General features: G+C 35.0%; 4 protein-coding genes across 6 annotated transcripts; all 4 read right to left on the bottom strand.

The window, feature by feature from the left end:
* Positions 1-1,273: 1,273 nt before the first annotated feature.
* Positions 1,274-4,071, bottom strand: LOC141459359 (uncharacterized). The gene is made up of 5 exons (XM_074138370.1): positions 3,932-4,071; positions 3,533-3,669; positions 2,927-3,046; positions 1,726-1,812; positions 1,274-1,378 (listed from the first exon to the last, which is right to left on the bottom strand). Exons 1-5 carry the CDS (start codon positions 3,933-3,935, stop codon positions 1,334-1,336), a joined length of 393 nt encoding a protein of 130 aa, XP_073994471.1. The 5' UTR covers positions 3,936-4,071; the 3' UTR covers positions 1,274-1,333.
* A 2,622-nt stretch (positions 4,072-6,693) lies between these two features.
* LOC141459350 (uncharacterized) lies at positions 6,694-15,356 on the bottom strand. Of its 2 annotated transcripts, XM_074138352.1 has the most exons (5): positions 15,301-15,356; positions 10,228-10,972; positions 9,743-9,993; positions 8,717-8,847; positions 6,694-8,598 (listed from the first exon to the last, which is right to left on the bottom strand). In XM_074138352.1, exons 1-4 carry the CDS (start codon positions 15,308-15,310, stop codon positions 8,747-8,749), a joined length of 1,107 nt encoding a protein of 368 aa, XP_073994453.1. In that variant the 5' UTR covers positions 15,311-15,356; the 3' UTR covers positions 6,694-8,598; positions 8,717-8,746. The 2 variants fall into 2 exon arrangements, with proteins under 2 accessions (XP_073994453.1, XP_073994452.1); XM_074138351.1 differs by having other exon boundaries at positions 9,743-10,972.
* Positions 15,357-17,423: 2,067 nt separating this feature from the next.
* Fpps (Farnesyl pyrophosphate synthase) lies at positions 17,424-23,454 on the bottom strand. Its single transcript, XM_074137663.1, has 9 exons — positions 23,195-23,454; positions 22,990-23,119; positions 20,941-21,081; positions 20,655-20,858; positions 20,150-20,220; positions 19,990-20,077; positions 19,133-19,210; positions 18,924-19,058; positions 17,424-18,009 (listed from the first exon to the last, which is right to left on the bottom strand). Exons 1-9 carry the CDS (start codon positions 23,320-23,322, stop codon positions 17,809-17,811), a joined length of 1,176 nt encoding a protein of 391 aa, XP_073993764.1. The 5' UTR covers positions 23,323-23,454; the 3' UTR covers positions 17,424-17,808.
* Positions 23,455-27,449: 3,995 nt separating this feature from the next.
* On the bottom strand, positions 27,450-48,026 carry LOC141459530 (CREB-regulated transcription coactivator 1-like). 2 transcript variants are annotated; one of them, XM_074138706.1, is made up of 12 exons: positions 47,730-48,021; positions 46,195-46,402; positions 44,410-44,524; positions 41,616-41,760; positions 38,136-38,252; positions 35,628-35,681; positions 33,671-33,778; positions 33,505-33,585; positions 32,428-32,583; positions 30,826-30,982; positions 29,557-29,761; positions 27,450-28,260 (listed from the first exon to the last, which is right to left on the bottom strand). In XM_074138706.1, the coding sequence occupies exons 1-12, from the start codon at positions 47,841-47,843 to the stop codon at positions 28,251-28,253; spliced, it is 1,470 nt and encodes a 489-aa protein (XP_073994807.1). In that variant the 5' UTR covers positions 47,844-48,021; the 3' UTR covers positions 27,450-28,250. The 2 variants fall into 2 exon arrangements, with proteins under 2 accessions (XP_073994807.1, XP_073994808.1); XM_074138707.1 differs by lacking the exon at positions 35,628-35,681 and having other exon boundaries at positions 47,730-48,026.
* Positions 48,027-53,666: the final 5,640 nt, after the last annotated feature.

Raw genomic sequence — 53,666 nt, 5'->3', positions numbered from 1 at the left:
TAAACGAACTGCAATATAACTACAGTAAATTTGTGGAATCTGTTCTCAAATATTAAAGAAAATTTCCGACTGATCAATTTTTACCCAAAACTGATTGTCGAATGTGCCACAATGTCCGACCTCTTTTGGTTAATGGAGGCGAAGACTTTTTCGTTTTGTTTTCAGCTGATCAGTATAACCTGTAATTATTTCTTTCCCGTATATTTGTAGTGACGTCACTTCATGATTTTGTGGTAACACATAATATGCTGTGCGTCTGACGTTGTAAAAGTCGCAGAAGGAACATGTTGCTGTGGGATACAGATTTAGCCGATTTAAATATTGGCGCTGAATTTCGATGCAGAAATGTACGTCTGAGCAGCTTGGACTGGCTACTCCAGGATTATCAAGATACTCCAATTGCTTGCAGCAGTGTCAGTATCTATCTCCTTGATATGTCTGTACACAGCTCACAGATGAGCTAGAATTAAAGCAAGGGCTATCTTTCGTCGCAAGTTTGTCATTTCAATGACATGAATTCCGCCGTGTCCAAGAATCCGTTGGTACTACTGTCCAACTTTTCTTAAGCAGACTTGACAAACACTTTCTTTAGTGTTTTGTGCTCTTAAATTAGGGTCCTGGAAAGAAGCAGTACAATAACTACAGGTAGTCGAAAGGATTAAGACTTTGTTGTACCTAACTGGCCAAATGCATTTATCGCTTCATGAAAGTACTAACTTCTCGTCCAAATTAGTTTGGATGTCTTGATCCCACAGCTATCTTTCCGTCTCTGTAGAAAAGACTGTGGCAGAGGAAACCAGCTACTGAAATTTACTGTAAGGTAATCAGCGGAGCTATTTTTGTTTATTTGAGCAAAGCCATGTATTAAAAGCTAACATAATTTTTTTTTATTTTGAGTTTCACAGATCACATAGACCAACTTGAAAAAGTCAGCTTTTTCGTGATTAGGGACCTAAAACATGTTTTTTTACTAAAAACTCCTATTTTAAAAGCTGCAATGATTGCAATAATAACTTTCATAAAGGGTCAGAGAAAGTAAAACTTGTACACAGTTACTTTCAGAAACGAAAATGGGAGAGAGAGAGAGCAGTTTTTGATTTTCCAACACTGCACACATTCCTCGTAGTCACTATATGTGAGAAGAATTTACTAATGTGATACTATGAAATTTATGTAAGATTTAAGTGACTCAAAAGTAAAACAAATGATACAGCCTTCATTTCAAAGTAAATGTAATTGTAAGTTTTATTAGGACAAAATAAAGTATATTCAGTTTTTGTAAGAAAATATATTTTATTAAACAACAAATTTACCCAATTTCGTTCATAACATATCAGGATTCTGTGACTGAACCACTTTTGGACTTTGTGCAATTAACCTGCAAACAGAAGAAATCTTGGGTAAACACTCACACAACTTTCTCATAAAAAAAAAAGGCAACTATTATACACACATTTAGTTTTCCTTAGATACTAACTAGGGGTAACAAAAATCTGCACAGTTTCACTTAAAAATTGAAAAATTGGTTTAGGCTCACCAATTAAAGCTTAGATTTTATCTTCCATTTCTTAAAAATTCAAAACCATAAAAAAACTAAATGGTTTTTAAAATTTAAACATCCTACCACATTATTCTAGTTTGTGCGTTTTATTCTAACACAGCTCTTATGTTAGAACCCCCAAAAAATGGGCATACTACACCAAAATAGTTGACAGGCTAACTCACCTCAGAGAATGCCTCCACATAAATGTGCCTGCGACGATCCACAATCTCCATCACCTTCCTCAATTCGCCCACACGTGGACTCAAATCCTGTCAAACATAATGTTTTTCACCAAAAAAAAAAGTGATAAGGGTATCTCTTAGCTTGCATATAAAGTTAACAGACAATCAAAAAACTGGAAAGTACTTGAAGACTTGCGAGTCTTCTCAGTTTTTCGTAAGCAGGGATTATACTTGTATTTGGGAAACAAGAAACAGATGTCAAATACTGTCCTAGTATAGAAAGAAAATTCTTAAGGTAAATCACAATTCAGGATTCGAGTGATGTTTGAAGGTTACCATCAGTTATCAATATAACTGATGGTACGAAATTTTATTGGGAAGACGCAAAAGAACGGATGCATAGAGAGAAAGACGAAAGGTAAAACATGTTGCGAGGAATTCTTGAGAAAGAAATACATAGGTCTGAAACGAAATTTGTGTTCATTAATGTTTAACACATTTGCGTCGACAACCATAACAGAACTTAAACTTAAAAAGAAAAAAACCAGGAAATAATCATCTTACAGGTAAAAAACAAATATTTAAAATTGATTAGTAATCATGTAGCAGTTGTTTACATAAGATCAAGCACATTTTTCAAGTTATATATATTATATATATATATTGAATTTGAATGTATTTTGTTTGTTAAAACACTCATGGAACTGTGCGAACTTAAGCTGTAAGACATAGTTAATTTGGAAGGGCAAGCGGAGGCGATGTGTTCGGTTTTAAAAAAAGGAATGCTATCATTTTGTAAAACATTTAACCGTTAATGGGATACAATTATCAATTTTATCATTTGGAGAAATTGATGTGTTCATTTTTTCCTATGTATCTTAACATAAAAATTTAGTTAAATGATTTTAAAAATGTTTATATTTGCAGGGTAGCTCAAATAAACTGCTCTGCCGGTATTATCGTTTTTTTTTTATTATTTATTCTACAGCTCTTGATTAAAAGAGCCCTTTAATCTTCAGTGGGTAAAATAGTTTTTCGTTTTAGGTTGAGGAATGGACTTATAACAAAAATAATTCTTGCTTACAGGTTAGTAGAATGTATGTAGAATCATGAAACTTAGAAAAATGTGATGCAGCTTTTGAAAATTTAAAGTTTTGAGATGTTTGCAGCACCATTGAAAAAAATATTTTTTGTTCCTTACGTTGAATTTTCGAGTGTTGGTTGTATGCAGTCGTGATAAGTTTGGCAGCATGACTTCAGGTACCTCTATCACCTCTACATTCTCTTGGCTCTGTTCTGATAGTTGAGATATCTGGTTAGTCTGAAGCAGACAATAACTTTTTTCAATAAAAATGACATTCCACTAATTGCAAATTTTGATACACTAGCTTTTTTTTGAAAAGTTTTACTATAACAAAAACAATACAATAATTGCTTCTTAATAGCTTGCAATAGAAAAACTGTCACTTTTGGGCAGGGATTAGGCGTAGCAGGTAATGACGACCCTGGCAAGGCGCAGCATTCCCTTTTCATTGTAGGCTTACAGAACTGTGTATCAGATGAGCAGGTGCGTAATCTGTTTGTGCCGATGTCACAGTCACATCAGCTAAATAATTAGCCACCAATTTATGGCATGCCCAGAAGCCTTGTGGTACCACATGTGGTTACTTGGCTAAAACCTTGCGACTTGCTGTGACTGTTCAGGAAAATAGAATTGGTAGATTTTGTAACTGAAATCCGTTGTAGAGGCACGCAATTCCAGGGAAAAAGTATTTCTCAAGGTTAAATAAGTATACACAAATCGTACCATTAGCTTGTCTTCAAGATCTGCTATTTTCTCCACTAAGTTCTTGCATGTTCTGAAATACTTTACCCTGGTGGTCGCAATGTCAACAAACGCCTCATCTAGTATGTCTTGGTTGTTCTCGCTCTCAAAAAAGTCTTCTGCAATAAATAGTAAGTAACCTGAATAAGGTTTAAAAAAAGTACTGTCGGCAAATTTTCTAATTCTTTTCTACTTGTTCTTAAATAAATATCACAATTAATATTGTTCCCCTATTTTTAAAAGGTTTTGGCAATATCGGAACAAACGGGAAAAGAAAAATATCTTGCCCACAGCTTTTAATCCCAGGATATAAAAAAAAATACTTTGATATGTAAAGTGATCACTAAATCTATGTTTTATATTATAATAAATTTATCTTACCCATTATTCTATTTTTGGAATTTCTCGCCTCTAAAAACCAAATTTTCTTATAGCTTGCACGCAGTCTTCGAATACAAGTCGTTTCCCCCTAAAAACAATAACCATGTTGTAACCTCGCTGTCAGAGCCTTATCCGGACAACTTTTAACGGATTTAGTCGGAAGCTATCAAAATATTAAGTAAATTAAACCAACTCTAAAAAGTTTATTTAAAATTAATCACAACCAATGATTGTAATTATTAGAAAACGTCCCCTCCACATGAATGAAGAATTTTGAAAGCCTTGCTGAAATTACACCGTTAACTCATAAAACGTATGCTTTGAATCAATTGACTAGTTTATAGTTATGTCATTATGATTATTATTTAAAATTCAAACTCTTTTAGTTGACATATAAATATATATATATATATATATACATATATATATATTTATTATATATACATATATATATATATATTACTTGGTATGAAATAAAAGAGAGTCTGCTGGTGATAGAAACAAAAAAAAAGATTGTGTTAACACCAATAATAAGGTAACATACTAAAATTGAATTATACAGGTTTTGAAATGGCCCCACACAGAGAGCAACGATAAAAAAATTCAAATTTTTCGCTTACCACGAAACGACTATTCATTAAAATGCTTATCGACCAAATCTTGAAGAAGTTGCTAGTCTTTCAAGAGTTTGTCTCCGTTACTCACTAAAATATATGTTATCATTCACCACAGAGTAAATAATAACGAACTATCGCAGATAGATAAAATTTAATATTTTTATCAAACCACCAGAGGATACCTCAGTTAAGTAAAGTTTTGGTCAAAATTGGTGGTCCATAGAATCACTTTACGGAATCTTTTTTCAGTTTTTTTTCTGCTTAATTGATTTTCCTTAAATCATAAATAATAATAATGAAGATGTTAATCTATAACTTGTAAGTGAAACATTTTTCCCGTAAACCCTAAATAAAGGCACTTATGGGAGTTAGGCTTCTCTCTATTTATTTTACTGGTTTGCCACCTGCATAATAATAATAATGAAATGTAGAACTAAATTTCCAAATTAGATGAAAATTTGCTGACCGGAAAGGCTACCCAATAAATGGATTATTTAGTATTTTGAGATTTTCTCGAAAACAACTCGACGAGTATTCTCTTAACATGGGTTACTAATTTTATATACACAAGCACAGCGGGATCTATAAATTTAATTGTAACTTTTTTCCGGGGTTCGATTTTCTGAACTGTACTGTTACATACTTTTGAAGAAGGTAAAATTTATTGCTAAAATCGTGTTTGAAGAAAATCATCAGCCGGAATTACCTCTTTACATAATGGATTGTTCTCCCTCGAAAATTTTTCATATATTTTTGGATAAAACTAAGTTGGTAAGACTAAATATTACTCAAATGTTTGGAGTTTAAATTACATTTTTGAGTAAGAAGCTTGATTAAAGAAGTATTCACCATATTCCTAGCATCAGGCGCCACGGTAGCCGAGCGGTTAGAGGCGAGACCTGCGAAGCTAATATGTATTGTGGTACTGGGTTCGATTCCCGGTCATAGGCCTTGGATTTTATTTAATGTTTAAAAATGAGAAATAGTAAAGTATGTTTGCTAGACGCCTCCGTCCACGACACCTAATTGGTAGTTGGACGTTAAGTCCCGCCTGAAAAAATAGGCGATTACTTTACTATTCCTAGCATCTGTCACTTTTGACACCAGCATTAATTCAAGTATCGTAATTTAAATGCCTTTCTGATGGTATCTAAGCATTGTTGTTAATCCTAGAAGCTTACCTGGCCTTTTGCCACACCTTTGACCCACACTCCATTGGGCAATAGTTCAGTATGTTCATGGGTATCCCTACAAACTCTCTGCGAGATGTGCTTCCACCAACATTGTTTTTATGAGTTCCAAAGCTGCAAAGTTTGTTCAAACTGAGAATGAGAAACAGTTTAATCTAAGAGATTATTGGTTTGATGTTACTACTGGATGTTGCTACTGGTCGAACCAACAATTTCTTAAAGAAAATTGTTTTTCTTGACCCCGACCAAATATCGCAACGTGTACTGTCACAACGGCTGAAAAAGGAATGAAACCCCATTAGCAGCATGACTCGTACCTCGAATAGACATGCTCTTTGTGCATTGTGCTCTTTTGTGATTAAAGAAATCTAAAAAATTTCCAAAACCCTAGGTTATTATAAGGATCATCTTTCTAAAAGTACTGCTTTTTTTTATATCAAGTAATTTATGACTAATCAACCAACTCAGGCTCAGGCAAATCATCTCCAAACTCCAACCATAGTCTCACGAAAATATTCATATTCATCAGAAGACTATACGTTAGGAATCAAAAGTACCTGTATGTCAGAAAAACTATTTGTCATTGGGTCTTTTAAACTATAACTTATCTATAATTTCAAAGAAATTTGTAGCAGGTTCACTAACATCACTTCATTTTGTCCTTTTGCTCAAACATAATTGTGTTAGTATAATTGAAAAGCAGGACAATGCGATAAGGATATAGATTGAAATAGATATTTGCGGTATACTTATTTGGTTATACCCTCTCATTCTTAACTTAACAAATTAAATCTGATCTTACTTAGAAATTCAGAAAAAAAAAGATTCGTCAATAATTATCCAAAGATTAAAGATGGCCCTTAATAAAAGTTGTAAGTTCAAATCAATTTTCTCAAATGTAGTTTCGTAGTTCAAGGATATCATAAACAATGAACATAATTCACTGGTGGTTTTATTTTGCTAGCTTGATTATTTCTTAACCTACAGTATAATGATTTAAAAATATTTATAATACAGAAAGTGTGTATGAAGACATCGTGATAGCTTAGATTACCCCTTTTGCATTAAGTAATAATGATAATAATCTTTAAAACTAAAATAAATATTATTTACACTTTTATACAAATATTAAACTCTTTTTAACCAAGAAAAAATTCAAAAGTCTTCGACCGTCAGAGGAGTTGCTTAAACCATAAAAGTAGGACTTCTTAATAAAAAAATTAGAATAGCAAATTAATAATAATTATTATTAATCATTTTATTCCAAAGACTCAAATTTCTTTGCGAAAGAAATGATAAGGTTTTTTTTCTCGTCAGCAAAGGGTGGAAACGGTAGATTTGGTGCACCACCCGAAGATGATAGACCTTTGACTTCATGCAGGATTGATTGGGTGACTGGGGTAAAGGTTTGGGTGGATCACTAGCTAACAAAGTTCGATCGATGGCTTGTCTACCACTGTCCCTGACTACTCCTTCCTCATCATCCGAGTCAGAATTAGAATCCGTATCAATAACACCACCTGTTTTTTTGTTTTTGGCGCATCAACTGCCTTTGTCATTAACACCAACACTACCTGTTGGCGGCTTGGTCCCGCCATTCTGTCTGCTTTCACCACCCTCTTGCCACGTATACCTAACTGGGCAGCAAGCGTGATTTTCCGGTCTCCTAGAAGGCATGTGAATTCCTTTGTTGATTTTGTTCTTACGGTTGTTGCTAATGTGACTTTGGGTGGATGGTTTTGACCTTCTTTTAGAGGTAATGGAAGTGGAGTGATGAAGGATGTGGATCTGGTACGATTAGTCGCTGTTGTAAAATCGGTCTGGATGGAGGTCCCGGCTGAGGTATATCCTTAGAATCAGATTCATTCATTTGGTTTGTGCAGAAAAATTGAACTTCTACTTTTAAAGCCTTCTGTCACATTTTCATCAAACTATTTCATGTGATTCCATCTCAGAAGATGGATGAAAATCTGAAATCGGTGAGAATGATGGAAAATATTAATGTTATTGATGAAATCTTTGAATTGTCTTGCGTTGAGGATCCAACCATGTTCTCAATACTTAGGACAGAAGTATATTTATAGCTAATGTGAATTAATGGCTGTCTTTAATGTTTAAATAGCAAATTGTTATTTATTGATGATTAGTGAAAATTTAAGTTAGCCTTAGAGATCCTGAGTAGTAATCCCAAATTAGTCAACCAATTCAGTTGGCAGCGAATGTCGCTGAAAATATGTAAAGAAATTATTACCGCGATACACGCTGTGTAAAAGTAAGAATCCAAGGCATGGTTGCAGCGAAGAATGTTACGCTGCACATCATGAATCCTCAGCCAGCTCGCCATGACCTTGCCATTGAGCACCGATCCTTTAACTAATTATAATATTTCAATATAGTTTCAAGTTTAATACTAAGAATACAAAAGGGACGTTTGGGCGTAAACCATTATTGCACAAACTAGTCAATTACCGGCGTTCTCCATGAATGCAAGCGTGAACTGTTAAAATTTAATGTGCTAAATTTGGACACGCTACGTTCCAAATTGAAAATTTATTCCTTATCTTCAGCGTAATGCATGGAAATGATGCCTCTTTTAATATCGCATTTAGGATAATGATCTTTGTAAGCGCTTCAATGGTTTTACTGAAGAAAACCGGTTGCTTGTGGAATCTTTCTCGCAAAATAAACAACTTACAGGCTTTGATGACATTTTGCTTTAACCAAGTAGACCTTTATTTGATGTGATTTATATAAGTTTACAACGCAGGCACTATGTAGTTTTTTAGGTCTTGAAGAGAACGAGGTTTTAAAATGTGTGCCAGTCATTAAATCATGTCCACTATAAGCCATTTGAGGACTACTGAAAATTTAAAAATCAGTAAGCAAAAAATGTATAAAGTTTACAATTTTAAATAGCTTGCCAAGGGTTAAAATTCAGCAAACGCGGCTGTCTGTTGCCCCTTTTTATTAGGTCTTACCTGATGAGGATCTGTCTTCTGAAGAGGCAATCATTGGTCCTTGAAGAATACCCCACTAGGGCTTTGTGAGAATTTCTCTGGACATAATGCAACATCGGCCAGCATTAGTAGCTTACTGTTGTCAGGGCCATCTGCAAATATCAAAATTAAGATTTATAATTGGTAGACAAGTAAAATAGGTAAGTTAAGAAGGATTTACGACCCATTTTAGAGAAGAGTAGTTTGTTAGGGCCAACATTTAGGTAAGTACTGAGGGCATTTTAAACAATATCTCATTCTAGATCTTAAAAGAGTGGGTGTTGGTGTTGTGGCCACGATCGTGGATTTGTAAGAGGGAGATCCCCAGTTCGTTCCAGTACTTTTTATTTGTTAGAAAATAAATTTAGTAGTAAAATAAGTGCTTCCGTACCAGACCTCGACATCTAATCAATAGTTGAACGTGTTTCCCGCCTGAAAAAACATGCGATTACTTTCCAATTACTTTTTTTACTGGACTTTTATTAAAAGTAACTTTAGGTGAATATATGATCTTTTTAGCCCAATGCAAAACATGGAGTCTACTGAACCATAACAGCGTATTTCTTGCAATACTTATAACTAGCTGGCCAATTCACATTTTAAAATAAACTCTTAACTATAGGTATTATAGCCAGTCTGTTTTTTAACCTACCATTAATAGAACTACAGTGATTAATACTCAATCAGAGAATCGATGCTCACTCACTTACATCTTCTCTGAAACAAATTTAGACCAGCGCAGATTTACAGTTCCCTTGCAGATGCTGACCAGAAAGCTCCAGTCAAGAATGGTTAAGACTGAATTTTTAGAGATTTTAGTTAGACGGGCAATTAGATCAGGGGGAGGATAGAGTATTAAACCAAATTCACATTCTGAATATTCCTTAATACATAGTCTAGTCGGCTAAGTTAGGTAAAGATTTAGTTAGGTGATTTCACACCATTCTGCATCACAGTATTGTCATGCACGGAACCTACCAGCAATGCGATTACTAGTTAAATACTTACCTCCGGCCATTTTTTTTGCATGGTCATCCATAAATTTTGCAGCTTCTGAGAGAATCAACAATTTGTTACCAGCTTCACCAGCTGTAAATCCAGAGCTTCCTCCAAATATAAGAGTAATAGGAACAGTAGAACTGGCTGAATCTCCATAATGAGTTGTACAACCACTCTTTTTATCAGTTGATCGGTCAAAACTTGTCCAACCAGAATGCTCAGACGTCGAAGGTTTTGATGTTGTAGAGCCACTATCAGAGCTAGAATCATAAGGAGTTGTAGGATTATTTTTACGCAAGATATAACGATTCTTAATAGGTCCATGCGATGGTTTGATAAATGCGGAAGCGTGAGATTCACTATGGTAGTCAGCGCTAATCAAGGATTCCTTCAAAACCCTAGCAGTATAAGGTTTGTTCCAATCAAATGTGTCTCTGCTACGTTTGATCCAGTCGGATTGTTTAACGCGCGGTGTTAATGTACAAGTTATGGACCTTATGGACGGCCTGTTGCGCAAGAACAATGGCTGACTGGGAGACGAGCTCGGTGGCAGCTGGAGACTGCAACTGGAACGTGGTGAAGAGATGGATGAAATTGTTGATGAAGCCGAAGAGATATTTGTGGTGGACCTGTTGCTCGAGGAGAGTAAATGACTGGAAGACGAGCTCGTTGGCGGCAGAAGACTGGGAACAGAACGTGCTGAAAAGTTGGATGAGAATGCTGATGAAGCCGAAGATATACTTGTGATGGACCTGTTGTGTGAGGACAGAGAATGACTGGAAGACGAGCTCGATGGCAGCAGAAGCCTGAGACCAGATCGTGCTGAAAAGTTGGATGAGAATGCTGATGAAGCCGAAGAGATACTTATGGTGGATCTCTTGCGCGAGGACAACAAATGACTGGATGATGGCAGCAGAAGACTGGTACCAGAACTTGCTGTAGAGTTTGATGACAATGGTGATGAAACCGAAGAGGTACATGTGGTGGAACTGATGCGCAAGGACGTTGAGTTACTGGAAGACGAGCTCGATGGCAGCAGAAGACTGGAACCTGAACGTGCTGAAGAGTTGAATGAGAATGGTGATGAAGCTGAAGAGATACTTGGGATAGACCTGTTGCCCGAGGACAGACTTAAAGATGGACTTTGCGTTGTAGACAGGTTGAAGCAGGATCTGTCATTCGACAAGTGAGGCGATGGAGTTGATGAAACACTGGATGATGAGAAACTGGATGGTGAGGCTACCAGAATACAATAAATAATAACACATTATTTAACAGAGGTACAAAAATAAGTTGTTCATGTAAAACATAGAAACGAAAATTAACATTATATCTAGGCGTGAATATTCTTGACTTTAACTTACTGCAGAGATCTCTTGGGAGATACTCTACCGTTTTACAGGCCGAGATCTATTAAAACTTGTGCTGAGGGAAATCTGCGAATGCAGAACTACCTCTTGGCTTGGACTCTCAAGATAACCACAATAAGAAGACATGAGAAGACAGGGTATCCAACTGTGAAGTTCTTGCAAGAGCAAATACCCAACGGGAACTGTTAACCACCTTCAAAAGCAGGGAGGCCGAATGTCTTGGTCATATCTTGAGGGTTGAAAAGTATGGTCATCTCCAGCTGATTATGAAGGGACGAATTGTGTGACGTTGCAGTGTGAGGAGGAAGTAGTATTCCTGGCTGAGGAACGACACGAACTGGACAGGCATACGGAGTGCGGGAGAGCTCTTTCACGGCGGAGAATAGAGAGGCGTTCGCGAAAGTGATGGGCAACGCTCGGAGAACCGGATATGCCATACGAAGAAGAAGAATTTAATAAAATTGTACTAAAAAATGGCCGAGCGCTAACAAATTTATTTCTAGAAAGTTAAGGTTTGATCGAACACTACCTGTCAGATTAATCAGAAAATTGAAGAACTTCCGTTCTAGTGAATACTAGTGTATTGCTCTAGAGAACATGGTAGTTACTCTAGAGAAGCGGTGGCCAACTCGCGGTCCGCGGGCCACATGTGTCCCACCATGAATTATTTTATGGCCCGCGAGAGTCCTCCTAATATTACAAAATTTATTTACTGTCCCTAAATGGAACTGACAGACTTACAATGTAATATTGAACTAAAACACAGAATCAAAAATAGATTTTTTTAACACTTATGTTACAAAAGAAAAATTCTAATTTGAGAAATCTGGTGCAAAAAGTTGGGTACCCTTTTGGATCTAGTTTCACCAGCGATTGGTTTTTTCATAAAAAAAAATTGCCAAACATAAATCCCGCTTGAACTTAACGGATGAAAACCTCAATTACGTTGAGCAAATACGCGCATTGAGATCGACTTGCAAGAGATAAGTGAAAGAGCTGATAAACAAATAATTCACTATTTAAATAAATTAAATATTATTCGACCATCTCATAATTGTCAATATTATATTATCTATGTTTATATGAGTGAATAATAATAAAAATAATAATTAATTCTGTTTTGAATTTTCGCTACCAAACGTTTTTGTCTAATCTAATAGATATACATATAAGTTTATAAGCGGCCGTCAAGCTTATAATGAATTTCCAAATTGGTTCACAAGATTATTAGGGTTAGCCACCACTGCTGTATAGAGAGAGGGGTGCACATCCTCCTAAGACACTCCCCATCATTTAATTTTGGGACAGTTTTGAAATATCGGTTAACGATGAACTACATCTTATATACACACATCTTATATATAACACTTACCCCCATTCGGCTACAATTTTATTCTGTTGTGGTAAACTTTTTTGCGCAAGAAAATTTTAAACTACACCAATATTTGACACCAAAGCCAACGAAAAGATAAAAGCGAGAGTTCTAACAGCTAGCAAGAAGCAAGTCTACAACACTCAATCACACTTTTATAAGAAGTAAAAATGATTTTTTTTATTGAAATCAAAATACGGGCTTTTTAATAAGTCTATAGTGAGGTTTTGGGCGGCTAGAGTTACTGTCTCATTAAAGAGCTGTAAGCAACTCCGAGGTAAAGAAGATCTAAGAGCAGCTGATGGATGCGAACCCGGGTATTACCCTAACCACTGAGCTAATTCCTTCTCTCTTTTTAAAATTATTTTAATCCTACTATTAATAAGAGAATAATAAAAATTAATAAGAATTTAATATTTTGCCTAATTGATTCAGTTTGAAGAATATATTTGACTGGCTTTGAGATTGACTTTAATGGAAAATTTATTCTCAATAGTGTGCCATTCTCAAGGCCAGAGAGACCAGGGGTTGTCGCTGTTTGGTTGCAAAGTCTATGTTCATTAGCTCATATCTTGAATAAAGGATATTTTATTAGTTTGCCAGCGAGATGTTGTTTATAGCAAGTACTTAGTATAAACATAATGTAGCTGATAACTCCAACTGTACAAACAATATCAAACGCCGCGTATTTGATAATATTGCGTGAGATCAAGTTTCAAAAATAAACTACTGATTATCCAAGAGCAATAATTTCAGTCACAGTCAACTATTTTTAATATTAATAACATTGTCAACAGCAAAGTGACGGTCTTGCTTTTTTTCAACCCCCATTAAAATAATTGTTCTATGGAAAATTAGTTACGAACTGAAGTGGTAGACTTATATTCGCATACTTCGTACACCAAGATCAAAGATACCTTTATTTATTTATTAATTATTATAGTTATAGCCACAGTTATAAAGTGCGACCTGGACCTCATTAGAGGGTGCCAGTCTTCCTTATCTTCGGCTTTTTGACGCCTGCCTTTCGCATATCACATTCTGCACTATCTAAACATCTTATTCTGGGTCGACCTTACGTCAGTACCTCTCAGGTGTCCATTTAAAACTTTGCTTGGTACCCGGGCGCCCGCTCAACATGGCCGAACCTTTAGTACAAGGAACTATGTTGGGTTCTTCGTATAGTCTGTTCAGATCTTCGGTTCACCGATAATATATACCGGGTCATAATCTTCAGCAACACTTTTCTCTCTCATATTCTGAGCAGATTTTCGCTTTCTTACGTCATTGTCTAGGCCTTGTTATTGTTATTAAATAATAATTTTCGCCGAGCGTGACAAATTTTTAATCCTCAAAGATTTTTTTAACATCAGATTCAGATGTTTAATATAAACATCTGTTTCTTACAGTTATTCTTTCTTTTAATTCAGTGTGAAGTTACTATTTGCTGTCAGTCAAGGTATTTGACTATGTAAAAATTAAAAATTAAAATTGTTCAGCAACGATAAAAAAAAGTTTTAATTGTTTTGCTTGCACTATTCACGCAAAACAGTGCGACCATAAGTTAAATAAACATCATATTATTAAACCTTTTCCCCTAACAGGATGCTACATTTTTAGTTTCTGCTTGCTTTTGATGAAGTTATTGAAAGTAAAAGAATAACTGTTCTCTGGCGAGATAGGTCTTTAATTATTTTTCAGTACTTTAATCTTGTTTTGCAAAAATCAAATCGGAATAGATTTTTCTGAACATTTACCCAAAAAAACAAATCTTTATGGGTATTCAAAGCTACTTGAAAGAACTACCATCGCAATTACTTGAAAAGATGATTTCTACCGAACTCTTTTCTATATCTATTATAGACACCAATCTTCTTTTTTCGGAAAAATAATATGAGATTTAAGTATCTTCTAAAGGAAGACGATGTTTCTGCAAGCAGTCTAAAGCCCGAATTAGATCGCTCGCTCACGATGAACTTCATATTAATTATTATATTGTTTTAAGTTCAATAAGAGAAAAGTTTAAAAAGTTGTTGAAACTTATGTATAAGTTTATACATATATTAGGCGCAGCGATTGCAATGATCATTTTTGCTAAAGCTTTGTTTATTTTATTACACCTTTATAAAAGTTTTTTTTTGTACATGAATTTTTGTTTGTATTTTGTAAATTTGTAAATAAAAACACTATCTATCTATCAAAGTTTTTTGCGTTCCCGTCAAAATAATAATTGAAGTTAAGATTTATTAACCTATTCTGTTAGTAAACTCATTTTTCATTAATCATGCATCTAAGTGATAACTGTGGATCATTTTTTTGTCTTTCTGCTGTATTTTTACTTCCTATTAATACTGGTATTTATTATTTCAGAATTTTTACATTAATCTGTAACTTTCTTGACTCCTACCTAAGAATTAATTCTCTGTGAGCTAAATTACATTATTTATTGATTATTTATAGTATTATATTAATAAGATTCACATTCGCGTTCAAAATCTGAGGCTAGCGAATTTTGAACAATTTGATTCTACTTTTCTCGTAAAAAAGTTAGATTTCTTTAAAACTGTGTAAATGTTTTTTCTAATTTTTATTCACACTAAATGTAAAGACATTTAGTGCCTATTACATTAATTTAAAAAATTTCGCCCAAAAAATTCATTCTAGTAGATTTTTGTAAGGCAATTGGCATAAAAATTAATATTTTTATATATACTCACTACTTGCAGAAAATGTGTAAGTCAAAATGTTAACCATTAGCAGTCATGTGTGTTACACAAGGTGATAGTTAGAAATGGTATGATAAACTAGAGTAGAATGCAGCTTACCTTTTTTCATGCCTGGTGAACTAGACTGGAGCTAGCTCCAAGTGTCGGTTGCACAGCGATTCTCAAGTGACTTCTTGCAAATATCCCCTCCATTCCTTTGTGCACTGAATCCTAAAGCGAGCCACCGACCGATTTATGCCTTCCTTATTGCTACGGTAGTCCCATTTGTAAATGCTGCTTCGAGAATACATTGCGGTCAATCAGATCATTCTCAGATTAACTTTCTTCCTCTTAACTCCTTTGCAAGCACTCCCAGTTAAATTTCATTCAGATCGATTTCAAATAGCAATTCTACAGCGAGATATTTCACCATTAGGAATTAATCTTGTTCTTTTTCTAATTTTACGGTCTGAATTAATAGTTGGAACATTCCAATATGCTCTCCTCAACTGAGTGCCATGTATGATGAGAAACTGGCGGGAATAAGAAGTCTGACGATGTCGGCTGCAAAACGGCTCGAGCAAACCTTTCCAATGTCCTGGGAACCCTCCGGTGGTGTGGTTATATATATAGTAACAAAATAAATTTGCAAGTCCTTACATTATTTAAAGGCGTATAACTCAAATTCCACTTGGCCAAATATAGGCGAATGAGTCCATCAGGGTCTCGAATTAAAGTTAACAACAGACTTGCTTTTAACCAGGAAACTAGGGGTTCTAATTGCTATAGTGGAATTGCTGACCAGAGTCCAGAAGATCACATGGGCCTGCTGAGCGTGGTTGATAAATATCATTGCTGGTTTAACTCTACTTAGAAATATTAGCTAAACGTTCTCTGCCACTACGAGATTCCTGCACCTGGGCATTGACTATCCCACGTCGATGAGCAGAACTGAGGCCCCTTCAGGTAGCTATAGTTTGTTTGTAAACATGAGGCTTGCCTATGTGCGCTGATTAATTTAATTTCGGATGTTGCAATAAACCCTCATGAGACGCAGTCATACGATGCCGTTTGACCCACTACTCCAGACCCGTTTTTTCTTTTCTTTCATGCACTTCTGCAAAATACAACTTCGTAAACACAATTTTACAAAAAAAAATTGAAGACTACTATTATGTATCTACTAAGCTATAAAATTTCCAGCGCTTGCCTAATTAATGTGAACAAGGCTTCAATAAAACCCAAGCGTTGCAAAAATATTTTTTTTATTTTAATAACCGCTAAGTACAAGATACATTTTTATTTTCTTTACTTATAATGTAATAACATATATTTCTCTGTAGACAAACATAAACAAAATAATCTATATTTTATAAATTCCGTAAACAATTTCTTACGCGAGGAATATTAAATTCCATTTAAACTTACAAATAGTGACATTATGAATTCAGCCTTTGGCACAGCCTCAACAAAAGCTCTCAGTCCAAATGTATTTATATTTAACCTCATTTTTACTAATTTAATGCATTCCTCTTCTTTTGATTTGATAATCTTCTAACTCATGCATTCGCCCAATTTTGATTTTTAAGAAAATCTACTTTATGCTGCGATCAAATGTTTGCGGATTAGGAGTATCAATACTGATTTGGGACACAAGGTCATTAGAATGTGCAAAACTTATGCTCTGGAAATTATAAATGCGAAACTGGTAACCTTAATGACAAGCAAACTGTATAAATATTGAAACAACACTCAAATACCCAAGGCATAGGTCTGATAAAAACAAGAACAAAATAATACGATACATACTTGAGGAAAAATTATGAATTCACAACCTTTCATTATTTCTGCAAAATATTCAGGAATGTACAAACCCGTAAAACGTTAAACGAAGCTCTCAACTGCTTACATAATAGAGGAACACATACAAATAAACAATATGAAGCTTAAAAACCCGTAAAAGCTTACGGAAAAAACTTTTAAAATTAGCAAGACTCGAAAAAAGAAATTTATACATGTACAAAAAGTCCTGACTCATTTTTCTTTGGTCTAAAGGGGTGCCACTATGTATAAATATGGAATCGCAGCAACTGAAATAAATTTTTGCTCTAATTTTTAAATCATCATCAGGACGTAAATCAAGACAAATTAATTTGAGGGCACCATTGCTATTCACGAAAGCTACAGCTGAACCTTATACAAAAATATTTTAACACGTTCTCTTCTCTATTTTAGTAATTCCGTAACTTAGAATACATTCTACTGAATAGAACGGACCATCCATCGAAATTTGAAGAAAAGGAAGTAACGTTTACACTGTTTGATTTCGTTGTATTCATTAGTTTGCGTAAAAAAGCAGCCAATTAAGATCGGGCACATTTTCAACTTTTATCATTTCAAATTTGTGATGCTTATTTTCGGGACAATAGACAAGGTCAAATTCGAAATCGCAACATGAAAAACAAAATAGCACTTAAATTCGGCATTAGAACTAAAGAAGAAACACTGTGCTAGTACCTCAACCAATATACAAAACTCGATGAATTAATAAAAAATATAGTACATGCAAGAATAATATACAATGAAAGATGAATATAATGAAAATATAAATCATAGCGGTTAAGAGTTTTATCTATCACGTTTGTGAATTTTGTCGAGCAGAGCGAAGAATAAATCATGCGGAAGACCTTGGCTGAGCTGCTGGATTTGGGTGAAAATAAGGTTGTAGGTTTCCTCTTCAAAGGCCGCGTATAGTGCAGGCAGCCCTAACTTCTCGTACAGCTTCTTGACAGCGGCTATTTTCTCCGGATCTTGTGAGCCGTAACACTCCTGCAACATGACTATCGTCAACTTTCTACTTGACAACTGGAATGAATTTATTACTACATCTCAATTACCCTGGAATCACTAATCTGAACGATTGTAGATTTGCAACTTACACCTCAGAGAACTTGAGACACATGCCGTTACTGACAGCATTCGCAGTAACTTTGTGAAGTGAAAAAGTGCATTTTTTTTTTTAAACTAATTTTTAGAAAGCTTCCATTCCAAACAGTTTAGGGGCAAGCTAAATGTTGTAGATCCCCTGAGCAATAAGTAGGTGGTACATCTACATTGCATTATTGCTGCATTTTACTATCTGTTTGACCTGCAATTCCATGTGCAACTTGCTAAAATAATTATATATTTTTTTGGTAAAATGTTTCAAAACAATAGTCGAGGCCTCCATTTGAAAAGTAAGATGATTTAGTCCTGCATATTGATTTAAATAAAATCATTGGAGCCATTTTAGAATCACATTTTCAGTTGATGGAATAGATTTTGGATGAAGCTAAATGTAAGCGGCAAAACGGAAACTCTCAATTTATATAATTTCTATTTTGGAGGCACTCACATAGTTCCTTCTGCAAAACTGAGTATGAATTTCAAGCGGGCTGCTACCGATCAGATGTCTCAAAGGAGGGGGAAAAGAAACATACATTACTTAATTTTCTCATTTTAAAATATTGCTGTAATTTTTAAAGAAATAAAATCTATTCTATTTAAAATTGAATAAATTCTAAGCTAAGGCCTTTATGTCTAAGACTTTAGACATATAACACCACTTAGCTTGCGGACTACAAGTCTACCGCTTGTGTACCCTGGCGCCTAACCAATAATAGAGTATTTCCTAATTAGAAACCAACTCTGTGGGATTCCCTATTCAAAATCTTCAGAATATTTACTAACTAATGATGACTTACTTCAAATAACACTCGTTGTTTAGAGTTGGCTTTATGCATTGCAACTACTGCGAGCCAAGTGCACTTGGCGTCTTGAATATCGCTTCCGATCTTGCCAGTGTCGTCACTCTCGCCGAATACGTCCAAAAAATCATCCTGGAATTTAACAGTAAAAACCTGTATATATTAAATGAACACACAAGCGAATGCAAAATAAAATGCAAAATTACCTGCACTTGAAAGTAACGTCCAAGTTCCAAGAGAACAGATCTGGCCTGTCTATGCAGTTCAGGGTCGTGTATATCAGCCTGAAAATTCACAATTTTAGTGCTGATTGCATAAGTTATAATAAAAAGAGAATAGATTAGCTCAGTGGTGCACTGGATTCTGGGCGCCGAGGATCCGAGCTCGAATTTATTTATACAATTTTTGAATAAACATGCTGCTTCCAGATTTTCTCTTTCAAGAGGTCTTCTCAGCCAGCAGTCAAATGATGTATAGAATTGTCTGTAAGAAGAGAACACCGTCCGCATGTCGACATTGCAATGAGACCTTAAATATTGTCGCGGTTAAATTAAAACAATCTTACGACTATCTGTTCCTGCAAATCTCCAAGTTCTAGCTTCGAATTTTTAATAAATTCAAAGTTACATAAATCTTCTGTAATAAAACATAACACAAGAGAGAAGTTAGACGTTTCAACTCCTTCAAAATCACACTTCCTGAATGGCACTTTTAAAACGTTTAAATAAAAATAATAGGCGTACCCCTACTTGAATTTAATGTTTATACCATTTTTGAAGAACATAATGATTTTCATAAAATTCAGAATGACTAAAAATGCAGGAAAGTTGTATAAGGTTTAACTATAAATTTAATACTATGGACGAGACAGACCCAACATATTAAAATGATACACTTGCCCGAGCTGACAATGCCCGTCAAGTTTATGTTGCAGTACCCGCTTATCATTAGAAAAGCAACAATGGCGAAAACTCAACCAGTGCTGTCTATTCAGATCGTGATAGAAGTGGCCTCCAAGTCAAAATAGACCCAGTAAGTGAAGTAAGTAAAGCAAAGAAATTACCTGGTACATGGCCACGGCTACTGGCAAATGGAACGAATAGTAGGATGTCTTCAATCGAATTATGTTGTTATATCGGTCCATAGTATATCTGCATTTTTACAATGTATTACTAATAATAACTATTAAAATTTTAACATTAACTTCATGAAAAATAACTGACCTGGAACCAAAACTTTTCAACAAGGCTGTATTACAATCAAGTGACTGGCCACAAACAGTTCTAAAGGTTGCCTGAAACATTTATTTTAGATTTAAAAAAATAAAAAGCTGTGAAATCCCCAAATAAGCATTATTAATGTCTTTAGCCTTGTATGTAATCCATTTTTGGAAGTAGAGCGTCCTTTGCCAAACTACATAAGTGTTAGTCAACTCTTGGCTAGATTTATTCTCTACAATTGTATCAGGTTACAACACCGACTTCGAAGAGAATAGATTTGGCCTGTATGTACAGTTCAGGTTCTGAATTTCAGACAAGTAAAGTATACCGACTGGTATTATATTTTTTCGTAATCAAAGAACGTCAAAATAAGTAAGTTCAATTATGAAAGTTTTCCACGATTGCAACACTTGCTAATACGACGAGTAAGAAAAACTACAGTACGTTAAAGTGCCCTTCTGTAAATAGTAAAAAAAAAGGTCCTTGGATGGCAGCAACTCATACTTACATCGTGGAACAGTTCGATGAGTTGAGTATAACATTGTTTATGGGAAAAATATTTCTTTAAAAGATTATAGATGCCACATTCAACCAGCAAAGCGTCGGATATTGCACGAAGTCCTACTTCTGGCAGTTTATACCAACATGGCCTGCCACGCCTTATTTCCGAATTGTCCTCGATGTCATCACACATGATCACGAATGCCTGCAACTGATTTGGGTAGGGAAACGTTTTATTAGAACAAAATTTAACCTGTTTCCTAAAAAATATTAAGTATCTTTCTGGAACTAACCATTTCAATGCACCAACCAAGGATCTGTGAAAGTCGGATATTTTCTTCGGTCAGGTCTTCAGGCTTAGCGAGCAGTCGATAGCTGAAAACGGCCGTCAAGCCGCGAATCTTCTTACCGCCAGACACGTTGTACTGAAGAACCTTACAGAAGAAATTTTTGAGTAAGTTATCTATGATTTATGTGGTTAACTAGTTTGTCAGAATCAAGTTTTTATCTTATTGCATTAACTTGCAGTTGGCTAACAAAAGTATTGATTGTAAGGCTCGCTAATTCTCCTTCTCAGAAACACTTCCTGCTGAGGGTATTATTACCAGTATAATTTTGAAACCAGCCAGCTTATAGAGACGGAAGTTATCATTAATGTGTGCTACAGTAGTAGCGATGACATGGACGAAAAGCTTGCCTTAAAAAGTTGGCATTCAGTTAAGTAAGGGATATTGGGAATCTTTAAAGTAATTTTGGACCGATTCACAAAAATTTGATCAATTTGCAGTTTAAGGCTTTCGGGCAAATCCCGAAACTGTTTTGCTAGCGACAACGTATCAGAGCGAAATACAATTATTATTTTTATGATGTTTTTGTTTTTCAAGATATTCTTATCACTCATATACTAAACAGTAAAGAAACCATTTTATTCGCTCAAAACCTCAAAACACGCTTTAACAGAGAAAACTCCAATTCGTCACCAAACTATATCTAGTCTTGGGCTGATGTTCTCTTGCAACTCTGACACTGGCTCTGCTCTCTACTCAGGTCTGGCAAACTGATCTGTGGATCTGTGCTGGTCTAAATTTACTGTAGAGTAGTTCAAAGGATTCTCCGAGACGAACTCACTGTCAGCCATGATAATGCAATGAGCTGAGGGGTTCATCCCAACTGTTATTATTAGGACACTACCAACCATCCAAATAACCGTACTTTATGAAGTAAAAAGGGTGTTTTTATTTATTTATTCTGAATGCTGAACCGTACTTCATACCATTATAACATGTTTACCAAATATTCCTTGTTAGATTCCCTTTTTTACTCCTGGTTTGTGTGTATGAACATTTTGAGAAATTTAAAAAATGGCTGAATCGAATCTCGGTAATATTAGTAACTCATTTAAAATCAAAAGGCGATAACTCTCAAACCCCACTTCTAAAATTAATTATTAAAAAGGCAGCTTTAATTCTATAATGGCTTCAAAACTTTCAGAGAGGATGAATTGGGCCTGGAAAGTAAGCACGGCACTGGAAAGTAAACAGCATAGATTCAGCAATTCCACATTATACGCTCCATAAGACGTTTGCCGAATTGAAAGTCTAGAAAACCTTTCTTCAAAACTCGATGAATGTTCATTTCAATGAACGAATTATTTAACTTGCTCTGAAAAGTAGATTCACTTGACAATCCGAAAATCAAAATCAACTGATTAAAAGCTGAAGTACTGTATCTGCCAAAATACCCAAGCTTGAAGAGAATAAGTTTAGAAAAAAGTTATTCTGGGGTGTTTGGTGGAACTACGAGGTGTCATCTGCTTTAACTGGTTACAGGCCGTGAGGTAAGATGCGAACTCTACTCTACTCAGCTAGACAAATGGAGTCTCCGTGATGACAAAAAATTTCCCTCTTCGATTGAATCTAAAATTACTCCTTCGAAAATACTACAAAGCAGCAAAGTTTTCAGCAATGGAAGGTTTTAATTTTGAACTTATTCCTGATCAAATTCACAGCTCAGACTTGACAGGAAGAATGTTTCTGATTATTACCACCGCCACTAACACCAACACTCTCTTCTTGAGCTCTCAGAGGGGTCCATGTTGCAGGAAATGTTAATGTTTGCAATGGGAGTAATCATTTTTTGAATTGCTAAACTTGCTTACACCACTGTACAATAAAACATTCAACATTGTACTAAACTTTTGTAGAAGCCGGATTACTTGATATAGCCAAATTAAAAAAAGCCAGGGGCAAGGTACTATGCTAGAAGGCTTAAACGAAATCCTAGCAATTAATTGCTATGATAGAAGTAAAGCAACATTCATTTTAATAAAAATATGTTTTTACCTTAGAAAACAATAAGTTTATCTCCGGTGTGTGGGTCTCAGTTAAATCCCTGACTATGTCTGGAAATACAGCCATGAATTCTCTTTTATCGTCTTTGGTCAACACTTTATTAGTTATAGTACTCACATATCTAATGAGAAATTACAATTAAAAAAATTAATAACGTGCAAAAAAAAAAAACATTAAGTTATTTCAAGTATGATACCTGCAATGAAATTGTGATTTATATTTACTAAAAGGACTAATTAATAATCGTGCTTTGCTCCTATGAGACTGTTTGAAGAGCGTTGGAAGTGCTTTCAACCCCATACAAGTATTTTGAACCAGAGACATGGTCTATCAAACTAAAGCAGCCAAACTACAAACTACGAGCGCGTTCCTAAGTCCACAAACCACTGATTTTTATCTAAAAAACACTAACTCCTTAACAACCTCCAACCTTCAACCTTTATCAAAGAACAGATTGAATAATTTTGTTTTACAATCGTATAGTGATTTGTGAGCCTTTTCAACCTACAATCGATATACTTAGAAACGATTTATTTTCTTTTTACATTTTATTTGAGCCTCCCGGAAGTTTTATTTATTTTAAAAAAACAACTTGCTAGGACATTTTTTTTACAATTACTATTGTTAAATGCCTGAATTGTTAACTCATCAATTGATAGTTGGCTGGAAGGACGTTATGCCTTATATTTTATTCGAAAATGGTCCACTCTCACTTATTTCTTATGAAAGGATACTCTCGCTAAAAAAAAAAAAAAGAAAAAAAGAAATTATTACAAACTAAATTTCTCTGAAAGGTACTTCAGAATCCAAATTTGATAGAAAGGGATACCGAGCAATATCACTGTGGATTATGTGATACAAAAGGGTTTTTTAAAAATAATTTAAGCCAGGAGCTTTCAAAATTCCTGCTAGCGGTTCCTTTCAGCTACCCAAGTCTGCTTTCATATATTCTCTCTCTTCTGTTTAAAGTGAAATAAATTAGTTTTTAGGTAATTAATTCTGTCTAAATAATGTGCCGCTGAAGTAAAGACCATCTACAGATTTCATTCCTACATATGATAGATATTTACTATAAGTATATTTAGTAATGAAAATAATTTGCATAGGACTTAAGTCTGCGGCCATTAAACTATGGGTGCAGACTAGGTCTCAGGAGTGGTGGCTTGCCGCCACAGGGCAGAGAAGGCGAAGGAGTTCATAACGGGCTATTCGCCAAGGCTGACTGCAGAATTAATCCGTCAAGGCCATAGGGCTTATTAGGTCAATTGTAGGCCTATTAACCGGCCACTGCAGGCTCAGAAAACATATGCATCGCATGGGCCTGGCAGATGATAGCCTTTGTAGGTTGTCTCAGAAAGAGGAGGAAACAGCACTGCTCGTGTTGTGTCAGTGTGAGGGGCTTGTCTGGCTAAGGATGTTACTTCTCGGGGAGGAAAAACCAAGGCCTGTGAGTTTTACCCAAGAGTCGCTCTCCAGAATTAAGAGTCTGATTAAACGGATGGGCCTGGAGGGCGAGCTCTAGAGTAGGGGAGCCACAACAGTACCAAAGGGGTCGCAGTGGCGTAGGCCTTGAGAGCCGCCCTATTAGAATCTAATCTAATTAGCGTAGGAGAAACGCACTATTAAATATTTTAATGTTACCAGATAGTTGGTCTCTACGCCTATAAAAAAGTTAGAAAAAAGAATCTATAATAAAAATTTACTATTAATAGACGTATTTTAATGGTCAAAAAAGTTAGGGTATTAGCTTGTTTGGGTTCTCGATCTCGGCACATATTTTGCAATGGCAAGACGTAATTCATTCTCAAAACTGTTCTAGATTTATATTCAAACTTGACATCATTTTAGCTGAAAATTCAGTTCCACAACGATAACAAGTAGCAAAAGGAAAGTCAGGACACGAAGGCCTTCTTAACTCTGGTCATTCCTTCTCCCGGTTTGATAGGAAGCCTCACAATTCAAGCAATGAAGTTTTTTTGTTTTTTTTAAATAAAAAGCGTGTTAAAATTCCTTATGTATGCAAAGTGAGGTTACTTTTTACTACATCAAAATGAGAGAAAAAAATGTCTGGTGTGGGAACTCAAACAACTCAATAACCACAGATAGTCTGTTTTTAGTTACATTTAACAACCAATTATTATTATTTTTTTAAATTTAAGACGCGTCAACATCAGAGGTCATTATGATTGTTTCTGGTAAAATGTTTCAACTTAACTAACTTATCCTATTCCTCTTTTACCGAAAAAAAGTTCCATATTCTCGACAAGTCATTGCTAAAAATCTGCTCTTTTTTTAATTTAAATCTTGTAATAGGTTGTTGATCATTGGCCCATATTTCCTTAGCGTTTAGTAGAGAGAGGTTGTTCAAGTTCCACGCCATCTTTGCACTGCTTCGGTAATCTAAAGACGGCTGGAATTAATAGAAAATCATTGAAACCATTTTCAAGAAAACCTTGAAAAATGGTGAAATCACATCAGTAAAGTCGCACTTTCAGTTAAGTACCAGAACTGACGGCACTAAAGCGAGTTACATAGTTTAGTTTGAGCTTCCGACTTCTTGTTTTTGAGATATTCTGTTAACATACTTTGACTAGAATTAGCAGTAAAGATGATCGTGACGAATGCAACTTTTTCATTTCTGCCCTAGAATTTTCTTTCAGAAAGGAGTCCCTTAACTGTTGTTAAAGATCCAATACAATAACAGATTACTATTATAACGAACTGTATCGGAAATTGGTGAAGAATTTGGCAATTACTTTGGATCAAACTGAATTCAATTTTGAAGTTTGTGTTTAAAAACACGAAGTTTAAAGTAAAAGCTGATGTGAACTGTAAAGTTCTTTAGGGTATTTCACGAAGTACTTATTAAATGTTATTTTAATCACAAACTTTACTAGTTCTAAAAGAAGTGTAGAGTACAATGAGGTTAACCACTTGCTGCCTTAGTTTCTTCATTCATCCGCGCTCCCAGTCAATAATAGTATGACACAAGTCAACTGGTTTCCCAATTCATAATATCCAATGAAAAACACATTTAAATGAATTTTTAATGATGTCTTTGTAAAATTCACAGTTATTTACAATATATATTTCTGTTTCAAATAATAATAAAAAAAATCAACTTTTGGATAGTAAAAGTTTTTTGTTAACAAAAATAATAAAATGTCATGCACATTTAAAATAATCTTTTTTTACAAAACAAGTACTTTAACAATTTTTAAATTTGTTTGTTACAATAATATTTGACAAAAAAAAATAAAGAGAGAGATGGCTGTAATTTATTGAGATGATCACACTTTTTTAGTATGAAAAACAATATTTGTTAGCCTCATTCTAAGAAACAACAGTCTTAAAATGTCACGAAAATATAAAGAAGTTGGTAATTTTAGGATGGGCACAGAAAATACTCCTTCTCTTTTTAGTTGTTTTTAAGGAACACTTTTGGCAGCCATGTTTTAAGTAAATGAAATTTTCTGGCTAGGATTCACCTTATGACTCCAAAAAAATGACAAAAGACGAATCTGAATTTTCTTTCAATGAATATCTGTACAAAAATGAGTTTCAAAATGGCCTCTGGTGAATCGCAATCTCAGAAAACTGGCTGATCTTGAGTCTTTGAAGGTGAAATAGCATGAATTGATAGTAACAATTGCCAATGATTCAAAATTAAGCGTGTTTCTTATCTGTATCCCATCATGGATGGGTTATGTAAGAGCTAGTAGTGAGGGCGCCTCTGCTCAAAATACTGCAGTCTCCTTCTCTCCTATCAACAGCCTATTCTTCATAAATGACCCTAAGTACTAAGTAATAAAACTTATCTTCAGCTTCAAAACCGAACTCACTTCTCATAAGGCCCTAATCCCTTTCTTCCGCTCTTCATAATCCCAAACTTCGTTTACCTCACATCAAGCTGTAACAGTCAGCTTCCTGCTCTAAAAATCTGACATATATATATATATATATATATATATAGACCTCCCCCACATCCTAATTTAGCAATTACCGCCAGCAACTTCGATTGCGCGAAGTTTTAGTAGTGCGATTACATACAATTAAAAAAAAACTACAAAACGACAGGTTATAAATATAATTTTTATTTATAAATATAACTTATAACCTGTCGTTTTGTAGATTTATTATTTTTCTAGTTATAATATGCTGTCTACAAAACTTTAAGAAATTATACTTCATTTTTTTTATTGAAAAGAAAAGTGCAGCGTTAAAGCACAGTTTGAACGTTACGGTGGATATGCCTGATCCTATACGGCTTGCGAAGAATGGTTGAATAAAGGAAATCATACATTAGGAATTTGTTCCCGATATATTTACATGGTTCACTGCTCAAGTTTTATTCCAAAGGGACAATACTAGGTTACTCTCTCTGAAAAACTAAAGAAACCGAAGAACTTGATGGCACTGAACTTCCTTTTATACCTACACTTCGGAGTGGGTGAAAAAAACTGATTTCCCACTATTACTTGTTTCTTTGGCATATGGCACATTTTTTTTTTTTTTTTTTTTTTGGTGAAATAACGTAGTTCCATAAGCTAAGCCAATGCAGTCAAAGTGGGAAATCCCTCACTATAGGCAGCACATAGTTTCGCTGTATCTAGAGATTAATGAGCTGAATGCGGACAAGGCATTTCTGTACCACCATAATTTTGAACTATTTAAAGTCACTGTTGCGAGACAGTTTTTGAAACAAAGTTAAAAAGCCATTTACAGAATGCTCCTTAACTTAGTGCGAGCTTACAACGGTTTTGATTCCAACAGGGGCTACAAAAACTACTACCTATTAGCTGAGATCTACTGATGTCAGATCTTGTTTGTAGCGGTAAATGAAAGCCACTTGTCTTATTCTGCCTCCGCTTATTCCTCTAACTCTGTACCCATCGAAAAGGCAGAAGGGTCTACGACCCTTCTTTTGGTTTGATATTTCTGGAGCGATAATTAACATTTTTTAAACAATTTTGATCTCTTACAAAAAATCAATAACAATAACAAAAAAGAAAACAAAAAAAAAGACAGTATCTAACAGATTGCACTTGAACCAGATGTGTGTCAAATAGAGAAATGTAGCTGCACATTCACAAAAAAAAAAAAAAAAAGAAGTTTTACATGCCACACTACATCTTTAATGGTAATTTAAAATCTTAAGAAAAAATTTTTTGTGTAAATTTTCTCAAAATGTTGCCGCTGGGCAAAAAATAGATGGGACTCCGTTTAACTTCTTCATTCTTCTAAGTTTGCACTCAAGGTGACCTGTAACAAGAACAGTTCAGGTACGTGCAATGATTAGTAAACATTCTGTTAATAGAATTGTAAACAAGTTGAAAGAAGCCCTTGGTGTTGAATAAGTCTGGAAACAAAATTTTTTGGATGTTTATAGCTTTTTTCTTTTTATAGATTACCAAACATTTGTTTTAGAAGATTTCTGATGTTAGAAAAAAATGGATAGAAGAATTGCCTTCTTCAAAACGTTTTGGCTCCCTGACTTAATGAGGCTATACGCTATCGGGAAAATATTTATTCCAGAGGGATAATACTAGGTTACTCTCATACTAAAGAAACTAAAGAAGGAACTTGATGGCACTGAACTTCCTTTTATACCTACACTTAGGTAAAAACAACTTAGTTCCCACTAATTTTTTTTTTTTTTTTAAGGCGCGTCAACATCTAAGGTTATTGGCGGCCGGAGCTTTTTTCAGTGCACTGCCGGCCTCCGGACAGTGTTCTCTCGTTACAGACAACACTGTAAGAAGCTCCTAGGAAGAGAAAATCTAAGGGTCAGCAGCTGGATTCGAACCCGGGACCTCCGCGTGGGAGTCCAGTACGCTAACCGCATAGCTAATCCGTTCCCTAGTTCCCCCTATTACTTGTTTCTTTGGCAGATACATTTTTTTTTTGTGAAATAACGTAGTTCCAAACTTAAACGGTACGAGCCAGAGATCAAAAAGTTGGTAGAGAGATAGCTTGCAATAGTCAATAGTAGCGACTATGTAAGGTATCTATACAGGTACCGCAACAGCCTAAACTATTGTTTACTACTCGTATTATAAACTATTAATCATGGGGCCTGTAGAGGTAGTTCTATGGGCAACTTTTTTTTAAAATTTATTTATTTAAGGCGCGTTAACATCAGGTTATTGGCGCCTGGAACTTTTTTCAGTGCACTGCCTGCCTCCGGATAGTGTTCTTTCGTTACAGACATCACTATCTATCACCGGACTGTGAGCTGTAAGAAGCTACTAGGAAGAGAAACTCCAAGGGAACCAGAGCTGGATTAGAACCCATGATCTTCGCGTTGACTCCCGTGATCCAATATTCGTTAACTACTCAGTTAATCACTTCCCTTAAGTGTGAAACTATTTAGGTTTAGCTGCACTTAGAAGTTGTGGGTAATCCATCACACAAAACTCACTTCATACATTACACACTAAATATTCTATTCCTATACAGACATTGCGTCACCCCAGGAAGTCAATATAGATTTATTTAGGTTATAATGAATTTGGGTTTAAATTTGCAGAGGAATGAAGATAACTGAGAGTGGCGTACAGTCTGTCCAGGCGGAGGTGATGCTCTGTTGCTGCGTCTGTGATCATCTCCGGGTCGGTAAGCATCTGCAAGCCGTCGAAGTCTATGGGATCTAGACCCTCGCGCACGCTCATCAGACACTCATCGTTAGGGAACAGCTCGCCCTCCAAACTACCTACCATGGTTGCTCCAAAATCTTTAGTCAACTCTTCACTATTGGAAAAATCTGTAATCAGCCAGAATGAACATTAATTTTGCTTATGTCCACTAATTTATACACTTATAATTTATACATTTCCTCCACACAGCTATAAAACTTTCTCAAAATACTGCTTTTCGAATCTAAGGTTTCACGCGAAAGTACTGTGTTGAGAGCCCCTGAATCACAAAAATCTAATATGAACACTCATAAAACTTTCTCTTACTATAATTATTATAATTCTAATTTTCAAGTTTAATGTTTAATTCCACACCAACTTGTAGCGCCACCAATAAATTCAGTACATTTTCAATTTTAGAACAACCTTATAACTCCCCAAAATCATTGCATCCGGAAAAATGTTTCAAATAATAATCGATTAAATATTACACAAGCAGCCAAACAAGTTTATTGAATCTAGTTAGAGCGAATTTTCGAGAAAATATCAAAAATGATTGGAACATATTCGGCAAAATCGCACTTAAAGAAATAACCTTTTTCATGCTTTTTCCCTTATTGCAACACCATCAGGAGAGGTATTAAGAGATATTATTGATCTTGTACGGTCTTGGCTTGTAAACGGCACCTGGATTAGTCGCGATTTTTTTTTATTGCATGGCTACTACGATCATGGTGTTATTACTGTACAGGTTAGATAAGTGCTTAATGTTGAAGAGCCCTGAAATAAAAAATTACTGGGGAAAATGTTTCTTTCGCACAAAAGTGGTAGGGCATTCAGTTGGGTAAATTAAAACTGTCCGGTAGGACAGTTGTATAAGGGTTGATCGTCAAAAACTGCACGAAAAAGCGTAACGTTGAAAAATAGTATAAAAAGTTTTACAAAATCATTGAAGAAATTTTCTGTAGAATCGCGGAAAAATGAAAAATCGCACCAGTCCGGTTGATAGATTTCGGTCGTCAACGTTCGTTTTTAAGATATTCTATTCACACATAACACGCGCGCATGCACACAACATAACGGTCAGACCAAGAAAATGTGTCCACTATATAATACGTATAGTATTAATAGCAGAAAGAGAAAGTTGTTTGTGTTCACAGCAAATTTTGCTATAAAACTAACCAAAACCTACCAGTTAAAATGATGTCTGGTATACTAGAAGGAGTATTGGGGGTGGTCTGCGAACTATCTAAGGCCGACCTATAGTTGGGCTGTTGCGGCGAAGTGCTGTAATAGTTTGCGTCAGAAACTAGCTCATGGTTTCGCATTTTGCGACTGTTATCATCACTCTGCGAAAAAGAAAGAGACAAAATTAAACTTGAAGAATTCGTTGATTTCATAGAAATGAAATATCTAGACTCTGATAGGTGTTCTAACTTCTCTACTCAGGTAGATCTAAACACTGTAAACTACCATGGATCAACGAAAGTCATTAGGTCTTTTTTCTTCTTTCTGAAAGCCCAAGCTTACTTTGTACTATTTACCAACAGTTCTTTAGTAGCAATCCATTTTACTTTCCTATTGATTTATGAAGTTTCACCACAATTCCGCATCCGAAACTATGAACTTGATGGAGGGAGGCTTTTTTTCTAGAGAATGCTCCAGTAAAAAAAAAAGGCAAGTGAGGAAGTAAAAGTAAATTAATCTCCTAGTAATTCGGCGAGTCTTTATTCAGTTCTATTACCAATTAGGTGTCGTGAACGGGGGCGGTAGCACATACTTTTTTTCAAAGAAATCAAAACTAGCTACACAAAGGAATCGAACTAGAGATGTCCTATTTACAAGATCCATGCTTCATAGTTAGAGAGGACTGAGCTGGAAAAGTAAGTTTCGTTCAGGTTACCCTCTACCATTACATTTACCTTCTGACGCGGATTCTTGAATAAGCACCAGAGGGTGATTTGGGCATGTCCCACTTAACCATTAACCGCCATTAGCCGGCACGGTACCCTGACGTTGCCATATCACTCACTCACCGATCAGTCATACGCCTACTTGAAGTCCTTTTTTTTAAAAAAAAAGATTTTTGTTATACCAAATAAATTATGGTAAGCAAGGAAAAGTGAAGATAATAATCGGCAATCCAAACAATCAAAAGCAATGGATTAACTTAGAACAACCAACTAAACCAATCCCCCAAAAGGAGTAAAAGGAAAAATAATGTGAGCGCGGTGGAACTAGAGGGAGCATTCATTTTAAATGGCTTTTGAGAGTATCTGGGTGAAAAGTATTCCTTCTTTCATAATTCGAAAAAGAAACATCCAATAAAAAAAACGCAAGACAACCAACTCCTGGGTAACTGAAAATTTTGAGATTCTCCAGCGTCAGCTACACTTGGGGATCCTCTGATTATAACACCCATTCCATAGCGCCCTTTTCACCAGGTAAAAATTTTAGCAATTTAAAAGAGCAAGTCAATTCTCCAGACAAACCTTGGTGAACTTTTGTGAAGAAGGAAGAAAATTCTAAATTAGCCATAATTAAGAAATCAGGCATGTAATGGCTAAGTTTATTAGAGTCTTTGAAAGAGACAAACCTCTACGCCATCCAATGCCTTTCTGGGTCTATGTTAACAGTTATTAACCCAGAAAAAGGTTTTAAAATTTCTATCATTGACAGTTCATTCTCTGAATAAGTAAGATCTTTTTTATTGCACACAACTGCGCATTACGCCTTGATATATCTGTGCCTTGATCACGAAAATTTAAAAAAGAACAAGAACAAACATACAAACCATTGAGAATTGTTCAAAATGGTGATGTAATGCGTTGGCCTGTCCTACAAAGTAATTGCTGTTGTGTTCGGATGATGAGGACATAGCGCACCCGCTAGAGATGCTGATCGGCGAGGCAGGACTTTGTGGTGAAGTACATGGACTTGAGCTACCATACTGTCCAACAAAATTAAAAGATAAATTTGCATATAACAATAACAGATTCAATATACATTATTTACCCTAAAAATAATTTTAAACAAACAAAACAATGCATGAAATTTGGTACGGCTGCAAAGTTCTGAATAAATTTAAGAGTAAAATTCACTTGGACTTTAAATTAAAATACACAATTTCTCTGGAAACTCAATTTAATGTATGGTAATGTATGCCTAATATGTAATTAACAACATAAATAACAAAAATTTGTGGTTACAGTTTTTTTTTTTTATTTAACACCTCCACGACAAATTTTCTAAATTGAAAAGTTGCTATTGATATGAGTAATGTCGGTCCTCATAATAAAGATTACCTATATTAGGGCACATAGCCCCACTTTTTTTCAATTCATTTCAATTTCACAAAGAACAATGTTGCGCTTCAAAAGACCACTCACATTATAGTAAATCTATACTTCTTTTAGTTACGTTATAGAGTAAATGAAATTCGAGACTATTTCTATCAATTATTAATTATAAGCATAGCTGTGGAGCAGCTTGAGCTCTTTCTTTGAGAGGGTGAAAAGTGGAGGTCTCGGCATTTAGATATACACTCTCTTTGGATTCTTCTTTGAGTATTGCAAGAGACGTCCAAACATGTTCTTATTATTCTCTTAATAAGAATAACCCTTAAATTTCCAACTAGAACTGTTTCTAAACAATAAGTTTAAAATATTTTTTGAAGAAAAAATACTATAAAAAAAAATCAAATAATTTAACATCTGCGAAGAATAAGAATTTACTACCCTAGAGAAAGAAATATTGATTCTTAACTTTGCAATTTTAAAATTAAATTGTTTGCAACAATTCTGAATTGCAATAAATGTAGTTAGTAATAATTTTGATAAATAGAAACATTTAAGAGAAATTGAATGCTAACCTTATAAAGAGTGAGTGACTGCGGTATTGGTTGGGAATTTGTACTACTCTGGTGAGGTGAGTTCTGGTGCACGCTTCCATCCTAGACAAGATGTTCAATTAGGCATAGATTTTAATTGCCAAAATAGAAATTATGCAATCTAATTTAACAAAGAAGTGCTACTTACGAGCTGGTGAACGCTGGCACGCTGGTTGGTGTAGGTCTGCTGGAGAGAGGTAATCGGTGGCAGGACATGCGTCAGCAGAATCTGTGCTTGGTAATCTTGAGGTCGACCCTGAAATCACACATATTTTTCAGAAAATGTGTCGGTTTCTCTAATAAAAGCCTTATTCAGTGGCAGTTTTGAGATGTGATATGTGTAGATTCCCAGTTATACATATGCAGATGAATGTTGAAAAGCAATGTGGAAGAGCTAGACTATTTCCTCTTAAGGTCATTGCTCGATTTGTTCGAACACTTACGAGTATAAATATTAGGCGGCTCACGCTCTAAACTTGGTTATCTTCCTGGACTAGGCTTGTTTTTCTTTATGTTAGCTAAATAGAAGAAACAAATCTAAGCCAAGAGGCGTTGTGGATGGCGAATGTTTCCTCTTTGACGAATATTAAAATAAAATGATTTCTTCAGACCGCAGCTGCGAGTTTAAGATGTTGAGGACCCACTTAATGCAGTTGGTCATTTGCCAACGTCTTTTTAAAAATCCAGTAAAGGAATCACCTATTGTTTCAGCGGTGCTTAACGTCCAACTTCCAAATAAAGTGTCGTGTACGGCGGGTGGAAGCACATACTTTACTATGAAGGTTGTGTTCTAACAAATAAAATATAGCTACCCGCGAAATCGAACTTGGGATTTCGAACTTACAAATCCACTATAACAACACTAGAAATCCTGTGACAGCTGGAGTAGATGGAGGCTTTCACAGTCAATCACAGAGGGCTACATTTCGAACATAATAAAACAAAATCATTAAAGGTACTAGAAATTGCTTTGCTAGTTTATAGAAAAGTTGTCATTTTTTTCCGAGAGCTCTATTGTGTGCAGAATGTATTTCTTCTTGTTATCTCTTTGTCTACAACTCTAGATAATGTTTTATTTACAATAAGTATATACTTATTGTAAATAAAACATTATCAATATTGCAAATATTTTCTCACACATTTTTTCCCCCATCTCTTTATGTACGTATGTACAACTTTCAACATCCAGCACTTTATTTTTTTTTTAAGTAATAACCTACCATAAATGATATTTATTTACTTAAGAGAAATATATATATTTTTTTGATTCTTTGACTCTGAGCCACTATTCAAAAATAAGTTTTTTACTCTCTGTGGTAAATTGGGTTTTTTACCCAATGTCGGCGTTTTAGTTTCCAATATCTCTGCTGGAGAGTCAATAAGGCCAGCAAGCGTAAAAACTGTTCTACGACACGGGCGATCACTTCCTCAAACATGAATATGTTACACTTTTTAAGCAGTTAGCACATCCTTAAATTTCATTTACATTCCCGTTAATAGCCGCAAAAACTTATATTTAGTAACACCTAAATGCTGGCAATGTTAGACTTGCAAGTCAGGTCCCAGGCAATGCATGCGCACAAAAACTTTCGTGTTCCCCACTTGGTTAAGACACATTGTGTCACAAATCTTAAAACCACAATATCTCAAAAATAAAAACAAAGGAAGTTCAAAACTAATCCGAATTTGTTGTCGCTACTGTCCCTGAAATGGGGCCCAGCTCTATGTTCCTCTACTTCTATAAAGCCCTATTTTGCACTTGGGATGGTGAGCTAAGTTTGATAGTGTATGCTAGCTAAAACCCAGTAAAATTAGGCTGAAAGTGATTGTTAAAGCTTCAGTGTTTGGTGTTTTTGAGTTGTTTGGCTGGGGTACTTGAAGAAACCAAGATCCCACCGTAAGAGGTTGCCACAAATACAAATGAAAAACTAATATTAACAGAAAAAGAGCACCACACAGTTCGTTCTGCATTGCGATCAAGCCAAAACACACACTTATATCAATGTAAAATTGAAAATGAATCCATCTAACTTAAACTCGAAAATGGCTTGCAACTCTACATTGTTTCATCAAAAGAAAATGAAACAATACACTGCAACACTAACCTTATTGTGCTGATGACATTTATGGAAGGCATGCGAGGGCACAAACAGTTGGTTCTGTAAAAATATAGACAGCAAGTGTTCATAAGCGTTAAGAAAAAGTAACTTTCTACAAAATAAATACAAAATTAAAAGAAAATTAAAAATTGATTAATTAATAATAAAGCAAAGATTATAAAGCAAAATAAAGATGAAGAAAATAAACATTAAATAATAAATATCCTTGGGAGCTGGAACATTTTGAAATGAAGGTTTCACTAAATTTTTAAATTATTATTTCCGAGGTGAAGTTCCACTATTTCTACAAATTTAAAGTTTGAGAAAGTTGCTGTTTTTGCAACTTTTTCTAAACCATTAGGACTCAATTGACGCAAACTAAGCTGCGCAGTGTTGAATGAGGCCTTCAAGGCCTTTGTCAAGTCCCCATGAATCTAAAGAGCTTCGTTCAATCTTCTTAACACAGACTATTACCCTCCTTAAAAAGCATCAACCCCTCACAGAATGTAATGAGTAATCTCTACTCCTAGCAGTACAAAAAGTCTTGAACCTCAGTTGCCATTTGCATGGAGGCAGACATCCCTTTAGCGATACTCAATCCAATACATGGGCTGCAATGTCATAAAACGCATTCTATCGGTAACTGCTTCCAATAACACCACCACTTTGATACACTCTTAGGGTTTTCCATAAAACGTTAAGAAAATTTATGAGAAATTGTTTTCCTCCTAAAGTAAACAATAAACAAGTGATAAAGGTCCATATCAAGTTTTTGTATGTGTCATTATAAGTAAACCATTTTCAACAGGGGTAAATTAAACTATCAAGGAGTTTATTGCAATGTTTTCTCTATTCCTGTAACTCGAAAAAACAGACTATGCGATCCTCAATATGGCCAGTGACAAATGAAAAAACAAGAACTACTGCTAAAGTTAACTATAGCTGAAATAATCAAGGTATTCCCTAACACGAGTGAAGTTCTGCAGCAATATTATCGCTTCACTTCAAGATTTGTCTTAAATAAAGTACGGATTATATTTGTGTAGGAAGTGGTTGTACTGAGAAATCCAATCGTCGTAGAGTACATATTTGCCATGTATCGTCAATAAATATGACTATGGGAGAGCACCAACTTTCTGGCTTAACCACTTAGCAAGAACTTCCCAGTACGGTTCTGTCTGAAACGGCAGCAATTAGCTCTGTCATTGTGAACGGCGTGCATGGTTAACACTTTTTATTAGTATCACTTATTCGATAAAATTGCTTGAGTTCAAATTTAGTTAGACAGTAAAAAGAAATATGGTGTATAAAAAGATTAAGCAAGTGTTTTAGAAACTCAAACAAGATAAAGTTAGGGAACAGGGTACTAAGAAAGAATCAGAAGTCTCAAAATGCTACTTAACAAATCCTTGTTGTAGAACAGACTGTAGAGTCTGGCTAGATCCTTTGATGAGCACAACTGTAATAGATATGGCATTGCCGAAAGAACCAGAATAATTTTTTCTTGAGCTGGTGGTTAGGTGCGAAATGCTGTAGTCGTTATTTGAAGTTATGTGCTTCAAAAATGTTCCTTTGTTAAGTATACGAAACTATTTTCGAATAAATTTATATTCATGATTATGGCTCTGCCGATAAATAAATTATAAAGCCTCAATAAATCCAAATTAAACCATGTATGTGTTAGGGCGAAATGTCTTCCCTGGAGAACTGGGAACTGGCGCCAAGAAATGGTTATCCCAATTTGCTGGCTCCTTGACCCCTGGGATTCTGCAAAAGAGTCAGGGTAAATACTTGATAGAATGGTTGTACAACCTCCTTAGAACTCTCCCAACCTTTTAGTTAAGGCCTTTTAAGTTAACCTTTTAGTTTAGTTTAGTTATTATGGAATATCTGGAGAGGGCTTTGCAGAAAGGGGCACGTGAGACAGTATAGAAATTATACTTGATACAGGCTTCCCTCTCTTCCTACAACATCCCTAAGAGTTTGGTTCCCATTAGAATGGAGGAGCCCTCTATTGAAAATCTAGGGAGAGTGGCGTGTGTGAAAAGTTCCCTCCTAGCCTACCAGGAAAACCTGATTTTTTTAAAATTCCACAATTTTAGAAATCTAATTCTCCCTAATATTCTACTAGTGATTAGACCTTACAGTACTCTAAAACGATACTTTTGAGGGAAACCCGTGCTGTTATTCGAATTTTTTCGGTAATACTTTTCTAATAAAAGTTACAGAACTTGGGAAGTTTTCCCAAGACGATCCGCTTTAAAAAACCAGCAACTTTGGTAATAATGAAGCAATGCCGAATAGGATGGTATTAGTTTTAATTTATCACCTCTGAATTAGGTCGATCCAGACGGCAAAGCCAAATCCACATCCTTCAATTTGGGGTCCTTAAGCATCTGGTTTAATAAAAAAAACTGACCTTCTAATGTAAATGTTCTCACACGATTGCTGTATATGTGAACCACCTATGGGCGAATAAAGAAAAAATTAAGTTTTTCTAGAGCCTAGACTTACTGTAGCATTGATGTGTAGAGGTGGTCCGGGTGCCTCGTTAGGCGGTGTGTCCACATACCTGCCCATCTGCGGCAATGGCGTCGGCGACAGACTCCTGGGGGAGCCACTTTGCGAGCCCTTAACACAATAAAAGTCACTAATTACTGTCAAGATTACATTATTATTAACCGTTTTGGAGCGGCACTCCGGATCTCTTTTCTAGAGGCATTCAATAGGGCAGAGATCAAGACTGCAATGTGAACAAAAGGTAGTACTATACTCTTACTGGAGCTCAGAATATAATTAAAAATTAAATTTAATTAAAAGAAATAATTTGAGATATTATTAATAATTGCAGCCTTAGATAAAAGTAAGCAAACAAAATGTTTAATTCAAATAATAACAATTTCAGCGAGTTCGCGTGAAGCCATCTGACCAATCCTACTCTACTCCTTCCTGCTGCTTTCGACATGTTCTGGAACATGTATTCCGCATCCTAAACTCTCATTCTCTAATTTACAGCTTTTTTAAACATTTTACAATTTTAGCATTAAACAATTTACATTGTTTTCCAGGTCTTTTTGATCATGGTTTAACAGTACTTCGGAATTAAGACTGCTTTACATCCCCCCAGCAGATAATTTAGATTCATTAATAACCTTTTTGATTTAAGAGACAGATATTGAAATTTATAATAGGAGAAATTATTTTAAGAAAAATAAACCAAAATCTACATAAATAGATAGGGCGGCTATGAAGGCATAGTGTAGGAAGTAGTTAGGTAGTGGAGAGCGCAAATTTAGTTAGGAAAAAGAGCAATAAAGAGGAAGGGATGTGGGCTGACTGCAGTGAGAAGGAAAGGGAGTCAGCCTTGTCTACATTTATGACGGGCACGACCACAGGCTGACACACAAGGAACTAAAAAGGAAAAAAGAATACGTTCTTTTTCAGCTATATTATTTTGTATTTGTATTCTGTATTTGTCTGTCGGGATGATGCCTTCTCTTCTTTTTAGTTCGCCCAGTTACATATAAAGAATTAGTTAAATGATAAAGTCGTCCTGCAATGTTTCTATGGTTTGCTACAACAGTAAATTCACAGAAAAAATTTTTCTCAGTATTTAATAATTAATTCAAGTCATTTTAATCGACTTGTGATAATTTTGAGGTTAAAATATTTATTATCTACACATATTTCTTAGACTATGCGTATCTGCGATTGAGTGCGGCGAACCAAAGTCGAAACTCGGTTGTGAGTGATATTGTCAGTGCGCTGTGGTTTTTGTGTTTGAGTAAAGTTATTTTCCGAGCATAATACATTGCCATTCTCTCCCATAAACCGTAAGAAGTTTCATTAGAGCGAAATGTCGGCAGACAGCCGGGGAGTTAACTTCGTGTTTGGTTATTACAAAATATACGTTAATTAATTTGATGATGAAATTTAATATTGCGATATATTTCAGTTTTGTTCACTGCTGCCTCCTCATATTGTAAAATTTCATTCGCACTGATGCCGCCTTTTCAATTGCCTAACAGTCTATCTAATATGTTTTTTGATCTTAAGCCACTTACAAATACATCTCTTAGCATTGTATTTAACATCTTATCATTGCATTTACACGGTGAGACCAGTTTGCGTAACTCCGCCATGTAACGGGGAACTGATTCACCTTGTTGCTATTTACTTTGGAAGGCATGACGTGCATTAATAATCAGTGGTTTTGGGTTCAAGTGGTCTTGTAAAGTTTTAGCAATCTCACTGAACCTCTTTTTAGTGTAGTCATGCTGGTATGGTAAATTTGGAATAATGCAAATAATTTTGGCCCGATTAATGATATGAGGCACGCAACTCTTTTTTCTTCAGACACCCTTTGAACTTCAAAAAACGCTGACAATCTCTCAATATATGTGTCGAAGTCTTCCGCTGTTTCATCGTAGTGATTGAATGTAATTCCAGATATTCCTTTATTTGGTGACTTTTTGTATTTTAATAATGTACAGGGTACGTACCATTGTATGTAGTTCTTGTATTTCTGACATTCTTCTGTACGCTATTAAGGTTAATAGAACAGATAGAGAAATAACGTAATCTGATAGAGCCTGTAGTTTTTCTTTCTTTTTTTTTTTTGTTTTTGTCCTACCGATTGCGCCAGTTTATTATATACTTCTCAAAACAGGTAATTAATGCACTTAACAGAAAAACACACTTTTTATTCTATCTTCTCTGTACATAACCCTCCTGTCCACTCCCTCTCCTGCTCCATCGATCTCTATACAACATCGATATCAAATATACTACAGATGTGCACTGTATTAACATCGTCATTATCATTATTATTATTATTATTTACCGCCTTGAAGGAAAGTAGAATGTTCTCTTTTTATTTTTAAATACGGAGTTCATTTTTTAAATTTAGTTTAATGTGCAATTGTAACCCTCTAGAGCATTTCAGTTGTCTCAGGCATTTAGTTATAAATTGTATACGCCACACCCTTCTTTCAATTAACTCATCACACCAAATTGCAGCCACCCTCAATATTAAGTTAATCTTACATTATATAATAATCCACAATAACGGCAAATTAAAAAATAGCTTTAAAAAAATATATGAGTTTTAATGAAATACCCAAGCATAAAAAAAAGTTATTTAATTAATAATAATAATAATAATAAAAATTGGTACTGTAAAAAAATCTCTTTCTCTTTCTTCTTACTGGCCGATTGGATAATTATAACTCTTTTTATAAATTATCTGATCTTTTCTTTCTAAAAACAAAATAATTTGTTTGATACTGAAGTTACAGTTTTTAAACAAAAAACAAACAAACTAACTTTTGTAACCTGAAAAAGAACCTGGCTAATAAAATAAAACTAAGGTGTCCAGGATCTCCAAGAGCACCCAGTGAAAGCAAAGCTAAAATTTTCGGTTAGAAAAAGAAGCAATGCCTCACTTTTTCTCATCAAGTTAACTCCTCCAACAGTTCAAGTCGTAAAAGATACATCTTAAGAGATACATTCAAGAGATAGCTTCAGCTATCGCCCCACCTGTACCTGTTGTACATGCCCGTGGCAGGTCTTGAACTAACACGGACGCATATTAAATTATAAAAACGTACATTAATTACTGACTCCGTAAAAGATCGCATCCCTTCTACCATCTACCACATTTTATAATCCTTACTACTATTCCACCTTTATTTTTCCCTCTTATTTTTTAACACATAACTCAGACCATTTTACTTACGATTTTAGTTAGTTTTTGGGCGTGCTTATTATTCCCTTAAATTTCTCATATTCTATCTTAATACTTTAACAAATCTCTCATCTTTTCACTTTAAATACATAATGGATTCCAGGACATTATAAAATATTGAAAACAAAAATAATTAAAATAGGTTGAGAAGTAGATGAGAAACGCTAGAAAACCATGGTAGATTGTCAACTCATTTCGCAAAGTGCATTATAACCCTATCTACAGTCTGAACAGAGCAGAGTACTCACGTGGAAGTGCGTGGCCTGTTCGTCACGGTCCAGTGGCGTGTTGAGAGGTGGCGGGAAGTGGAAATGCGTGAGGTCGGGCAGCGAGCCCGTATTGTTGCCAATGGGGATCTGCACAGTGCCTGGCTCCTGCTGCGATGGGTACACACTGGCCACATATCAATAATCACAATAATCACTCAAGAATAAACATGGATACCATAAAAAAAAGACCTTTTTCTAAAAATTAAGGTCTATGGCTGTATTTTATATAAAACTGCGATTACATTGTACATAATGTAGCTATGCAAATATAAATAATCAGTTCTACGTATTGTTTTTGTTTTGTTTAATTGGTTTAAGATTTTTCAGAAAAAAATGACTGAATCAAGCGTATTACAAATGTAATAAACATGAAAGCACTAAATTTATTTTACACGATAGACTTAGCTCCAAGCGAATTTTATTTGTTTTCGGTCCATAGCATACCTCCTTCGCGGAGAAAATTAAATTATTTTACCGTGGTGAAACTGGAGTAAATTTGTCCTTTGACTGGAACGCCAATGATATGAATGGCGAATAAAAAACGTGATGGAAAGATGGCTTACTACAAACGATAACATTGGGCTACATTTTAAACATTAATGAAAAAGATGGCAAAATGAATTGGAATTACAAGAAAATAGGAGTATACGATGAAAAGTACTTGTTTTGCTGATTACTTGGTGAAGCCTAGACCAAGGATCAAGAGTTTACTTTAAAGAAGCTAGGAGAGCTCTAAAACAAGAAGGGAGTGGAACGAACAAGTTCGTTGCTGCTCCCAGTTTTGCTGTGTTCATTCTATAGAAAAAAACAAACAAAACAAAACAATATATACGAGGGTCGTTTGAAAAGTCCGTGCAAAAATAAAAACTACTTAATTTTTTGGGGTAAACCTTTTTTTATTTTTCAACATAGTCTCCTTTTAGGCTTATACACCTCGTCCAACGCTGCTCTAGTTTGTTGATCCCTTCCGAATAATAGGATTTGTCCAAGTCTGAAAAATAGCCATTCGTTTCTGCAATCACCTCCTCGTTTGAATAAAATCTTTTTCCCGCCAGCCATTTCTTCATATTGGGGAACAAATAGTAGTCCGAGGGAGCCAAGTCTGGAGAATAGGGGGGATGTGAAACGAGTTGGAACCCTATTTCCATTAATTTTGCGACCACAACTGCTGAGGTGTGTGCTGGTGCGTTGTCGTGATGGAAAAGGACTTTTTTGTGGGCCAATCGTGGGCGTTTTTCTTGCAGCTCGGTTTTCAAACGGTCCAATAACGATGAATAATATGCACCTGTAATAGTTTTACCCTTTTCCAGATAGTCGATGAGGATTATTCCTTGCGAATCCCAAAAGACAGTCGCCATAATCTTTCCGGCCGAAGGAACGGTCTTCGCCTTTTTTGGCGCAGATTCCCCCTTGGTAACCCATTGTTTAGATTGTTCTTTGGTCTCAGGAGTGTAGTGATGTATCCATGTTTCATCCACAGTGACGAAACGACGCTTAAAGTCCTGCGGATTCTTCTGGAATAGCTGCAAACCGTCCTTGCAACACTTCACACGATTTCGTTTTTGGTCAAGCGTGAGCAATCGCGGCACCCATCTTGCGGATAGCTTTGTCATGTCCAAATGTTGATGCAAAATATTATGTACCCGTTCATTCGAGATGCCCACAGCACTAGCAATCTCACGCACCTTCACTCTTCTGTCATCCATCACCATATCATGGATTTTATCAATGATTTCTGGAGTAGTAACCTCAACAGGGCGTCCAGAACGTTCAGCGTCACTTGTGCCCATATGGCCACTCCGAAAATTTTGAAACCACTTATAAACTGTTCTAATCGAAGGTGCAGAGTCACCATAATGTTTATCAAGCTTCTCTTTAGTCTCCTCAGGCGTTTTGCCTTTCATAAAGTAGTGTTTAATCAACACACGAAATTCTTTTTCGTCCATTTTTTGAAAAACACTCGACTTCCTCGATTCAAACGAATGCCAAACACAAAGAAATAGACCGATCTGGCTGAAACTTGGTGTGTGTTCTTCCAAGAGATGCTACTAACTAAACATAACCTCGATACGCGCCAGTGGTGCTATCTCTCTGACTTTGCACGGACTTTTCAAACGACCCTCGTATTCATTATTCAGTTGTAGAAAGAATTTCCCTCAAATTTGCAGCGACTTCGATGGTTTCTCAACAAACAAATAAATAAGGATAGAACAAATAAACTTCTGGAGAAAAACTATGCTATGAACGAGAAAACAAGAAAAAATAATTGGGTTGAAAGATGAATGTAGTTCAACTACCCAGATTAACTGAGCTAGTGAAAATTTGTTAGAGTGGGAAGGAAGAGAAGTCGCCTGATGCAGAGAAACATTGGAAAGAAAAAAGACTAAGAGAGAGGTCTAAGGAATAGTGAAATGGAGCTAAATGGAAAAAGATCGATGTCCTTAACTCAGTACCATACAGTATCTCTAACAATACGGAGAAAATGGGAGAAGTAAACGGTTTTGATTTACAAACACATTACATCTGGCTATTAGTAGAACGTATCGATATTTGTAAAGGAGCCTTGTATCCTGCCTTAAGCTACATTCGATGTTCAAAATGCTCTCATCAAATAGAAATTTTATGCGTTGAATGCTGCGTTGTGGAGAGGCTAGTATTAAATTATTAACCGACGTTAGAAAATTAATTGATTTACAGTTCTAGGCTCCTTTACAAGTGACCATCTCATAATAGTAAACAAGAAGCTAAAAGTATATACAACGTGGCTAATTACCTGATTCCAGGCACTCTGGGTACGTCTGGTGCTGAACGAGGTCTACCCTCTGGAGTGCAGGTTACAGATCTCCGGTCGTAGTCCTCCACTAATTGCGAGTGTCCTTCTAAACTTCCTGTAAAAATAGCCAACATTAGAAAAACCAACTGTCAGACCAGAGTCACAGATAAACCTAAACCTCAGGTAAAGCTTGAAGTACACATAATATGAAAAGCATTTTTATTTAAATTAAACTTCACTTTATTACTTCTTCCCCCCCCCCATAAGAAATTACGGCAATCGAACAGATTTCTAATTAAAAGTTTGAATGAACTAAAGTGACTCTTTGTAAGCTATGTGTTAATTTGCCCTTATGAAAAGGAGAATTTGAGGAAAAACACGTTGAAAAAGAATTTAGTTGTTGGTTTCTTGTTCTATTGTGAATTGTATGGAGAGGTGATAATTGTTGAAAAGTGTTAGTATTTCTTGTGTTTTTGTAGCATTAATGCGTAATATAGTGTAATCTACGTATTTTTTGGCGAAGGAAATGTGTGGTTGGTTGCTATTTGGTTAAAAAGATCGTTCAAGATAATGTGCGCAATGACCGGCGATGAGGGATTTCCCATCGCTAATTCTTTTTTCAGTTAACAAAATTTGTTCCGTTAAGAGAAATATGATGTGTTAATGCAAAATTGTAGGAAATCTGTAAATGTCTGTAGGAAGTCTATTTTTGTGGTTTGTTTGATGAGAGAGTTCCATCGATAGAGGATAATTTCTATTGGTTTAGAAGTTTGTATGTTCGTAAAAAATGAGATTAAGTTTAGTAAGACCAGTTTGTAGCCTGAAGGTACGGTAGTTTGTCTATGAAATCTTTAATGAGTTTCTGTACAGAAATTATTTACCTTATTGACTACACAATATTTTTACATTATAAACTAACTTTCTACAAATTAATTATATCACAAACATTAGTTTAATATTTAAAAAATCAAATGTCTAGCGGAAATTCCCAATTGAAGAAAATGAGTTTACCAGAAATGAATTAGTAATACATGCATTTTTTTAAAATAATTTTCTGCAATTTTCTCATTTACATTTTTACAATACACAATTATTTTATGGGGAGTTAGGAAGAGCAGAAGATCAGATTCTTCTTAAAGGTTAGGTTAAGACGATGGCGTTTGCAAAGAATAATAGGTTATTCTTTGCAAACGCCATCGTCATCTGCAAATGTCATCACTGTGGGGGTAAACTGGTTGTAGTTTCTCGCAGTATTTAATAAGTTGGAGTAAAGTATGGCCAAAATCGTGTTGGGGCAGTAAATGTATACTTTGTCTGTTTATTATTTTAGGACTGTCTTTCATTCTCGTGACGACTCCCAAAATCAACTTCAGAGTGTTGTAAACAACGATATGAAATCAGAAGGACCCATATTAATGACCAATAATTTACTAGAGATTCAATTTGTATGGGGAAACGCAACAAAAGTAAATTAATTATATTGTAGATTATAATGTACAAGTATATCTGAATGTGGGTATTATGTGCAGCGAATGTATGTAGCTGGAGTTCTGAGTGATTGTTAATGTCACCACAGCCAGTTGCTTACAAACTGAAAATTCTAGAGGTCCTACAATATTGTGCAGATGTTATAGTTAAATATTGCACTTGTATCTAAAGATTGCTGTTTTCTTTAATATTAAATAACCAAACTCAATTCTAATAATTAGCTAAAATGCAATATACGCTTTTATTATCAGTAAGCGTAAGTGGCGTTTAATTTTATAATGGTAGAGAAGGCCGTACTATCGTGAGAACTGGTGTGCAAAGAGGAATCACTGTGCGTGCGGCGCCAGGGCGAATCCGGAGGTGGGGACAGGTAGGGGCCGCTGTAGGGACACGTGTCCAGACGCTTCTCGCCGGGTCGGGAGCGCATCGGGCCGACGCAGCTGCGAGGTCGTTGTCTATAGTTCTGGCTGGACCCACTCACCTTCTGCTCTTCGCTGCTTCCAGACTGTAAGCACAACGTACAAAACATATATAAACTTAATCGTTAATTGAATTATTATTAGTAATATGGGGTATGCATACATAAACTTAAGAGTTTTTTTTTTTTTTTTACTTATAGAAATACCACAGCACGTAATTTTTGGAAAATACATCAGTTAGTCAAGGATTGCATCTGGCTTGCTACAGACGACACAATAGTACTGTATTTAGTGTGATAAGCTCTATGTTACTGTTGCTTGACAAATAAAAGTTTTGCTCCACGCGAAACCGGTTGAGTACCTGCTCATTGTTGACAGCAACAGACTTCTACTGACGGCAGCGTTTGGTCGAACTAAGCAATGGATACTGATAAATGAGTGTTCACATCTATAAGAAAACACAATATGTCACAGTCCAAAAATATGATAAATGATATGAAACTATAGGTAACTGTTCTGAAATAAATGTATTGTGATCTGTATCTCGTATTCCAAATGGGGATGAACTGGGAGCACTTAGGGTTATTTGGTCCATGATCAGCTAACGAACGTAATTGCAGAAGTACTTCCACAAGTATTTTAAAGAAAGACATGAGGATGCGTAGATTCATGCTCACCACTACAAATTGACAATTCACTAAACTACTACAAATTGACAATTCCCTTAGAGGTAACAAAACTAATCCCTTCTCAAAACTACACGAGAAGTTGACCAAAGAACTTAATATCAAGTGCATAGCGTAAACATTTGTAAAATGAAAAAACAAAACGAAAACTGGAAAGTTGTAAAAGCCCGTCAGGTCTGCAGACAGTTTTAATCTAACCACTGTTCTCTGAATCGCAGCGAAACCACTGCAGAAGCTAGACCAAACAAGTCAATGAGATGATGAGTCAATGATGAGACTTACAAATATCAAACGGAATCGCGCAAATATTCCTCTAACACCACACTCCCACCGAACCATCAAAACATCACATGAACTATACTGGTTTGTTTATCTATTTTCATAATGATGCGTTTGGAGCCACCTTACAATAATTTGGAAAAAAAACGCTACAGAAACAGTAGAAAACGAAGTGAAGAAGGACTACCACGCATTTTACAACACGATAAAAAGAAAGATTGTAAATATGAATATGTCCCTTCAGACCATTTCACAGAGAGTGTAGATTAATTTAGGTGTGTTTGCAAAATTTCGAAATGCAAGGGAACTCTAATAAGCAACGGCCCACAACACACACTCACTGTAACCCCTAAACATACTTCAGTTAATCAGTATCAACAACCTAACTGTGTAAAACTTTATCAAATTTAAAAACATAATCCAAAATATCTGAAAAATTTTTACATACTTTATTAGTTGCGTCTGAAACTTCACGCATAATACGTTCAAATTCAGCCGTTTCCTCTGCTTGTTTTTGATTGTGCATAGCTATTTTTTCACTAAATTTACGTGGATTTGCCATTGTTTTCGGTAAAAATTTTTAAAAAATATTTTCTAAAATTGTTATAAAAAAATAAAAATTGAAAAACTATTTAGCATGAAAAAAACTATAACGAAAGTGTAAAAGTAACACTTATAAGAATAACAGTTTGTTGTTCTCCGCACACACATAGATTAACATTATCTCTGCTTATTTGAGACTAGAAGAAGGGTTGGGCAAGCAAGCTCTACCATCGATATTTCTAGACTAATAGAATAATCGATTTGTTTGTGCTAATAACACTTCACTACTATTATGCCTAATTTTGAAGAACCCGAGGGGTGTCGCAAGATGATTACAGTGTGGGGCTATAAACAAATGCTATAATCTTCAAAAGAACAAGAGATTTTCATCTTTCTTCAGAGATTGAATCATTAGGTTTCTTTACGGATATGTATCTTCTACTTATTAAGTTTCTGCTCTTTGTCCCCGCACGATCCAACTAAAATGTGGTTAATTTAAAAGTCATATAGTGTGGTGACATCGGACAAAATTAGCGGGTCAGATTTCTCTACACAAACCTGATGAGTCAATCTTTGCAAATGGATGAAAATCCAAAACTGGTCAGAATCACAAAATTGGTGTTCACTGATGAAATCTATATTATTGGGACTTATTGTAGGAAGATATTAAAACCGATTTTTGGAAATTAGTTTTATTTTTTATGCAATTTCCCTCTACCTCTTAGATTTATTTCGTAGGTATGGTGTTAAAGGTTACGAGGATATGATTGATTGAGGACAATAATTGTTATTGTAATAAAAGATAATTATTATCTTTCTTCAAGAAACTTCTTTTTATTTTAGCTAAACTATTCCAATTTTTTTTTTTGTCTCTAAAAGTGAACACCATAGGAATAAAATACATCTTAAATTTTTTAAAATGAGAGTAAAAGAACAGGGTTCTCTGATGAGGAAGCCAAATTAAATAATACCGAAAATGTACTAGTAATAGTGGAATTATAATTTAACCATTCAATAGGGCCGACCAGCGCGGATCACTCTATCACTTGATTAGCAGGGATTATCTTTATTCCCCATTATTAGTATAAGTAGTTGAAATTAATATAATAATTTAGTTCTCAGATTAGAAAATAAAATTATATCAAGAGATTTAGATAAGATTTTCGGTTCATCCTTTAACCAATGGTCGGAATCATTGCTTCTTCTGATTTCCTTTTATTTTCCATATATCTACTAACCAGATTAGTGGCTATGAAAATTCGGAAATTGACTGGTCTCATACTACCTTCACTAGCTGAAATTATAAATGTAATTTTATGCAAATTTTTAGAATAAAAATTATATTTTACTACAGTTCTGTCTTAGCAAGGTCCACTAGAAGCCTGTAAGACTATGGGATTTTTATAAAGGTATAATGCATGAAAATTGCGCAAAACTGCAGATTTTCAATTCATCCATATATCAGATAGTGTGATGACATCGGACAAAATTAGTGGGTCAGATTTCACTCGATATCACTTGGTGCAATCAACCCCCACATTGTATGCGTGCGGCAAATTGTTTATTACAATAAAATCTATAAGGTGTATTGATGGACTTTATATGTCATACACCTATCACGTTTTTGGTTACGCAAATAACGTTGTGACACACAATTGAGTCAATTTGTTGAATTGGACTCTAAATTTACTAAATGTCATGGCAAATAAATAACATTACAATATATGACCCTAACCAGGGGGCACCAAACATTACTTATTTAGGAGGTTGAGTGCGAAAAGTTTCCCAGATTTAAAATAAATCGGTAGTTTTGCTAACAAGAAAATTTTCAAAAATTTGTCGCACTTTCTTTTATCTAATTTTTATCAAACTTAGAAATTTTGCAATGAATGCATCTCCACACTTTATTGTAGTAAGTAATTCCACTTCATAAATTGTCTTAATTGCCGTAGTTTACAGTATATAATATAACAACAATTGTTTTTTTTTCAGACACTGGTAATAAATAAAATGATCGCCTTCTGGAAATGTATTTCTCGTAAAACTACATGTTAGAAACCTCTGCTAAAATAAAGTTTTAGGACACATTGTTCTAGAATGTCTTATTTTGTAATGTCTTTGTAGCAGCGAGGACATTAGGCGTCTTTTATTAAATAGTTGACCATTTAGATTCAAAAATTATCTTATTTTTGCTTACCCCATTACATCAATTAATGGCGTATCATATTAACACTTCTGCTATATTCAAAATCCCCTAACAATAAAAATTTGGTTGCTGCCATAAAGTTCTCATTATATAAATCAATTCGTAACTGGTCTCTTGACCGTTTAGAACTTCAGACTACTAGCATTACTAAAAACAAGATATACATATATATATCTAATATATATATATATAATCTAAATCTAAGACTATTGACTACTGTTTTTCGAGCCAGTAATTTGGAATGTTGTTTATGGATTCCCACTTAATTTAGAATAAATATTAAATCTGACCATTTTCTCTAACTAGGGAATTGGCTTTGATAGCACTTCCATAAGTACAAGTCCTTATAAAAATAAATTGTCTGGAAAAAAGTTTCAAAATAAAACTATTGATGAGTGGCCCGAATCTCGAGATGCAGTGATGTCCCTATGGGTAGTAACAAGTTTGAGCTTCCTGTGATTTTTCCCGTTTTCGAACTTTTTTTTTATCTAGTAGAAACTGGCTTCATTTAGGCTTTAAATAAAGCTGAACCAAGTAAAATAAAAAGTAAAGTCAAATAAAATAAAAGACAATTTAAGTTCCCATTAAGTTTAATGGACTTGACAATAAGTACAATCTCATTTTTTTAAAAAAAGGTTTCTATAATAGTATATATATAAAAACAATTTGAGATCCAAATTTATAATATAAAAATTGAACAATTATAAACTGAATTTTTGTTCTTCAAACAAGAAATAACTAATTAAAACAACAAGATTCTTTAAAATATTGAATTCATGTGAACTAAAAACATATAGTATAATTGTACATGCATTGCAGACATAGGTACCGCATATAAGAAATTATTCTTATAGTTTTAAATTTAATTTTAAGCATCAAAGTCATTAAAAAACTCCTAATCTTTTGAGAAATCGATTATCATTCTAAAAATTTCTTTTATTTTTTGTCATTAACACTAGCGATATCAAGTTCCACTACTTTCACAAACTTGGAAAGTTAGTTATTGTTTAGTAAGAAGATTAGAGGGAGAAATGAGGCAATAAACTCTTTATAAGTTGAATTCATCCCCTACAGTTTAGATAAGCAAATCACAATATGGTCCTTAATTTATTTATTTTTTGAAAAATTATGTTTTAAATGTTATATTGAAGGAAGTGATGGAGACTCAATAAGACACTCTATTCAAATGGTTATCGCAAGTCTTGCTGGAGTATGTAGTTCATTGTTCAAGATCCTTTCTGAGTTATCACCAGCTTTGTTTGTTAAATATTCGCACCTGAATACCACTAAATTCGCGGAGGTCTCAAAGCGTCCCCTACCTGTACCAAATGATTGATCTGTACGTTCCTTGGCTACAATGTTCCAATAGAGTGATTAAAGTAATTTTTTTTCCTCAATACAGTCGCATATAGAGCACATAGGTGTTAAACTCAATGTAAAGTCTAGAAAATGACTAACATTACTTATCATTCAAATAAAACAATAAACGAGATAAAGGTTCAAATCTTGCTTTGCATGTTTAACATAAACATTCTCTTAAAAGGATGAATTTGACTTAAGGGTCTATTTCTCTTCCTAGCCTCTGTTAAAAATAAAAACCAAACAAAGTGTACGGAAGTGGTGGAAGACTTCGCCAGTGATCAAGAAAAAGAAACATTTGTGACCTATTTTTGTTTTTTGGCATCCCAGAATTGTAGACATTAGAAAGTGAAACAAAAAGCTTGGCGACATCTTCAAAAACAAATACGTGTTATTCCCTTCTTAATTTACAAAGTAGTGATGATTTCCAACGGAGTTAGCTCGGAAAAATTATACTTTTTCCCCCAATGAGCCTGAATCTCCTCCTGGCTCGAGACCATCCGTAACAACTCTCACATGACTTGCGTTCTTAAAACACTGATTTGAAAGACATATTTCGATAATTACACATCTCCCAAAAAAGTTCCAAGGTCACCAGAAAAAAACGAATGAAACATGAACAATAAACAATCTACAATTTAAATTAAAACAATTTTTTTTTTTAAGTGAACTTCAAAAACAAATATGGCAATACTGTTTTTAACTTAACAATAAACTTTTCCAGGCACTAATCAAAATTCAACTGGCACTGTTGTTAAACCAAACTTCCACATTAACTTGTTAAAGTTAATGTGGAAGTTTGGTTTAAAAATAAGACTTTATTAGAACTTCTAATAATTTTTTAGAGCTTACCTAGTTTCTGTACTAGTTCACAATTACTTTTTTCTTCTTCACATATAAGGAAGTACTGTAAGGCGAGCCTGTGGAGTCTACCTACTTTCCTTTGATCATTTTTCGCTTGTATGAACTGTTGAGAATTAGGACAAATTTTATATGTACTTACATATAAGTTACATATTTTAAGAAAATTAATTTGTCTACTCGTTGCACTTACTTGGCGAATTTTTCAAAATGAAAAAGATTAAGTCAGCGACCCGATCGTGACTTAAAGCCGAGCACTTACATCAAATTTTAAAAATGTGTGTATCCAACACAAAAGTGATGTGGATATTATTAAGCTAATCGTCCAGGATGCAGGCCTTACTTCCTCCCTTTTCAACTTGCCCTATAACCTCCCGAAATTAATTTCTACTTACGCCTTCGCCGACAATAACAGTAATGTACCAACGACGGAACATGGAGCAGAGATTGGACCAACTAGTCACCCTTTTGACAATCTCCACAAACTAGACATAACACTACTAAATCATGCAAGGATTTAAAGGAACTTGTACAATGGCCGCATGGAGCTTTGACCAAAATGACAGAAATTAGGAAACCTTTAATTTGAATAATTGAAATAAGAAATTCGTATGCAAATTACAGAGCATTCTTAATTTTGTTCACTAAGCTCAGTGGCTACATATCATATTTTTATATGATTTTTAAGTGGGCTTCGAAAAGTCAAGAGTTTGCTATCATTTCAGCTAAACGTTCCTGGGCATTTCAGACTGACCAACAGATGATAGTAACCAAGGCCATGAAGCACTTCTAGAAGTTAACCCAACATCGTTTGAGGAAAAAGCGCTTTTGTTGAACTATGAAGGTTTCTCTGATATATTGGCCTGTCACAGCTGTCCTGGAACTTCACACAAAACAGCACGATAAGAATTCTTTGAGGCGCACTAGTCCTATTTAATCAACCTGCCGGATGATCTCAGCTCATTGAGGAAAGAGTTCCAAAATTTCTAAGTGAACCGCTATCTCAGGGCAATTTGATATCCTCAAGGAGTTGAAGTCCAATAGTAGAGCCTCATAAATTACTAGGAACACCAAACAAAATAATTTGACCATGTATATGCAAAGAAGACTAAAGCTATTCACTCTGAACTTTAAAGATCTGGGTGAAACACAAGTACAACCAAATTAGTTTTCGGGGCTAAGCCTTAACAAAGCTATTCTGCGAGATGTTGAGGCTGGCCTGCTTGGCATTCAGGTTAGAGCAAGGTTTGATCTATGCAAGTGAACAGCCCCACGATGTACGATCAAAATATGTAGTCTACCGCCTTAGAACCAAACATGACACAGTGACTAAATTAAAATTTGTTTATTCAACTAGCGCTCTCTGCCATCTTTTAAAAGAATCTTTAAAGTAGACAGTATGAATTTCTCAGCTCA

Source organism: Rhodnius prolixus, unplaced genomic scaffold (genome assembly GCF_049639745.1).
Source record: "Rhodnius prolixus isolate KJV_2025 unplaced genomic scaffold, Rpr scaffold_11, whole genome shotgun sequence".
Taxonomy (NCBI): Eukaryota; Metazoa; Arthropoda; class Insecta; order Hemiptera; family Reduviidae; genus Rhodnius; species Rhodnius prolixus.
This window is presented reverse-complemented; position numbering and strand designations above follow the sequence as displayed.

Coding starts and splice junctions, on each gene's coding strand:
- LOC141459359 (XM_074138370.1), bottom strand. Junction 3,047..3,532: donor ATCTTGAAGACAAGCTAATG/GTACGATTTGTG, acceptor TGTCTGCTTCAG/ACTAACCAGATATCTCAACT. Junction 1,813..2,926: donor CCAACACTCGAAAATTCAAC/GTAAGGAACAAA, acceptor TATGTTTGACAG/GATTTGAGTCCACGTGTGGG.
- LOC141459350 (XM_074138351.1), bottom strand. Junction 8,848..9,742: donor TGCAAAAAAAATGGCCGGAG/GTAAGTATTTAA, acceptor TGATATTTGCAG/ATGGCCCTGACAACAGTAAG.
- Fpps (XM_074137663.1), bottom strand. CDS start 23,322: ATGTCTCTGGTTCAAAATACTTGTATGGGGTTGAAAGCACTTCCAACG. Junction 20,859..20,940: donor TTGGTTGGTGCATTGAAATG/GTTAGTTCCAGA, acceptor TACCCAAATCAG/TTGCAGGCATTCGTGATCAT. Junction 19,211..19,989: donor TAGCCGTGGCCATGTACCAG/GTAATTTCTTTG, acceptor GTGAATTTTCAG/GCTGATATACACGACCCTGA.
- LOC141459530 (XM_074138706.1), bottom strand. CDS start 47,843: ATGGCAAATCCACGTAAATTTAGTGAAAAAATAGCTATGCACAATCAA. Junction 38,253..41,615: donor AACAGGCCACGCACTTCCAC/GTGAGTACTCTG, acceptor TATTGTGTTAAG/GGCTCGCAAAGTGGCTCCCC. Junction 33,779..35,627: donor AATGTCATCAGCACAATAAG/GTTAGTGTTGCA, acceptor GTGTGATTTCAG/GGTCGACCTCAAGATTACCA.